General features: G+C 43.6%; 2 protein-coding genes across 2 annotated transcripts; both read right to left on the reverse strand.

Annotated features, from left to right (window-relative positions):
- Positions 1–14,671: 14,671 nt before the first annotated feature.
- On the reverse strand, positions 14,672–33,651 carry LOC309552628 (uncharacterized protein; the record flags this gene model as incomplete). The annotated part of the gene is made up of 4 exons (XM_082253568.1): positions 14,672–14,878; positions 15,912–15,994; positions 23,944–24,558; positions 33,648–33,651. The coding sequence occupies 4 exons, from the start codon at positions 33,649–33,651 to the stop codon at positions 14,672–14,674; spliced, it is 909 nt and encodes a 302-aa protein (XP_082109694.1).
- A 129-nt stretch (positions 33,652–33,780) lies between these two features.
- TMED9 (transmembrane p24 trafficking protein 9) lies at positions 33,781–57,087 on the reverse strand. Its single transcript, XM_082255668.1, has 5 exons — positions 56,921–57,087; positions 40,207–40,307; positions 39,996–40,121; positions 37,052–37,198; positions 33,781–34,780 (listed from the first exon to the last, which is right to left on the reverse strand). Exons 1-5 carry the CDS (start codon positions 57,048–57,050, stop codon positions 34,631–34,633), a joined length of 654 nt encoding a protein of 217 aa, XP_082111794.1. The 5' UTR covers positions 57,051–57,087; the 3' UTR covers positions 33,781–34,630.
- Between the last annotated feature and the right edge of the window lie 3,861 nt (positions 57,088–60,948).

Below are 60,948 nucleotides of genomic sequence, written 5' to 3' on the forward strand. Positions count from 1 at the left end.
CGGGGCATACACGGTAAGTAGTTAGAGGACTACTTCGCCTGTATCCAGCAAGTCAGCTCCGGTACGTATCCAATCATCCGGTGTTCACCAATGTAAAGGATAAGCTGGCACTTTAAGGACCCGCTCTCAGAGTGTAATGTGGAAAAAGACAAAAGCGGCCCATAGCGTGATACTGTCTAGATATTTATTTGGTAGAAAAAGGTATTGCACTCACCCAAATACAATAGCATCAAGCCTCTAGCCACATCATGGGCAGTGGAACGGTGTAGGGTACTTCCGAGTTCCGGGTATGACGGAGTGACGCTCGTTCCGCTCCTCCCCGAAGCTTTTCGTCGGATGGACGTTCTCAAGGGGGCGTGAGCGAACGTCGGTGTCATACTACATATAAAGACACCTAATGAGGCCAATAGCATACAGCTGTCAAAACGGGTGGGACAGGAAGCACCGGAAGTGACCTCAGCGCTTCAAACCTGGAGCGCAAACAACTAAAGATACCCGGAAGTGATAAGTGCAGGGGCGCAAATGAACACACCAACTGCAAAATATAAAGTTCATATGGCTGCAAAACGTAGCCAGGGAAGCAAAATTGAATAGAATCACCCCTTTAACCCGAAACACCGGAAAGACCCCCCCTATCCAAGCAACATAATGGGCTGAGGCAAAAATGGTTAAAAAATTTTTGTTGTATTAACTGTTGTTTATGTTTGCACATTATTGAGAATATAGCACGGCACTTACTGTATATTGATTTGAAGTAAGCACATATAATGGGAGTGTGATCAGTGTCAGCAGCTGGTCCCGTAGTTTATTACTACATCTACTATCAGTGAACTTACATGGTAGCTCGCAAGTCTCTCTTTGCATAATTTGGAGGGAATTTGTACTCTATTCTCCCAAGGCCTCCCTCCATCTTCCATGACCTCCAGGCTGGGTCCCTAGGACATCTTGTACCGCTTTTTGGACCCAGACTGGGGTACTGATTGGTAGGGAAGGTACCCAAGCCCACAAGTTCCTTTACTACTGGGGCCTTCAGTCACCTATGCCAAGTCACCTCAGCTTTCCAACCGCCTTGCTGTTATATGCACATAGACACTATAGTCCTTAACAACAGCAATATAGCCTGTTCGTAACCTAACCATTAATTAGAAACTAAAACTGCATCTCTTCTTGTACTATCTTGTCCCTTGGTGTGGCCATATGAGTGTTACACCTTGCCTTAAACCTCTTTAAATATGTCCTCATGTAACTTCAGACCAGGCCAAGATCAGTTAACAATAAAGTTATCTTTACTGAAAGTTGTTCAGATATAATAGTATTAGTGTCTTTACATACATTCTATTTCTTTCACAAAGTGCTAGCTAGTGCTTCCTGGCGCCCCCTGCCTATTGAGGTAGTCATATCTTTTATTTGTAGAGAGTGTTCTTAAAGCCCATAGAGATCTTGTACAAGTCCATGAGTCCATGTCCTAGGACCCCGACTGGGTAAACCAACCTCAAAGTATAAGTTACATATTACATGTTCCATATTACATACTGTTTCATTTCCCACACATGGGGCAACCAAATCTCAAGATGGCTTCCTCCTTTTATATACTTGCCCCAGCAGAGGACGGTACTGCCAAAAAGCCCAGGAAATCTGACCAGCATTGTTAACTCCTAACGGATTGCCCCATAGGGGCTGATAAGGGGACCAGGTGTTAGGTTGGAGAAACCGTGCCCTGGCCACCCGCCAGACCCGCAGCGTAGTCATAGTGGGGAGGGGAAGAGGGGGGTACGCACCCGCGCCCCTGTAGGGCAGGTTGCCGAGGTCAGCTAAGGAGCCCAGGCAAGCCGCCTCCAGGCACGTCGCAGCGTTAGAACGAGAGCCGGCAAACCACCAGTGGACGGTAACTAACACAGCTGCCCAAAAATAAAATTTAAAGTGCGGCAAGGCCAGTCCTCCCGAGTCCACCGGGAGCTGCAGGGTAGAACGCGCCAACCGGGGGTGAGCTCCGGCCCATAAAAACGCGCCGATACAGCTGTCTAGATCACGAAAAAAAGCGGCGGGGAGCCAGGCCGGGGAGTTGCGTAAAGGAATTTAGGCAAAAAAATCATTTTGATGATATTGATACGACCCAGAAGGTTAAGGGGCAGGGAGGCCCACCCAGCGCATCGCAGCCCACCCAGGGGTCACATTACGTGGGACGTATGCCCCCGGGTCCCCAGAAACCCAGATACCCAAATATTTAAATTCGTTCACCCACTGCAAGGGGGAGGGGGCAGCCAGGGCTCGGGCGTCCGGGTCCAGGGGAAACAAAACATATTTACTCCAATTTATCCGTATCCCCGAGAACCTCCCAAAAGACTCAAAAATATCCAGGGCCGCCCGCAGAGAGGAGGACGCATCTGCCAAATACAGTAGGGTGTCGTCGGCGTACAGCGACACCTTCTCCTCCAGGGGACCAATCCGCCATCCGCACACCTCCCTTGAGGAACGGAGCAGGGTAGCCAAGGGCTCCAGCGCCAGGGCAAACAGCCCCGGCGAGAGAGGGCACCCCTGCCTCGTCCCCCTGCTCAGCGGGAAGGCCCCCGAGACATCACCATTGGTACGAACACGGGCCATGGGTCGAAGGTAGAGCAAGCGCAGCCAACTCAGGAACTTGGGGCCAAACCCAAAGCGACGCAGAACGCGCCATAGGTAAGGCCACTCGACCGAATCGAAAGCCTTCTCCGCGTCGAGAGAGGCCACCACCCTTTGTCCCGGATTAAGATGTGAAGCAGAGAGATTAAGGAAAAGGCGCCGAAGGTTAATGTCCGTCCCCTTCCCCGGCATAAAACCGGTCTGGTCCACATGGACAATATCCTCAATGACCGATGCCAAACGAAGAGCCAAGATTTTGGCCAGGAGCTTGGCATCTGCATTCAGCAGGGAGATGGGGCGATAGGAGGCACAGTCTTCAGGGTCCTTACCAGGCTTAAGTATAAGCACAATGAGGGCCTCAGAGAAAGAGTCCGGCAAGGCATCCAGGTCCGCAAACCTGGCCAGCAGTTTCACCACACGGGGGGGCCAGCTGCTCCTGAAAACAGGAGAAAAACTCAATCGGAATGCCATCAGGGCCCGGAGCCTTACCGGACTGCATCTTAGTCAGAGCAACCTGAACTTCCTCCAGCGTAATGGGGCCATCCAACCTAGTCCTAGCAGCAGCGTCCAGCTCAGGGAGCACAATACCGTCAAGAAAGCTATCCAACTCCTCAGCGCCATAAGCCACCCTAGAGGCGTACAGAGCACGGTAGTAGTCACTAAAACAATCATTGATGTCGCCCAGGTCAGTCAGTAAAACCCCCGATGACAGGCGAATCCGACCAATGTGCGTGACCGGAGCCTGTTCCCTCGACAGCCAAGCAAGAAGGCGCCCGTTCTTATCACCATATTCAAAAATGCGTTGAGCTGTCGAGAGAAGCGACTTCTCAGTGGCAGCAGTCCTGCACACCGCCAGATCACGAAGTGCGCACTGGAAGGATGCATAGTGAGCAGCATCCGGAGAGGCCACGTAGGCACCCTCCGCGGAACGGAGGGCCGCCTCCAGCTGCTCCAGAGACTGCACAGAACTCCTACGGGCCATAGCAATTTGAGTCATATACACCCCCCGCAACCACGCTTTAAAGGCATCCCACAGTATCAGAGGATTAGGGTGGCCCTCATTACTCGACCAGAATTGAGACAGTGCAGCCGGCAACGCCGCCAAGATCGAGGGCTCCATGATCCAGTACCTGGACAGCCTCCAACGCCCACCCAACCTCCCATCCGCCACCCGAAGTGAGAGCAATAGGGGGGCATGGTCGGATATGCCCCTAGGCAAGATAGAGGCAGATGTAACCATTCTCAACACCTCGGTGGAGGCCAGGGCCAGGTCAATACGAGACATGGTCCGGTGGGAGGCCGAGTGACAGGTATATTCCCTATCCGACGGGTGAAAGCACCGCCAGACGTCCACCAAGGAAAACATGGACATCCAGCGGGCCAGGGCGTCAGACCAGGTAGAGGGAGGGTGGAGGCGGTCCAGATCAGGAGTGGGGGACAGATTAAAGTCCCCCAACAAGAGCACATTAGACACATCATAAGAAATGACAAGCTGCATAAGCGTGTACAGAAATGCGGGGTCAACGGGGGGAGGCAGATATAATCCCACAATAACAAATGGTACAGAGTATATAGTGGCGTGCAGTAGCACATAGCGGCCAGCCGGATCGGTCCGGACCTCCAGCAAGTGGAACGGCAATGACCTGTGAACCAAGATACTGACCCCCCTGGCGTAGTTAGAGTACGTAGCATGGTAGTGGGCGCCCACCCAGGCCCGCTTCAGGCTCAAAACACGAGAGCTCAGCAGGTGCGTCTCCTGTAACACACAAATGTGAGGGGCGAATCGGCGTAGGAAATTAAACACCAGCGAACGCTTAACAGCCGAATTCAACCCCCGCACATTCCATGATATCACGTCAACCTTAGCCATAGAGATACAAGAGATATAGCACCATGCGGGCGGGCGCCCACCACCCCGCCACCCGCGCCAGAAGGGGCACACAAATCAAATTCCCCCCCACCCCACCAGGCAGCCACACAACAATGTAAATAAAGAGCAACAACATTAGAAAAAACAAAAAAAACAGTAAAAACCAGCAACGGCTGGGATCTCCCCCCCCCCACCCCGCCCGACCCCATCCCAGAGGCAGGCATGGAACCCCAAACCCCAACAATCAACCAGTCAAAGAAGTGGCGTGTAACCAAGGGCCAACGGGCACCAGGGTAGCACAGCTGTGTAAGGCACAACAGGTACCGAGTCAGTGCAGCTGCATGTCGCATCCGAGAGCAAACAAACAAAAAAAAAAAAGGGGTGTCTAGTGACATCCTGCACCCCAACAAACAGGGGGGAAGAGCAGATAAAAAAATAAGTACATGCAAAACAGGAGGATAGTAACGCAGCATCGCTGAACAGGGAACAGTCCCAATAATCCTCGGAGCTAGTCCATGCCCCAGGTCCAGGAAAGACCAGCAGGATAGGCCGCCAGGCACAAGGGGTGAGAACTCAGGACCTCAGCAGAACAAGGACAGCACAAGACAGGCAGGGCAGTCACTTCCAGGGAGGCATCCACACGCCCGAAGCAGTACTCACCCCCGGGGGGGCAGCTGATCCAGCCAGTCCGAGGCGTCCTTCGGATCCACAAAGAAGCGGGTGGTCTCGCCATCGACCACCCTCAGCTTGGCGGGAAACAGCATGGCATACTTGATTCCTCGGGCACGGAGAGCCGCCTTCACAGCATCAAAGGAGCGGCGCTGCTTCTGCGTCTCGACCGTATAGTCAGGGAAAATCATCAGCCTGGCATTTTGGAACGACAAGGAGCCCGCGACCCGGGCCGCCCGCAGGGTCTCATCCCGGTCCCGGAAATTGAGAAGCCGAAGGATCAGCGTGCGAGGGGGGGCACCCTCCGGACCCGGGCGCGGGGGGACCCGATGAGCCCGCTCCACAGTATAGTGCGGGGAATAGCGGGCTGCAGGTAAGAGGGACTTCAGCAGGTCTTCCACGAACAACGTCGGGTCCTTACCCTCCGCACCCTCCGGGAGGCCAACGATCCGGAGGTTGTTGCGCCTATTGCGGTTTTCGGCATCCTCAGCACGATATTCCAGGGCCCGAACCCGGGAATGGAGGACCCGGAGGGAGGCAGAGTGTGCAGCAAGGGTGTCCTCGACAGGGCCTACACGCTGTTCCACCACGGTAAGACGGGAGCGGATCTTGTCAAAGTCCTGTCTCAGCAAGCCCACATCCAGCTGAACCTCCTCGATTTTGGTGGTGAGGGCCGTTTGACAGGACACGATGGCCGCCATCACCTCCGGGATGCCAGGGGGATTAGCAGCAGCCCCCTCACTCGGGTCCGTCTGCGTGGCCATGTTGGTAGAGCACAGAGCGGGCTGCGGCCTAGTCCGCGTGGGATCAACGATCTCGGGTGAGGCTGTAGAAGGAGGAAAGTGGAGCTTCTTCCCCCTCTGGGACCTTCCGGAGGACCTGTAGGGCATGCAGAACGCCGGAACGGGGTACAGGTGAGTAGAATCAAGCTACGGATCACCGCCAGGATAGAATGCTCTCAGAGCTCACAGCAGGCACGTCTGTTCAAGTCGCCATCTTGGACACGCCTTGAGTTGAGTCTTTACTCAGGAGGGGGGGGAGCATGAGTGAGGTGACGGATCATTTTTTTATAGAAGCACATTATTGATTGGAGCACCTAAATGACTAATCCAGTGTTAACCTTAATGACTAATGATGATAAATAGAATCCACCTGTGTGTAATCAAGTCTCCGTATAAATGCACCTGCACTGTGATAGTCTCAGAGGTCCATTAAAAGAGCATCATGAAGAACAAGGAACACACCAGGCAGGTCCGAGATACTGATTTGGAGAAGTTTAAAGACGGATTTGGAAACAAAAAGATTTCCCAAGCTTTAAACATCCCAAGGAGCACTGTGCAAGCGATAATATTGAAATGGAAGGAGTATCAGACCACTGCAAATCTACGAAGACCTGGCCGTCCCTCTAAACTTTCAGCTCATACAAGGAGAAGACTGATCAGAGATGCAGCCAAGAGGCCCATGATCACTCTAGATGAACTGCAGAGATCTACAGCTGAGGTGGGAGACTCTGTTCATAGGACAACAATCAGTCGTATACTGCACAAATCTGGCCTTCATGGAAGAGTGGCAAGAAGAAAGTCATTTCTTAAAGATATCCATAAAAAGTGTTGTTTAAAGTTTGCCACAAGCCACCTGGGAGACACACCAAACATGTGGAAGAAGGTGCTCTGGTCAGATGAAACCAAAATCGAACTTTTTGGCAACAATGCAAAACGTTATGTTTGGCATAAAAGCAACACAGCTCATGACCCTGAACACACCATCCCCACTGTCAAACATGGTGGTGGCAGCATCATGGTTTGGGCCTGCTTTTCTTCAGCCGGGACAGGAAAGATGGTTAAAATTGATGGGAAGATGGATGGAGCCAAATACAGGACCATTCTGGAAGAAAACCTGATGGAGTCTGCAAAAGACCTGATACTGGGATGGAGATTTGTCTTCCAACAAGACAATGATCCAAAACATAAAGCAAAATCTACAATGGAAAGGTTCACAAATAAATATATCTAGGTGTTAGAATGGCCAAGTCAAAGTCCAGACCTGAATCCAATCGAGAATCTGTGGAAAGAACTGAAAACTGCAGCTCACAAACGCTCTCCATCCAACCTCACTGAGCTCGAGCTGTTTTGCAAGGAGGAATGGGCAAAAATTTCAGTCTCTTGATGTGCAAAACTGATAGAGACATATCCCAAGTGACTTACAGCTGTAATCGCAGCAAAAGGTGGCGCTACAAAGTATTAACTTAAGGGGGCGGAATCATTTTGCAAGCCCAATTTTTCAGTTTTTTATTTGTTAAAAAAGTTTGAAATATCCAATAAATTTTCGTTCCACTTCATGATTGTGTCCCACTTGTTGTTGATTCTTCACAAAAAAATTACAGTTTTATATCTTTATGTTTGAAGCCTGAAATGTGACAAAAGGTCAAAAAGTTAAAGGGGGCCGAATACTTTCGCAAGGCACTGTATGAAATGGAGATTATATCACATTTATACTGCATGTTTATTATACACAATTTTAAGCTACATTGTTACTTTATGCACAATTTTATGTTGTATTAACTGTTGTTTATGTTTGCACATTATTGAGAATATAGCACGGCACTTACTGTATATTGATTTGAAGTAAGCACATATAATGGGAGTGTGATCAGTGTCAGCAGCTGGTCCCGTAGTTTATTACTACATCTACTATCAGTGAACTTACATGGTAGCTCGCAAGTCTCTCTTTGCATAATTTGGAGGGAATTTGTACTCTATTCTCCCAAGGCCTCCCTCCATCTTCCATGACCTCCAGGCTGGGTCCCTAGGACATCTTGTACCGCTTTTTGGACCCAGACTGGGGTACTGATTGGTAGGGAAGGTACCCAAGCCCACAAGTTCCTTTACTACTGGGGCCTTCAGTCACCTATGCCAAGTCACCTCAGCTTTCCAACCGCCTTGCTGTTATATGCACATAGACACTATAGTCCTTAACAACAGCAATATAGCCTGTTCGTAACCTAACCATTAATTAGAAACTAAAACTGCATCTCTTCTTGTACTATCTTGTCCCTTGGTGTGGCCATATGAGTGTTACACCTTGCCTTAAACCTCTTTAAATATGTCCTCATGTAACTTCAGACCAGGCCAAGATCAGTTAACAATAAAGTTATCTTTACTGAAAGTTGTTCAGATATAATAGTATTAGTGTCTTTACATACATTCTATTTCTTTCACAAAGTGCTAGCTAGTGCTTCCTGGCGCCCCCTGCCTATTGAGGTAGTCATATCTTTTATTTGTAGAGAGTGTTCTTAAAGCCCATAGAGATCTTGTACAAGTCCATGAGTCCATGTCCTAGGACCCCGACTGGGTAAACCAACCTCAAAGTATAAGTTACATATTACATGTTCCATATTACATACTGTTTCATTTCCCACACATGGGGCAACCAAATCTCAAGATGGCTTCCTCCTTTTATATACTTGCCCCAGCAGAGGACGGTACTGCCAAAAAGCCCAGGAAACCTGACCAGCATTATTAACTCCTAACTTTCTGGAGGCACAAGCTTAAAAGGGCAGCATAATTAAACAGTGCAACAACTAGTACAGACAAGGCTTAACAAAAAGAAACATGACATAGCAACTTACACATAGTAGGCACCTGCCTAAAGACAGGATCGCTTCCTGAATGCCTAACAGCAGCTACTTAACCACACTCGGTGGATCGCTTTTCAGAGCATGAGTTAGTGTGAATCTAGCTAAAGGGTTTGTGGTGGGTCTTTCAGTCTGTTTATTTCAGAAAAAGCTGAAGCTTTTAAAAGAGGGGATTTGTCCCTACCACAAAACAGTAAAAGAATTGACTATTGATACTCCTAATCATATACTGTATAATTTCCAGTTTGTTTTCATCTACTTTGCTCTAAGCTTTATTATCTTTATAAAACTGAAAAATGCCACTTCTGATTTTCTGCTTCATGTGCCTCAACAGAACATAAATACAATACAGCTAAGCACTTTCAATTGAATTCAGTCATAACTGACGGTGGTACTCACATCTGGGTCTGTAAGGGTCCATGCAACTGCTACCTTTCAGATTTGGAAGGTCTCCAGATCATTGGAAAGTGCTGTCCGACAAAGGAAAGCTCTCTGTCATACTGTACACTCTGTTATCTAAAAGATCATTCAGCTAACCCTACCCTAGAGCTGCATAGAATGACAGCAAACAGGAAATACCTGTAATACTTATAACGTACACAGATTACAAATCCTGTCCAGCTAACAGATTCTGCTCATTGTTGGTTTCAACAGTTCTTTTTAATGCAGTAGGATCCAAAGAATGCTTTATAGAGCCAAAGAACTCTCCAGAATCAGTGTATTGCTGCCATATTGTCCAGTCATAAAATAACTTTTAAATTGTACCTCTGGATAAAACCTTTTTTTAGTTTTGGATAGAGTGGGGGAGGGTTAGACCATCTGTCAAGTTTTTTTTATTTAAGTCTGTGTCCCCATTGTCCTAGTGACCATTGTTATCATAAATGAAAGTAAGGGAAATCCAAAATTTTAGAATTATTCACAACAGGAGGTAAATAGAAATTGTATTATACTGTTATTTCTCTGGAACAGGAATTGAGGAAAATCTCCCAAACGGTACAGTAAAAAATATAAAAATCAGTTATAACCCTTACCTACTCCATGCAATTTTGGATAGAGCGCGGAGGGATTAGAACACCTGCCAAGTTTTTTTTTTTTAATTGCTGTCTTTATTCCTGTTAGGGAAATTAACCCTCCCCTTGTACTGCAGTTATAACCATAAGTGAAAGAAAATTCCAAATTTTGAGAGTGGTCACCAGAACAAGAATAGAGGGGTAATCTTTTAATCACTAGGTGACCCTGGTGATTTCCAGGGATTTCCCTCACTTTGGAGAGATTTCCTTTCATTTCCTGTGGCCCACCACAAGAGGAAGTGAAGGGAAAACTCAGATTCAAAAAAAAAAAAAAAGGCCAGGACAAATGCAGTCCAGAAGGAAGTTTTATGCACCTGTCAAATGAACTCTTAGGCTCCTTTCACACCACCGGCCTGATTGGGTCTGCCTCTCCATTTTTCAGGCAGACCCGACCGGACCACCACTTGTTCTTTATGGGGCAGCGAATGTCAGAGGACATGTGTCTGCTGTTACCCGCCAGCTTCTGATCCGATTAGGTCCGCTAAAAACAGACAATCCACACAAACACAAAATGGGCTAATACAATGTACATAGGCTAGGTTGGCTCTGAGGAAGAGGCTAGTCTATGAAATGTGTTAGCCTATTGGATCTTCACCTTCTCCTACCACATGATATGATGCAATGTGGACCTAATGACGCTGTACTATGTGATGCGCTTGTTACATTTGTCATCTTGTGAGTATAATACTTACCATGTATTACATTAATAAAGCAATGGTTTTAGGATAATGCACTAGGTCTGAGCGCCCTCTCTGTCTTTTTGTGGTTTCCGCTAAAAACAGATGGATGGGGATCAGCAGTCCCCTTCCATCTAACTGCCCCATAGAGAACAGTGGACTGTGTCCATGTCTGCTCTGCAAAGTGGAGTGGAGTCGGAACTGTCATCCACCTGTTCAGCAGGGCTCCTCGGAGAGATCCCCCACTGAGCAGGTGCATCCGCTTGGACGAATTCCACTTCGTCTGAAAGGGGCCTAAATTATCTCAAAACCGTCTCACAGAAGTATCAAACTGATGCCAAACTCAAAACCCATTGACACAGGTCCTTAATCTGTCAATATCAAATTAAACCCTATTTTAATAGTTAGTGGATCGGGGGACATGGCCTGGATGTAGAGCGCGGCAGACATCTGGCCGCGATCTCCCTGCATCCTAAATAATCCTAAACTGCTTACCTGCTTCTAGACTTACCTTCATCCCACCATCTCTTCAGGCAATCTGCATGGGACCTGCGGGCTGCCTCTAATGCCATCCAAGAGTTGCTGTGTCGTTTAGCAGTTCAGCAGTCGAGCAAGAAATGTCACATGGATGTCAAACTGATGCCAAGCTCAAAACCCATTGACACAGGTCCTTAATCTGTCAATATCAAATTAAACCCTATTTAATAATTAGTGGAACGGGGGACATGGCCTGGATTAGGAGCACGGTGGACGTCTGACCGGGGAGCTCCCTGCATCCTGAAAAATCCTCAGATGCTTACCAGCTTCTAGGCTAACCTTCATCCCACCATCTCTTCAGGCAATCTGCTGGGGACCTGCGGGCTGCCTCCGATGCAATCCAAGAGTTGCTCCACTATTTAACAGTTCAGCAGTCCAGCAAGAAGCTGCCGGCTCCCGCTGCCTCGTGTATGGATGCCATCTTGGCAGGGAAGCTGCAGGCCCTGCACATAGAGATGGAGGCTGTGGGACATGCTGAACACCCTTTGCGCCCTCCAGACTGGACCTCGGGCACAGATATAGAGCTAATCTATTCTGGTCCGAATAGATCACCTGGCGGAGGAATGTAACTTAAATCGCAATGAACTAGACAAGATCAGAGACTCGCATATCAGCTACTGAGAACACCATGGTGCAACATGCAGACCTCCTGCAGTCCCTCCAACACACCATTCAGACGCTGGTGGCCAAATTGGACAATGCAGAGAATCGTCTGTGTTGGAACAATGTCCATGTATTGGGCCTCCCTGAAGGAGCGGAAGATGAGCATCCTGCAGAATTTGCAGAAGCTTTCTTTAACAAATCTCCTGCACCTCACAGAGGTATTGACCACATATGTAGTTGAGCTGGCACATATAGCCCCCACCAGCAAATACATGCCTGGTACCCCTGCACAACTGTTAGAAAGCGCAATTGGCATTCGCGCATGCGCGAACCATTCTATAACATTAACCATGGCTTATGTGCATGCACGACGTGTGTGACCCCACGCACGCTATGCATTCGCGCGAATGCATAGCACATTGACCTGGGCGTTGTGGCGCCAAGAAGGGCCTATTTAAAGGCAGCTGGGGCACTTCCACTTTGCTGTCTTGTCTACAGCTCCTCCGGTGTTCCTGAAACCTGCATCTTGTTACCTGCGTGATACCCGTTTGACCTTTGGCTTGTTCCTGACCTCGTTGACCTGTTGCCCGTCCTGACCCTGGCTTGTTTGACCATTCTCTCGGATCTCCCTTGTCTGCTTATCTGCCTTCGGACCTTGACCGGTTTCCCCTTGGTGGGGCCACCCTGAGGACCGTGACCTGGTATTTACAGGTAGCGAAGCCCATCCTCACCACTAGAGGCTCTGGCGAAAACCGGTGGATACTTAGATTCCGCACCTCAGGTTAGCCTGTGTCACTTAGCTTGGGGGTTCCCGTCTAGGCTCCGTCCTCTGGCAAACGTTGGGCCTTCCTCTGCTGTCAGGCTACCATCTGCATCCCTATGAACAACCATTCCTGGTCAGGTTCCTCAATTACAGGGACAGGGACTGGATTCTCCATGAAGCTTGGCAACACCCTACCCTGCCATATGACAACACCACAGCCCATCTGTTTTCGTACTTTTCGGCTGAATGCAGAAGAAGAGCAAGTCCTTTTCAGACGTACAGCAGAGGCTCCAAGAACATGAGATACAGTATGGCATGCTGTACCCAAGCTAGCTCTGGATCTCTCATAAGGGCTCGGTGCGCTTCTTTACATCTCCTGAGGAAGCTGATGCCTGACTACTAACCCTGAGATGAGCTGCTTTGGATTTAAAAGGCTGCCTGCCTCTTTATGCAAAGGTACTGTTGCTGTTTCGCCCTGTTTTTTTTGTTCCTTTTTTATACCTTGCTCTCATATGCCACAAGATTGCTCTTAGTTATGTCTACCACTCCCCAATGTCTGCTGCTCATGGATGCTTCCTTACCCGAGAGATAAACTTCATGGCCTGATCATCCTCTATTGATCTTTGATACATTACTTTCCCCAGTGGTGATTCAGCCTGGGAGTATTATAACCCTGTTAGTGTGCTGGTTACATGGCACACCTATCCTTTTTATAGTGAAGTTCTACCCACAGTTCAGACGTTTTACGGTTTACTGAGGACTATATCCCCACCCCTTGTTATCAATCTGCTGTTGTTGGACTGTCAAGGCCCCATTGGAAGAAGAGGACACTTTTCACTTTGGTAAAAACTAGGTTACCCATAGACAATACAGCAGAACTTTGGTTATGTTTTGGGAATTAAATTGCCTCAGCCAGGTTGTGTTGGGGTTTTGGATAGATGACAGGGTGTTAATCTGTTGAGTTAGTTTTACCTCTGCTCAGCAGCTCTATACATATAATTAGATAGGAAAGCTGCGCTAATATGAACCAGTAGGTAATGTGCAAAAACCATACTAAATAAGTTATAGTGATAGACAAAGTATTGTGCCTGTAGGACAAATGGCATCAAATACTCAGTGAAACACCAGACTAACTGATGTATAACATAAATAATCTGAGTGACCACTAGAAATCACAAAGAAATATAGAAACAGTAATTATGAAATAATCCATAAAAAATCATGGCATAAATAATACTCTCATATAAAAGTCCCAAAGTTGAATCCAAAAAAGAAAGTTATGTGATAAAGATGTGAAGCTAAATCTGCAGTCACCCCAGTGATCCACTTATCTCCTTACCAGAACACTGGTAAAAAACAGCCTGTATGAACCTCCTCACAGCGCCACTATGATTAGGAATCCTTCCTCCAACAGGTAACCACGGATATGGCCAGGAGATAGTGAACTAATCCTGATGTGGATCGAAGTGAACTCCTTTTTAGTTGGCCTAGGTTAGTGATTAATTTTTATTTTTTAGCTCTATACATATGATGCAGAGTCTTTTGTGTGTTTCCATTTTCCACCTTTTTAACGGCACGATGGCACCTTCTCTGACATTCTTTGGACCCGGCGGGGCCTCCTGTGTTAATGTCCTATTCCGTCCAGCCTAAAATAACAGACCTATTATGTGGATATTAAACCTGATTTGTGGAATATCCGTGGTCCCAATAATAATTTCCAAAAAATCTATACTCTTTAAATACCTCAACTCCCACAAATCACATATTTTATTTCTCCAAGAGACCCATTTAATGGATAAGAAGACCTTGACTCTCAGGCGGTCCTGGGTGCGACAGACGTTTCACGCCACATACTCAACTTTTGCCAGAGGAGTTGCTATCCTCCTACATAAGGCGATACCTGGTACAGTGGAGAAAATGATCACAGATCCAGGGGGCAGATTCAATATCCTACTGTTAGATATTCGTGCTACATTATGGGCTTTTGAAAATGTATACATTCCACCTCCTTTTGACCATACCATTCTGTATACAATATGTGAAAAACTTGCCGCATTGTAGGCCGCCAAGCTAGTGATTGGACGTGATTTCAATACTACTTTGGATGGGACACTGGATACTTCCAATTCTGCTCTCCTCATCCTCAGCTTGGGCTGCGGGCATGGGCCCTACTGAGACCTGGCGATGGAAGCATCCAGAAGTTAAGGCATTTTCTTATCTCTCAACCACTCAAGGTTCAGGATCCCCCCATAGACTTTTTGTTTTGTGATGCTCCGGCCTTAAAGGCTGTAAAAACGGTGACATATCTCCCAGCTGCCTTATCTGACCACGTTTCTCTGGAGCTGAATCTGTGCATCTCCACTGGGAGGCAGCCTGGCTGTTAAAGACTGGCACCACGCTGGATCCTTGACGCCACAGTGGTGGAGAAGGTCTCCCCTAAAATGACCCAATATTGGGAATATAATGAGTCTTCTGCCTCTCATTCCATGGTTTGGGAAGTGTTTAAGGCTACCATAATAGGGAAGTATATTTTTGCTATTAAGGCAGCTAAGAGGGATCTTACCTTTCATACTAGGTCCTTGGAGCATAGGTGGCAGACGCATTTACAGTGGACTCCTCTTCTACCTCGTTTTCTCTACTTGCTCAAGCTACGCGTGACCTATCCCTTCATTACACTTCTTTAAGTCTGATGCAAAAATTATGGCTAGTACACTGAATCCGGGGACAAATACGGGAAGTTATTTGCCAACCTAGTGGTGGAACCCCATTTGCAAACTCTTGTCCCGGCCATCATGTCCGCTACTGGAAATCGGCTTACTAACCCAGCAGATATTATGGCGGAATTTCATTCCTACTACAAGGCACTATATGGTAGGGCTGTTTCCCCATCAGAAACTTCCTTAACAGAAGAATTTACGGCCCGATCTCTACCATCCCTAGCCTCAGATGTCGTAGAAAGCCTCGAAGTAATAATCTCAGTGCTTGGGATGGAAGCAGCTATTGGATCCCATAATAATAAGACTCCGGGGTCTGATGGTCACAAGCAGTAGCTGACCCTGCATTGCCACGTACATGGACAACATCCCTTAGATACCTAAGGGTTAAAATTACATTATAATTAAAAATAAATTACATTATAGACTTTGTCCATCTGAACTTATACCCTTGCTACATACTACCAAACAGAGACCGAAAGCATGAGACAAACTCCTTACTCGCTTATTGGAAGAATCAACCTAATCAAAATGAAAATTCACCCGGTTTTCCTGTATATTTTGAGAAACTCCCCAGTGTGGATCCCTAAAAAATTCTTCAAACAATTTGATTCTCTGCTCTCCTTCTTCTGGTGGAAATCCACTTCTCCCCGTTTTAGCAAGAAAAAGTTATGTAGGCACTTGACCCAAGGGGGACTGGCTTGTCCTGATCTGTATTCCTATTTTCTGGCAGCGCTTCTTACACATGCCCATACCTGGGCCAATTCGGATGACACCAACTCATCTGTAGTATTGGAAGGAGCGTATTTGGGCTCTTCTGAGTCTCTAATCTCCTTCCCTACAAGGGACAGCAAACATCATTCCCAATAACACTCTCAGTGTGGGTGGTAGGCCTGGCCTTTGAGGATGCCTAAGTGCGTTGCCAACACCCACCTTTGGTCACCCTACACACCTCTGTGGTTTAATACATTCTTCCCTGAGTTTTAGTCAATTCCAGATCTGATTAAATATTAAAGGAATCAGCGTCTTATGGAACACGTGTAATCAAGGCTCTTTACTGACAAGAGTATATTAACAGAGATGCAGCCAATGAACCATAGCAATGCTATGTGAAATGTAAGTGAAAATTAAATTAAGCGCAATATCTGTGAATATATGAATTAATTGAATAAATTAAAATTCTTGATGATATAAAGAAATATAGTTCAAATGGTGAATATTAAATAGTTACTCAAAAATAAATCTCATGTGAAATATATAAGAAAAGTGCTACTGCAAATATGTGCTAAATTAAAGTGCTGGTGTTCCAGTGCAATAATGTATACTTTTTGCTAGTGGTCAATTAATATTATGCAATGAAATTATTATGCCCCAAAATATCTTACTTTTTGCTGATAAACAATTGATATGGTGCAATAAAATTAATTAAAGTTAATATGCCCCAAAATGTATTTTTAACCACAAAAGTGCTAGTGCAATGAACTATTGAAAAGAAAGTGCTGGTAAGGTGCAATAAATATACACAAATATAATAAAAAAATCTCCACAATCAATGATCCAATATCTAGTGATTATGTGATAAAAAGTAATATAAAGTTCATTAAATAAAGTCCGTATTGCAATCCTCAAGTGAAAAAGGTGCAAGCAGTGCTAATCAACAAATTCCAAGGTGTTCGCAGTGTGTAAGTGAAGATCCTTCCACCACGGTGCTCAGTAAATATGCCTGGGTAAACTCACCAGAAATTCTGCTGGTAAAGGCCCGTACACACGTACCGATCGTCGGCAGACAAGCGTCGGCCGACGAACGATCTGCCGATTGTACGCTTGTTAGTATGATGCCTCCGACAGCCGTCAGCGCACATTCTGCCAAACAGAATCTGTCATGCAAGCATTAAAATTTTTGTATGCCGACACCAGAACGGCCGATTGTTCGCCAGTCAGTACAGAATTCGGCCGACACACAGCTACAAATCCCAACACGTATGATCAAACCAAATGAGGTCCCGGAAGAATTTTCTCTAGTAAACTCAACATTTTATCCAGAAAGAACTTTCGGCTCGCGGCAGTGCAAAAAATATGTGAAATGCGGAGCACATGCTCATCTTGATAAATGTGAGAAGAAGGAAGATGCTGCTCATAATGCCATACTTTTCTAATAAAAAGGCATGTGTTCTGTTATGATGAAGATAATGTTTGTCTATTCTATCTGTTCTATCAAATTTTAGAATTAAATAATTTTAACTCTTCACCATTATTTTTGTATTTTCACACCAAAGATCTAACTATTGATATGACCCTTTATTCTTTTATGAATTAATGTATAAAACATATTTTTCAGGTTATGCACAATATTAAACATGTTAACAAATTCAGATAGGCCATTTTTTATTTTCAATTTTCTTTATTTTTTGGATCTCAGAAAAAACCAAAAGAAAATATTAATACTCTCCGTATTTAAAAAATAAACATAAAAAAGGTCCATTTGGACTAAATTAAATTAGAAAATGACAAACAGGGGTAAAATAAATAATAGGGGGTTACAAAAATTATAACTGCTGATAACTGTAATCAGGCTGCCATGAGGGCAGGTTTGGATCCTGCTGGCCATATTGCCACTGGCCATGTGGCATTTGGCAAGGTGGTGGGTGTTGTTGAGGTGGAGGGCATGGGTGCTCCTCGCACGCGTGGCTGTGCTCAGTAAGGACGCCGTTTTCCGCCTTTTGCAGCACATCGAGAATAATTTTTCGGGCATAGTGACACTGCCTGAGGTCCACCTGCCCTAAAATTTTGCCCGCCATATTCCCGAAGGACTAATTTGCCTCCGGTTTCCTACGTAGGGCTATGGTGGCCTCATGTATGAATTCGTCGGTGATATCATCGACGTGCTTCCTCTTTTGCCTCCGTGTGGCAGGAGGAGGTGGTGCTGGAAAGAGTTCCAAGGGCTCCGCAGGCTCCTGGCTGCAACCTGGCTCCTCCTCAGTGACACTTCCCTGTTGATGAAATGAACAATTGATTAGAATGTTATAGTGTATATAAAAATGCATGTTTGTTATATTATTGTGAACAAATAGCAGACTTTACATACAGTGGCGTATCTAGGGTCTCCAGTGCCCTTGTTGAGGAGCTGTATTTGGCAACAACCCCCCCCCCCCCCAAAAAAAATCTAAAAGGGCATTAAATGTTTCTCATTTGTCCCTTGTTTGCCCAGTGTAGAGCTCTCTAGTGGGCAATCATTGTCTCAGGTGTGAAAAACAAGAAAGAGAGGGGTGAGAGATAGAGAGAGGGAGAGAAAGAGGGGTGTGAGAGAGAGAGAGGAGGGGGGTTGCAGAGAGAGAGGGGCCTGAACTTGCAGAGGGCTTGATGTAGGGCATTGAGGGTGAAGCGTTGCAGGAAAACAGGAATAAGGAAGCCACCTGCCTTGCTGACCCAGAGTGAGAGACCAGAGACATGGAAGCAAGGATGGATGTATCATTTGCAGGAGCTGTTAGTTTGTTAGTTTTGTTTTAAAAAAAGTTGAGCCAGAGGAATGCTGAGGCTCCAGCAGTGTTTGTTAGGACTGGAGGTGTGCTGGGGATGCAGCAGTGTTTGTAAGACTGGAGGTGTGCTGGGGATGCAGTGAGAGGCACTCTCAGTCTCCTGGTCTTTTGGCTCAGCTGCTCTCAATGTTTTACACCTGCATGAAGCAGCTCTCAATGTTTTACACCTGCATGAATCCGCCTGCAAACTGGGGGTTCTGGGGTGTGGAGGCTGAGTGGATTGTTAAAAAAATCACTAAAACAATGCCAATGTTTTTGCGACCCACCCCCCTTGGCCTGCGCCCCTGGTGGTTGCCTGTCATGCCAACCCCTTGCTATGCCAGTTTACATAAAGGGTCAATTATGGTTTAGCTTATAATTTTGTTACATGATTACATTTTTAGCAGACAATATATTGTGAAATGCCATACCTGAGTAAAACTCTCCTCCAGGAAATCCTCATCCTGGCCTGGATCTACAGACACTGAGCCCTCTGCCGAAGTCGAAGGCAGCGTGGAAATTGATGGCCTCGATTCCAATGTGTCTGCCAGGAACCTGAGGTTATCAAAATACCACAGCCGTGGTACATGTATATTTTCGGCAGCTGCTCCTGACCTTGTGGCATTCTCAATTTTTTTAACCTCCCGCCTGTAGGCACTGCGAATGCTGTCAATTTTTTTGCGGATATACTCGGCATTTGCCGCAGGACAGGGGGGCTTGTAGAAGGCCACTAAATGTTCAATGGCCTGTTTTTTTAGGTGCTTGTTTTGTATTCAGCCGACTTTACTTTCCACAAACAGGGCAGTTGCCTGAATTCATCAATGAAGTTGATGAGGAACTCATGGCTGGTGAAATTGTCCACCATTTTGCAGGACAGTATATGCCTGCAAGACACAACACAACACAAAACATATTAAAATAGCATGTATTTTGGGACATAATAAAGATATTCCTAATAAAAGCTGTATAGGGCCCAAAACACACACTTTCTAATCAAATAGTCGTACCTTTGTTTGTGGGGAAAAGTCGTGATTCGCCGTTCGATCGTGCTCCAACCATCGATATGTCCGCTAGCGAATCGTCGGCCGAAAGATCTGGCATCCTTTAAATACAGCGCATGCGTCAACTCCTCCTCCAGTCGCGGGCTTGTGCAGGGGTGTGTACGTGCCGAATATCAGGCCTACATGCGACACTCACACACCTGAGGCAGTGGAATAATCGTTTTTTAATTAAGAACCATGTCTCAACGATCTGAGAGCTCAATTAGTGTGGGCAGAAGTGATTGGGATACCAGAAAGTCAAGGGCTACACCCATGACCAAGGCAGAAATGGTGGAGATGGTCTCCATTTTAGTAAAAATGGATTACGATGGAAAGTTGGCAAATTACGACCGGCCCAATGCCAGGAAAGATGGCATCATGGATAAGGTGGTGGCCTGTTTGCAAAAAAATTTGGTGTGGAGCGATCGAAAGATCAGATTAGGAAACGATGGTCCGACCTGAAACACCGTGAGCAGGATCAGCTTGCCCAAATCCATCGGATTCTGAAAAAAAGTAAGTTTTTTTTGTTTTTTTTTTAAACATGCAATATGTTTTTTATAATTTTGTGTATGTTGTATTAACATGTCTAGATTATAATGTCTATGTAAAAAGTTAGATTACTCATTTTAGTTGTCATGTCGTGATTAGATCGATCTAGTGTTGATTTATTAGTATATGACATTAAAAGTCAGGAAGCCATAGTTAAAAATATATGTATTGTGTTGCAACGAACGTTCTTTCCTGCACAAATCTTCTCTGCAAACATTCCTATTAATCACAGATTATTATTCAAACCTTTAAATAGGAGAAAAAAGAAAACTCCGTGCAAAACAATGGGAAAGGAGGAGGAGAGGTTTGGCAGCTCCATCTGCAGTTGTAAGAGAAGATGAGGACATGGGCCCAGATGGTGGCACAGATTCTACTAAAGGTAATTGGTTCCTATGCACTGTCAAACATTAATGTACTATATTTTTCGTAGATAACCATGTACATGTCTTCATATTTGTTACTAAAAGAGCTATCAAGCAGGGCACCATGTCCTAACAAATGTACCTCTTGTGACTTTTATGATATGGCAACTTTTTTGTATTATGTAGATGAAGACATTATTCCTGAGGTTATTCTGGTGGAGCCAACAAGTGACCAGACACCAGAGCAACAAGAAGGTTGGTAGGCACAGATTTTTGTGTAGTGGGATCATAGAAATATGTGTATTTGCAATGATTGTTTAACCTTGTATTCCCTTACAAATTTACATTGCAGATGTTGCGTCATGCGAGGATGTGGCATCCCCAGCCAGGTCAGAACCAACATCTCCTGGCAACTTGCCAAGCAGCGTGGAAGCCACACTTGAAAATGTGGAGGATCCAGGACCAAGTGTCAGAGAGCCAATTGTGTGCCCACGTAGGTTTTTTCATAATGATTTTTATCAGTGTTATTTTTAGCCTCCAATTGTCAACACTAGTTCCCTATGGGAGCCTCTTTATTTGAATGGAAGTCGCACCGTAAGTCGGATCAGGATGCTCTGACTTGCGGGGCCACTTGCGCTGTGAAGATTTTTGAGGGGGAACTACACAGAAAAATTGAATAACCCACCGTGGGTGTCCCCCCCAAGTTCACAACCAGGCCTTTTGTGTGTGGTATTGAGTTTGAGGGTAGGCCCTCAACAAAAAGACAGCGTGGGTTACCCCCAAAACCCATACCAGACCCTTATCCAAGCATGCAGCTTGTCAGGCCAGGAAAGAGAACGAGCAAGCAGACCAAACACCCCCTGGACCACAGCAGGACACATGCCCTCAACATGGGGGGGTTTTGTTGCTTTGGGCCAGGGGGGCTCTGCACCGCACACCCAAAAGCACCTTGCTCCCATGTAGAGGAGGACAAGGGCCTCATCCCCACAACCCTGTCTGGTGGTTTTGGTCATGCAGCCAGGGGGTTCCTAGGACTTTGGAAGCAACCTTTAACAAAGGGTGGCCCCCAGATCCCAGACCCTAATCACTATGTGAATGGGTATGGGGTACATAGTACCCCTACACATTAACCACATAAATGGAAGTGTATGTGAATAACGACAGGAGACGTTTATGAAATGTTCTTAAATATTTTCATCCGGTCTTCTCCACTCTGCTCTTTGGATCTTCTCCTCTCCACTCTTCTGCTGTCCAATCTTCTGCTCTTATGTTGTCTGCTCTTTTGTCCTAGGCTCTTCTTCCTCCTGTCCTCCTCCGATGCTGTTGCCGTGCATTCTGCCCGTCTCTGGAGCTTAATATATATACATTACGACCATGCCCTCACAATGACGTCATCATGCGTTCACACCCCTAATGAATATATAGTAAGCTCAGGAGACCGGCAGAATCATCAGCAACAGGATCAGAGGACGACAGGAGGAAGAAGAAGAGCCTAGGGCAAAAGAGCATAAGAACAGGGTAGGTATTAACTCAAGAGTAATTGAACCTGGACACCAAATGTTTCTCTATTATGACCTCATGTAGGTGATTCACATTGACTCAGTTGTATATTTTTTTTACAGATCATGATTTACCTACTTGCACTTTAGCAAAATTAACACGTGAGGCTCTCCAATGTTGCTCAGACCTCGAGCAAATCAAGGAAACAGCAACGGCATTGCAATCCAAAATGCGCGATTTTGTGGACATGATTGCCAAATTTTAAAAAATTTTTACGACGTTTTTATGGGTTCCTTTTATTACAAATGTTTTGTAATATTTTATGATATCTTGATGACACTCAGTTGTTAAGAGTGTACCCACGTTTGGGAAAAACACTTGAAAACACCCTAACCCTGTGAATGTTTCTTACCAAAAAATGTTTACATTCAACAATGTGTGTTCCATTCTTTATTTGACTTTCGTTGGGGGGACCAGGTCTAAAGCTGTGTAAAGAAGCATTAAATGTATGATGGCTGTCCTATTCCTATATTTACATGTTAATGAAAGCATTTTGGACACTGCCATATGCGAGTTGCTGGAGGTGTCAATGAAATGTTAAAGATCCCAACAGTTTAAACGCATATCACAGTGCGATCTGACATTTCATACAGGATCGGATCATACAAGTGGGAACGACTGTGCGATCCTATCCTGATGCAGCTGAATAAATGCATCATGTGCGACTTTTGTGCGAGTGCAGTGCGAATTGAGACATACACTTTGTATGGCTACATTCGCACTGAACACGCACACAAGTCGCACATGACCCTTTATTTCTGATGTATCAGGATTGGATGGCACAGTGCTTCACACTTGTCTAATACAATCCTGTGGAAAAAGTTAGTGGCGGGTCACCCTTATGCGATGCAGGAAGGATGCAAAGTCGCAGACTTCCCGCATCGCATAAGTGTGACTCAACACTCAAGGTACTAGCAGTCCTAGGATTCAATATGGCATTGATATTGCCAGTAGCAATCAGTGTAGGGAGATCAGTGTAATCTATAGTGTATTGCTTGTTCGTTGCTCTGGTTCACTTTCCATTACCTATATATATATATATATATAAATAAAACACTTTGAGATGAACAATGATCAAGTTTCACATAACACTGACATATCCTAACATTGGTGGGCAGTGAGAAGGATGTCATAAATGAACACAACATAACAGGTGTAGGTACATTGTTAATACCCTAATGTATTATATGAAATATATAGTATGGGCAACTTCTGGACAATGACCACCAATGTAAGGTGACATTAGATGAACCTTGGGTGTGGCCTAGTTCTCAATGCGACAGGGTTTGTGGAAATTTTGTGGGGTGCAGAAGGCCCTTGTATTTACACCACTGGCTCAAAAATAACACATGGCCATCATCACTTTGGATCAGCTGGTGAGAGACTACAGTAAAGAAACACACTGATGAATGTATTAACCCTTCCAAAGTCACACATATATAACACATGATTTACCCAAAAAATTATGTTTGCCATATGTGCCCAAATGATTAGAATCCACAATACAGAATCATAGCAATTTTTTTTTAATGTGTTCAAAAATCATAGATCTATGACATTTATCTTGTTAGGAAATTATTTATGAAGTTTATTGGTTGTGTGACAGTGATTGCTGCCAGGAAACAGCTCCTCTCCCCAAGAAATAGTCCAGATATTCCTGGCGGATCTGACGGGCCCTGTGTGATGCCAATCCTGACCGTCCAACTTGCATTGACGTCATGGACTCCACTTGGTCAGGAGGTTGGGCCTCTCCACTTGTACCTGGCATAGCAGTGTCAGTATCCAGTTGCTGCAATACATAATTGTGTACATTCCTGCGTAGGAAGTTGTGCAAAATGCAGCAACACAAGACCACATTATCCACTTTGTACAGTGCCAGGTGTATGGACGTCAGGAATATCCGGAACCGGTTGGCCATTATCCCAAAGGCATTCTCCACAACTCTGCGAGCTCTGGACAACCGGTAGTTGTAAATCTTTTGGTCGGGGGTGAGGTTCCTCTGAGGGTAGGGCTTCATGAGATGCTCCCCAAGCGCAAATGCATCATCTGCGATAAAAACAAAGCTCATACCCTCAACAGTTTGCTCCCTGGATGGCAGGTTCAGAGTGCCGTTATGAAGACGACGAGCGAACTCCGTCTGCTCAATAACTCCCCCATCCGAATTGCGGCCATTTTTGCCAATATCCAAATAAATAAACTCATAGTTTGCATTAACTATGGCTAGCATGACTATACTAAAAAAACCTTTATAATTATAATAAAATGTGCCGGAATTCGGAGGGGGGACAATGCGGACGTGCTTCCCATCAATAGCACCCCCACAATTGGGAAAATTCCACTTCTCCAGAAATTGAGCAGCAATCTCCAGCCATTGCTCTGCGTTTTGTAGGGAAAAAAAATAAAAATAAAAAAAAATATTAGTGCTTGAGCACATCACATTATTAATTACACACACAGTTGTCTGTTAAATGCTTATGCAACTTGTTAAAAATATAAACAACAGGAAGGCAAACGTTTTGATTTGGGGATGTAACATCTACATACATTTATTTTCAACCTCCTATTGTTCTTATATTGTAAAGGGCCATACACACTATAAGATTCTCTGAAGAATTTTTCGTGCAGATTTACCTTTTCTATGTAGTGCAAGTGCCTGCCAGATTGCATAGGATTTGAAAGTGTTTGTTTGACCTCATATTATTTGGTTTTGGTAAATCGGAAGGATAAATTATTCTGACAATCTTATAGTGTGTATGGCCCATTATACTCACCAGCTAGAGCTGAAATTTACAAACTAAGGCCCTCCAGCTGTTGCAGAACTACACATCCCATGAGGCCTTGTAATTCTATGACATTCACAGACATGACTAGGCATGATGGAAATTGTAGTTACTGAACAACTGGAGGGCCATAGTTTGAAGACCTCTGAGCTTTGGTATATGCTGACTTTGAGATTTAGCATGTGGGTGGGGGGATGGGTAAGTAAAACTGGGCATTTATACATCAATAAGGGCTTGTGGTCAGTGAAGGTTTTAACATCATTACATAAACATACACAATCATAGGTGGGAATGGATGGACTGATGTATTTTAGATAAATCATAAACTAGGTAATAAAACATTGGCCAAGGAATAATTGTTTGAGGGAAAGTAATAAAATGACACAGATTCAAAATACTGTTAACACGCAATGCGTTTAGGGACACATAGGAGAGAATGGTGGGGTGGTTAGTGGGTAATTTTACAAATGGTTAAGATAATCTACATCTTTACTACTATGTGCATGCGGACAGAGGGTAGTTTACAAATAATGGCCTGTGTCAATTGCTGTACATCCAAAAACCTAATAATTCGGGTGAAGCGACTAATAAATGTAATGTAATGTAAAAAATAAAACATACCTTGATATAGTCCTTCTGCAAGACCTTGATGATGGCAGAGCAGGTCTCAGGGATGATGACTCCAAGTGCTTGGGGGGAAATGCCTGTGGTGAACTTCAGATCCTGCAGGCTTCTCCCTGTTGCAAGATACCTCAAAGTCGCAATTAACCTTTGCTCAGGAGTAATTGCAAGCCGCATACAAGTATCCTGCTTCAGAATATAGGGGGACACCAGGGCAAGACGAAGGTAAAAGATGGGATCCGTCATCCTCAAATAATTCCTGAAGTTATCAGGATTATTTTCCTGGAGCTCCCTCAGCAAGGACATATGAGAAAATTGATCACGGTTAAGCAACCAATTTTTCGTCCAGGAGGTCCGCTTCTTCTTCCTATTGCTCGTACGTTGTCTCAGAGCCAAAACTCCAACACTAACAACAGCAACGGTCGAATTCACGGTCGCCATAATAAATTCTCGAACGATGTCTCGGAAAATAGCGAAATGTCGTCAACCAAACAAATGCTACCGAAATCAGCGCGAGATGCCCAGAAGGGTCACGGCCAAACACTCACTTCCTCTTTTGTAGCGTGGAACGTAGTGACGTCATTTTCTGTCGGCAGACAAATGTCCTGGCCAAGTTTTGAGCACTTTTCAACAGACAAACAACAAACACGCCAGCCACAAACATTTGTCGGCCGTTCTGTCGGCCGACGATCGGTACGTGTGTACGGGGCTTAAGATAAATAAACCAGCAGCCAAGCCTTAATCACAATCTGTTTCAGTCCCGAGAAGACGTCAGGTGACGAAACCGGTAGGGCGTGGCAATAGGACACTTGGTTTTTCAAACACACTGCTACGTTGTATCCCTGCTCGCAAACGATCCGAACAGTGGATAAGGCTTTACAAGCGCAGAACCCTATTGTCTGGCAGACACCATCTAATGTGAGTGTTTGGAGATTATGTTTTTTCAATAAAATTCTTTGCTATACAGTATTACGCTGTGTGGCATCCCTTTCTATATGGCTCTCCATAAACTGATATTTAAGCTGTGGTGATCAAGCATCATATAAAAGGAGAGAGGAGTCCAGGGTGAATGATTGTGATTAAGGCTTGGCTGCTGGTTTATAATCTTACCAGCAGAATTTCTGGTGAGTTACCCAGGCATATTTACTGAGCACCGTGGTGGAAGGATCTTCACTTACACACTGTGAACACCTTGGAATTTGCTGATGCAAATGCTTGCACTGCTTGCACCTTTTTCACTGGAGGATTGCAATATGGACTTTATTTAATGAACTTTATATTATTCACATAATCACTAGATATTGGATCATTGATTGCGGTGATTTTTCTGATTATATTTGTGAATATTTATTGCACCTGTAAGAATATTTAATAATAAATATCTTGCGCTCGTACTTATGTCAGAATATTTATACTGCTCTGAATATAGCAGTGTATTTATTTATGGTTAATAAGCAAAGATCTGTGAAAAAGGAGAGTCTTCACCTATTGCCATAAATCAATGTCGTGAATTCTTTTTAATTGATTAATTTCTTTTTAAAAGCATATACCAACCTTAGTGAGTACAGTCTACAGTATGGAATATATATAAAAATATTTATTCGCCAGACATGTAAACACAATATATGATCAAACAAGAAATGACACAAAAAGATAACTTCTACAGAGAAATACTAACTTCAAACAATCAATGCAATGTGATGTTTAGCTCAATAATGAAAGTGAAACTGAAACAAAATGAAAGCGAAAGTAAAACGAAAGCAAGATTACCATTTCTTCCCAGGTATAGTATAAGCCATAAATTAATGTTCTATATAAACAGACTACAATGGTCTGCGTAATGCATAGCTGAAAGTCACGTCACTGCAGATGAGTGAGAATAAGCCATGCAAAACGGAAGACTTAAAATTGCAAATAATGCACTAAATCTGATATTAATAAAAATGTTATAAAACAAAAATCAGCTATTTAGAGTATAAAATCAAATAACATAGCAAGGCATAATTACCACAATTAAGATGGCCGCTAGCTTCAAATGGGCACCAGAGTCCTAAGATGGACGCCTTTCTTAAGATGGTGGCTTCCCTTCAAGTTTCAGATGAATGATGGACAAATAGAGTATGTCTGGATGAGTCTATTGAGGAATGTAATAGCGTGTGTGGTGTAAGTGTATTGTCTGATGGGCAGTGTAATGTGTGTCTCTCTCTCATCTGGGTTGGTCTTTTATATGGTAAGAACAAAGAGCTATAAAAATTACCATAAGTAAAACCCAGAGGGATGAAACATTATCCCAATTGGTCGGGATATTCTATACCTAAACTGGTGAGGTCATAGACACACCTCTTTTGATAATTAACCCATACTTGGTATAATAAAATTAAATGATGATTTCTCTATATGTGAGAGTAATCATAAAACACAACATAAAACTTTGTCCAGACTCCCAGTACATACATAAATGTCCACCTGTATCTATCATTCACCTTGGCAAGTAATGCCATTTCAATAATTATATTATTTAACACAATATAATATTTTTATATGGGAATTTCTCAAATTATCTCAAAACTGCACCTGGTATTTTGTCTCCAGAGGGCAGTATCGTACCATTCATTAGATTCTGTATGTTAAATAATAATTAGAGCAATTACCACTCTTCTTATCTAATGACCTCTGACCTGTCGACTAGTGAGAAGCCATTACTTATTTTGACCATGCCAAAGACTGTCAGGCATAGCGTCTAGAATTGGAAGATCTATTACTTAGTCTATTCTAAAACAACGCTTATATAAACACTCCTACCACATACCTTAAAATGAATTAGTATTCACTTTAGTTTTAAGTCCAAGTAAGATACTACTATGAGAATATAAACCCAAAATGTGATATAACATTCCTAAATATATATGTATATGCCTTACATAAGATAATGACATAATTATGGCTAATATCTTCTCACATATAATAATGTATCTTTAAATGTCTGCTGAAAAACACTGAGCCATTGTCTATTGTTAAATACTTATAGACAGACTGACACTACCATCCCCTTAACATCTGTTATCTGATAGAGATGTCAATGTATAAGCTTATTTATGACAAAAGAAAATAGAAATGTCTGCTGAAATTATAAGACCCTATTGTTGAAATTCTATGCTCTCTTGTAAGCTTGTAAGAGACATTTTGTTTAACAAGTATATAATGAACTCTATTTCACCTTAAAAACAAGATGGACGCCATGCAGCACCATTCAGAATCTCTTATGCATAATATGAAATACATGGCTTTTAAAATCATTTTTCTTTTTACCCATTATTATTTTAATCAACCCCCAATAACCCAGACACACCTTAACAGTACTTTCTTTTCAATATTCATTGCACTAGCACTTTTGTGGTTAAAAAAGACATTTTGGGGCTTATTAACTTTAATTTTATTGCACCAGATCAATGGTTTATCAGCAAAAAGGAAGATATTTTGGGGCATAATTTCATTGCATAATATTAATTGACCACTAGCAAAAAGTATATATTATTGCACTGGAACACCAGCACTTTAATTTAGCACATATTTGCAGTAGCACTTTTCTTATATACTTCACATAAGATTCATTTTTGGGTAACTATTTAATATTCACCATTTGAACTATATTTCTTTATATCAAGAATTTTAATTTATTCAATTAATTCATATGTTCACCGATATTGCGCTTAATTTAATTTTCACTTCCAGATCTGATTGTCTGGGCATCGTGAGGTATCACAACGCTTGGCCACATATGTCCTGACAGTAATTTGATGATTTCAAAAGCAGTTTAATCTGCCTAATCCTTTCTTTTTTTTAGGTACCTGCAGCTCTGCCATGCCTATTCTTCCCAATTTGGTACATCCCCAATTGACTTATACACTTCCATTCATACACCATCCATTCATACTGGTATGGAGACTCTTCAGACTAAGTTGCATGTGGATGCTCCAGGTATCAATGATGAGGATTAGGAGGAATTTTGGGACTAGCACTTTGCTCGATTGGTGGCCAGTAAAGATAAATCGATCCAATTTCAATTGGTACATAGAATATATCTGACACCTACCAGGTTAAATGAAATGTGTCTGGGTCATTTCTCTCAATGCTTGAGATGTTCAGAAGAACATGGAGACTTTAAACATGTATTCTGGACTTGTGGGGAAATACAAATCTTTTGGGCTGAAGTGCCATATTTCATTGCCACATTGACTACGGTCGGGGTTCCTCTAAGAGGTTTGCTTACTTGGCCTGGTGACCCCTCTAGCCCCTTCGTAGGGCGCTTAGAAACATTCCTAGCTTACTCCTTTTTTACGCCTGCAAAGCCACTATACTAAAAAGGAAATCCAGGGAGGTCCCCACTATAGCCCTTCTGGCAGTCTTTGGTGAATATATATAAAGCCACTTACCTTTCTCATGGATGTTCTCTTGAATTCACTAAAGTGTGAGATATCTGGCTCGACTGCTTCTGCCTGAAACATTAAGCTCCCTTGGATATTTGTGTATGTAGACTTTATGCTCTCTAGGGATATTGTGATTTAATAAGGAGTCCAGCAATATCAAGGTGCGTATAATCCTAACCAGTGGAACATTAAGGATGTGGATACCAGAAGTTGTTCTCCTTCATACTCCTGTATTTAGTACTGAGCAGATGCTACGTTAGATTTTTATGTAAACTCAATGGTTTTCTTTTAATGTGTTTGTTTTTTTGTCTCGAGCTGGGTATGCCCAGAGGCCCTGTTTTATAATTTATCTTGCTAAACTAATAAAAAAAAAAAAAAAAAAGTTTGGAATAAAAAAATAAATACATTTGTGGAACTTCTTTATTGGCTATAATCTAAACCAAACTCCCTCCTATTACTTACTGCTAATTCAACCTACATAGCGGTTAGGTGTATTGTGGTCTATTCCTATATACAAAACTTTTTCAGTTCATGTATACTTTTGGGTGTCTAGCGTGAATGTCCAGTTTTAGATTATGCCACAGGATTTTAAGAAAACTGAAGTCAAAACTTTAGCTTTTTTAACATGTGGGATTTTCAGTTGATCCGCTTTGTTATTTTCTCTGGGGTTTAAATTATTGCTATGTTGCGTTATTGAAATTGATTACCCCGGGTTAACACTATGCTTCTTTTACATCCTGACGATTTAGATAATGAGAGAATGCTAAAGTCTTAAAGTTGTACAGTTCCAACTAAAATACTGGTCCACTGGTCACATGTTTTCCCCAATTAGGGTCATAAACCCCTAATGACAAGAATTCTCACACCAGCACCTGGACACTGGAGATGCAGAAGAATCTAATGCCCCCTCAGCACTGGTCTGGGGTATTTTGGAGGGATGGGGCCATACACTTTTTCTTGCTATCTTCCTTCTTAATTACCAGGCTGGTGCTATTGGAAATCTTGGGTGGCATCAATAGAACAACAATTGAGAAAACATCCTATGAGCAGGACTAGTAGTCCTTGCAGGGGGGGAAGGGTGTTAAGGCATTTTTTTAAATTAAAAAATGCCTTACAAAATAAAAATTTTAAATCAACCCTAGCATCTACATTTTGCATTTTTCGCAACATTAGAAGAGATTCTTGAATTAGGCGTTAAAGCAAGAGAAACATTTTAGAAATTGTTACAACACATTAAGATCTGAAACCTTTTTCTTGGTAGCAGGTGATACTGCTTCATTTCACCACTTCACAGCTGAAATCTGCAATATGTATTTCTATGTTTTTGTGAATTAGGACCATAATGCATGACAGCAAAAGTAACATGAAGCCAATAACCTAATGTGCTATGAACGTCGATGTAGGTAGACATCTTGTGGTGAGTAGTAATCACTGCAAGTGTATTTCCAGAAAAATAATTTGCTCTACCAGCTCATTAAAGCCAAACTTTACTCTCAATCACAATTGACCATTTTTTATCCTTATGCTGCTAGCCTTCGTAGATATGCTTTCCTAGCTATCATATTTACTTGTTTTAAAAGTTTTTTTTTTTTCACTTACTTTCTGGTTTCCGGGCCTAAGTAAATGATGTCATACATCCCAGGAGTCAGCCAAGTACACCCTCCTAAGGGCAGATGGCTTTCAGGTAGTAAATGCATGACTCAGCTGCCCTTACTCAAGGTAGTCATGGCTAGAAATGCTAGGGGGGTGTTTTTCAAAATGATTATTCAATAAAATAAAGCATGGAGACATGGATGAATGGGTGAGTTTGCTTTGAATGTTAAATATAATTTGATTATGCACATTTAGATGGCCTAGGTTTAAATGAAATACTGTGGCAAATTATGCAATTGTGTATCAAAATGAACAGAAAATTCTAGAATATCTAGTTTAAATTAGTTTATTGCTAAATAAATAAATTACTTTTGGAGTGCTTGTTTTTGATTACTGGAATTAAGAAGATAACAGATGAAGCAACAAGTGACGAAGAAGAGCACAGATGCATAGCACACAGAGGTAAGTGTCATAATTCCCAGCAGCTCTGGAGAACTAAACTCAGCAAAGTTCTGCAGTAAAAGTAAACTGCAGAGCCCAGTAGAGATATCAATTCTAATCATTCCTCACACACTTCAAAGCCAAAGTGGCACAATAGCTAAAAGGTATGTAATTTCAAGGCTAACTGATGACCACATGATCAGAAGTCAGACTATTAGGACACCTATACCTAAAGCTATCTGGAAAACTTTTGGCATTAGATTGTGAAAGAAATTGTAAATTCTGCATAAAAACTGTGTTCCATTTTGTAATGCTTTGCTTGGGTATAATACACGGCACTAATAAAGTTTTAATTACATATTCACATTCTTTCAAGTCCTGATAAGAAATTAGCCAGCCTATGTTATGCACCCTTGTTACCATAAAAGCAAAAAATTGTAATAATAATGTGATATCTACATCATAAGCATGCGTATAAAAAAAAAAAAAAAAAAATCAATTGCGCCGAACAGAACAGTGGAAAGATGCTGATTGTATATTTTTGTGTATGTTGCCTACTGCAATAGTTATTCAATTGGAACCACTAATCAATATGAGGATAGGAGTGGCCTATCTAAAAAATTTACCAAATAGTTGGTGAACTTTCAGACAGGAGGGGATTTACAGGTGGCCCTGGCAATCTGAAATGAGGAGCTTGAGACAATCTGGGAATTTCTGATACTCAGGCAACTAAGCCCTTTACTTTCTTTGAGTTACCAGACTTCCTTGATTAGTAAGGCATTTTCAGGACAAAGGGTACCTATTTTACTCCCCTTAATCAAACTGTATTGATTAGTGGTTATATGTTGTGTTGTCACTGTCTACTGTCCATCAGATTGTTCTAGATGAGAAAAGAAAAAGAGCAGTGCGGTTAACAGGTTATATGAAGCACACATCTGATGTAACAATTGTTTAGAGGCAAGAGGGTATAGGGACATGTAGAGAAGAGAGAAAACCAGTCATTTGGGGCATTAAGATAAGGGAATGATGGTAAGAGCCCCTAGAAAATGCCCAGCACAAGAGGAGTGCTAGAGAATTATATGAACCAAAAAGTACAGTTCCGTCTATGCTGAGCCCCTAGATAAATGGATAAGGTGGACAGGGATCCACAATGGGTATCAGGGTTACCAAGTTCACAGGGACATGCAAATTAAACAGCTATTTGATCAAGATGGATATAGGGCAAACGACAATATAGCACGAGTTCAACCCACTTTTTAAAGTTTGCACCCCCACATTCATGGTCATATGTAAATTAAAAAAGGCATGTTGGAAAAGGAAGAAGCTTATCCCTAAACTGTTACCATAAATGTTGGGAACATGAAATTGTCCAAAATGTTTTTGTATGCCGACACCTTAAAGGTTCCCTTCACTGGAACTAAGGGGCCAAGCTCAACCCCTGAAAAACAACCCCACACCAGAATCCCCCCTCCACCAAATGATTTGGACCAGTGCACAAAGCTTTGTTTTTAATACAGGAGAAAATGTATGCACATTTTTTTTCAATTACTTGGGTTGTGCAAGCAGTTAGCAAAATCAGTAGATTGCGCCTTTATTTACTTACCCATAAACTCGTAACCTTTTTAACAGGTGTTTCAGGTAAACCAATCATGCTTTTTCAGAATATATAATGTTCAGTCTACTGTATCACAAAATATTTTATTACAAAATATTATATGTAACACAATGAGCCAAAGTGGAGGAATATTTGTTTTTCTTTTATTTAAAGCAAAACATGAAAAATATCAGACATTTAAAATCAGTAACTGCAGGATCCACATACACCAGAATCCCAGTGGCTTAAATCCCTGAACACGATAGGGAGCCGATATTGAGAGTCTCTGAGAATAACTATAGGTGGTATATTATATTTTGGCAAGTGCACTTGATCCAAAAAGTTCATTCTGGTTTAGAAACAGCAGCCAGGTTGCTTTCTGGGAACTGTAGTTCTTTGCTCCCACTAAATGTTTTATCTTCCAGTGAACTGATTCAATCTATCCTTTAGACGCCGTGGCCATTTCCTCCAAAGCAGTGCAAACCTAAATCAGGTAGCGATCCCAAATAATCAATAACCCCCAGTCAAGTTTAAAAGCAGATAAAATTAACCCAAAGACCAATTCACCATAAAATCAATCATACAGGCAATAATAAAATGGACTTTACTGCACAGGCTGTGCTTTCCCTGATCAAACGAAGCAGAAAAAAAAAAGGGGAAGATCAAGCTTATTTCAGTAACTTTCCTAATCTGTTCATGGCCTGTAAAAAAAGGGGTAACAAAAATGTAATCTCTGTACTATCAATGAATGGTAAACAAGAAAAAAAAAAAAAAAAAAAAAAATCTCATTTTATATTTTAAAAAAGGTTCCAAAATTCTGTCAATGCTTGGGACAAAAATGTGACAATTTCCAAGCAGAATGTCCTGGTCCCACGTGCTAAAGTCACCTTGTAACAGTTCCATCCAGCAGATTTTAGAGGTGCGCGAAGCAAAGCTGGATGTGGTGGGGTCCATCATTTCTGGCACAACAATACCTGCTTTCTTTGAGTAGATTACACCAGTTTCTTTGCTTCAAAGAAACTTTTAAGATGCCTCATCTGCCAAATTCCAATGGCCACAAGTATCATAGTCTGGGCAATAGACCACCACAGAACACGCTGGTTGGTGCTTTCACTGGTCTGACGGAACCTTTCTTCCCGCCACTAAATGGGAAAAGAAATAAAAGATTAAAAACTTAATTTATACAGAGTGTGGCAGAAAAACAGACCAACTGGTCCACTGAGTCCATCCCATTTTTTTTTTTTTTTTAAACTTTTTTGTCTGAGTACAGATCTTGGATAGGTCTGTTCCATGCATGTTTGAATCCACTTATTGTTGACTGACTCCCTACAGCAGGGGTGTCAAACTTGATTTCATCGTGGGCAACATCAGCATTATGGTTACCCTAAAAGGGCCGGTTGCATCTGTAAGACTAGATGTCAAGAGCCCCCCCCCCCCACCATCCAAAATCATGAGTCCCCCACACTCCCTTAAATAAAGTGCATCCCCCTTAACATCTGCTTTAAGGAAGAAGCTAGGGGCAGAGCTGAGAAGCAGAGAATGCAGGGTCTGGAGGAGGACCAGAGTCTGGTGAATGCTGAGACCAGGGGAGGCAGAAAGCCATAGAGAGGTGCAGGATCTCTAGGAGCAGTTCTGTCCTCTCTGCTACTAACTGCTGAGACGGTATGGGGTATTGGACATGAGCCTCTGTGTTGCTGCACAAAGAAGCGCAAGATCTGGCGGAGGAGTTCTGTCCTCCTCTCTGCTGCCGACTGCTAAAACATGGTGGGGGGGGGATGGGGGGGGGGTGCTGTAGCTGCAGGAGAGGTTTGAGGGCCACATGAAATGGCCTGGCGGGCCGGATTCGGCCCCCGGGCTTGTGTTTGACACCCGTGCCCTACAGCAACTGCTCTTTGGAATAGCCATCTAGTAGAACTAGTGAGTCACTCAACAGTAAGTGGATTCAAACATGGATCTATATTCAAGACAAAAAAGTTAGTGTTACTGAACTCACAACAGTAAAATCAGTCTGTATATGCAGGAAAGCATGCTTGTTATTCTCACTGTGTAACCTAAGCAGCTAACCCTCTGCATGGTGTAAAAAGGCTGTTTGATTCTGTATGCACAGATCCTTGTTGCATTGTCTCCAAAACATGTCCAGGTAAGATAGTTACTGAAGTCAGGCTGCACATGCTGAGTTTGGTGTGTATTGCTAGAGTGTTTTTTTCTCTTGGGAGAGTGCATGAGATCAGCCCAGGGCCAATCAGCACTGCCCAGACAGAGGGTCAGGGGTCCTCCATCCTGATAGGACAGCCAGCACAGTATGTAAACCCCTCTCCAGGCTGCAACGCTGTCCATGAAGCCCTTCTCTGTGGTCCAGCACCAGCCACTGGGATTGTACAAGGCTGTACGCCTTAGGGAAGTAGTATTGTGTGTCTGTGACACACATTACAGGCTTGCCCACAATCCATGCAGGGTACTGAAGAGAACTGACAATTGAGTGGATGGTGCCACAATCATAAGAAAATGGGAATCCTTGGCACACCTTAGTAGAATGTGGTCTTATCCTTAAATTTACATAAAAAGCAACAGGTATCACAAGCCAACCTTTCAGAATCTTGCAAGATCTTTTTCAGGGCAGAGACTTCACAATGGGATCCTGTGAGGTCTCAAAATGTTAGTTTGTAATGCCTGTTGCTCTATGACAGGGGTCTTCAAACTATGGCCCTCCAGCTGTTCAGGAACTACTATTCCCATCATGCCTAGCTATATCTGTGAATGTCAGAGTTTTACAATGCCTCATGGGATGTGTAGTTCCGCAACAGCTGGAGGGCCGTAGTTTGAGGATCCCTGCTCTATGAGAATAAAAGACAAGGCTATCGCTATACTAAAAAGTATGCTGGTGAAGATTGTGTGTGTTTAGTTGACTTTTTCCCCAGGGATAATGCAACTTTGTCAGAGCCCCATTAAGACAGAATTACAGTATCTCCTGCCTAAAACCAGGGCTTATAACGGACACCATTTAACCTGCTGGCGGAGGGTACACAGTACATGATCCTCTCACCCCTCAACCTCCTTCCCCCCACCCACCGCCCGCTCAGCCGAGCCATTTATTCACAGGGATTTGTGAATGAAGAAACTACAAGTACCATCTTCCACCGCGGAAGATAGCTTTTAGTTCTCAATGGACTGCGAGCATGCTAATCAGCACACTTGTACTCATCCATGTGCAAAAAAATTTTTTTTCCCCTCCATCATTTTGGATAAATAGCAGCAATATGCAGATTCTATCTGCACAGGGATTAAGAGATGTATTTGCCAAACGTGTTACCACATAGAATCATCTGGCAAGGTCAAATTGTAATTTTTTTTTTAACGAAAAAAGTTTTTCGTTTTTTTTTTAAACACACACACACACACACTTATTTCCTTACTCTTTGGTAATTTTGCTCCTTTTGAATCTGTTCCACTTGCTCTATCAGTTGTCGCACACGTAGTTGTAGCTCGCTTAGTTTGTCCTTGGCAGCAATCTGGGCATAATCATTGGTATGTTCCCCAACCTGGATGTCAAGGTGAACCCTCTGTAGGGAAAAACACACATTTCAGAAGGTGGTAAAAATATGCAACATAGGCAAAAGGTGGTTTCAAGGACACAAACCAAGTAAACAAATAAAGTCAAGAACCACTGGCCAACTGTCAAAAGCAATGAACAATTCATATGTTGTTCAGTCACATGCCGGTGGTAAAATTTTCAAGTAAATGAGCCCCATGGACCATGAAGGGCAAATGCTTCAGAAAATAAAAAATGAAGAGGCGGCTAGATGTTAGTATGGTACTGCTTTGCTTATACTACCAAAGGGGCCAGAAAGTTAACATGGGTTTTCATGTCTAATAAAAAGGATCAAATGCACAGAGAGTCACATGAAGACCACCAAAACCCTAAGATCTATTTAAATAATGAGCAGACAGAATGCAAAATCTGGTCAAACAACCCTCTTTGCTCCATATAGCTAAATTTTACAAAGACGCGTATCTAAATATGTTAAAAGATCTGCCTATCATGACCATGATGGAATAGCACAAAGTGGCCCCAAACCTCCTCTTCTCAGGTTCCCCGCAAGCGCTCCTGGCTTCTACTCTCTGGCGAAAGTCCCTCGCAGAAAACCACTTTCCATTCTGGGGGCACTTGTGCAGGCTTGCTGCCAAGTTTTGCTGTCTGCATCTATTGACACAAACAGTGGGACTTGGCCCTGTCCTCCACTCCCCTTGTCACTGGCTTTCATGGACTCCCATTTATTTGAAGATGATTCGGGGGTGCTCTGTGCAAAACCATTTCACAGAGCAGGTAAGCATGTCATGTTTGTTATTTAACCATTTCAAGACCGCAGTACACAATATTATATATACACACACATACATACACACACACACACACACGAATAAGCTTTGAAATGGTTTACCGGGATTATGGCTGAAGATATCTGCCATAACCCCAGTATTTTTTTTTACAGCTGGCTCTCTCATGAAAGTGTTCCGAGTGGCTCATAAGCCACTAGGACGCTTTCAGGTGTGTTTCTCGGGCTGATTCCGCGGGTTCGCCCAAGAAACGATCTGACAGTACAGCTGGCTAGTCCCAGAGGTGATTGAAGAGTAGATCCTCTTTGATTACCCCTATGGCATTGGAGGACCGGAGCGATATTATGACATCACTTCTGGTACCAGCTGGAAGTAAACAAATTTTTCTTGAACCACTTCCCGCCCGCGCTATCGCCAAAAGACGGCAACAGCTTGGGCTTACTTTGGCCGGGAGGACGTACATGGACAGGCGATGCGCTCTGATCACGGAGTTCTTCAGACTCAGCTGATCAGGATGTGAATACAAGCAGGTTATCGGCTTTCCTTTCCTCATGCTGGCAACGTGAGGCGAGAAGAGAAGAGAGTCGATAACCGGCTTGCGTTAAAGGGACAACTACACTGATAATCCGGGCATGGATTACCAGTGTCGCCTCATCAGTGCACATCAGCGAAGGAGAAAAAATTACCTGTTTGTAAAATTTTTTTATTTTTTAAAATTTTCAGTATTTTTCAGTTTGTTTAGCAAAAAATAAAAAACCCAGTGGTGATTAACCACCACCAAAAGAAAGCTCTATTTAGGTGAAAAAAAATGATATGGGTACAATGTTGCATGACTGCGCATATGTCAAAGTGCGACAGCGCTGAAAGCAGAAAATTGGCCTAGGCAGGAAGGGGGTACAAGTGCCCAGTAGGCAAGTGATCAAAGCAACAGATCTAATTTTTTTTTTTTCTTATCTTTAGCTTTTAAAAAGGCAAGAAAGATTTGGGGTCTTTTTGAACCCAGATCTAAAAAAAAATGACCTGTCATCTTTATTTCTATTACAAGGGATGTTTGCATTCTTTGTAATGGGAATAAAAGTGTAAAAAAAATAAATTAAAAAAAAAATAAATTAAAAAAATTGAAAGCGCCCCCACACCTCCGTGCTGGCGAGCGAACACATACATAAGTCGCATGTGCATATGTAAACTGTGTTCGCACCACACGTGAGGTATGACTGCGAATGTTCGAGCGGGAGAAATAATTCTAGCACTAAACAGGTAACCTGTAAAGGCGTTTAAAGCGTTGCCTGTGGAGATTTTTAAGTACCATACTTTGTCGCCATTCCACAAGCATGCGCCATTTTAAAGCGTGACACGTTCGGTATCCATTTACTCAGCGTAACATCTTTCACATTTTACAAAAAAAAAAAAAAAAATACTGTATTTAAACTTGTAAACAAAAAGTGCCAAATAAAAACGTGGTCCTTGACAGTGCTGACCAATGAGACTCATTGGTCAGATTATGCTTCTACACAGCTTCCAGGGCTGTGTACAGCGATGCACACCGATGATAGATGGGGGTTACACAAGAGAGATAAGTGCACAGGGGAAAGCAGCAGTGAGGCTATTAGGAGGGTCTTACTGGAGCAAACAGTGAGTGGGCTGACAAAGGCCCAGGCGCCAGGATGCAATTTCTAGTCGCCATGGCGACCCAGCGCCTGTGATTTGTCGTGCCCTGAGCTAACTCCACCTTTTGCACCATGTTACACCCATATTTAGTATGCAACATTGTGCAAATGGACCCTCCCCACCTCTAAACCGACACCAACGTGCATCTACTGTTATAAATACTAACAATCCCAAGCTTTAAAAATGTATAGAAGAAAAGTTACAGACACAACATAACTTTGGAACCTTTTTCTATCATTAAACTAAATTAAGGTTCCTTGACTTTCTTCTTGGACCAACTGGTTCCTAAAATCTACAATATTTTGTTCAATTCATTTAATTTATTGGGTCTATTACAGAGGTCCCAATACTCACCAACATGCCTCCAGCAAAAAGGGAAAATTTTGTAGAGTTAGAATGCAGGCATATCTGATGCTCTCCTGGAGTATGCGAAGTAAAGATGAAACGCCCCTCTGAGCCATACTGACGAGACAGAATGACCTAGGATGGAAGAATTGGCCATGAATTAGAAAAGGACATTTTTATAGCAACCACTCAAAAAACTAGTTTGGAATGATGTACTCACCTTATCATCAGGATCCTTCACCTCTACCAACATGCCAAGCCCAGGTGTTGCGGGCATATACTCTTCCCTCTGCTTGTCATACAGCTGGGTGCGGTAATTACCTGCAGTGACATAAAGAGACCTCTTGCTGTATGTATGCTTTTCAAGTCACAATCATGCACCTGTTATTTACAGACAGATAAGAACAAATACTAAAGTTGGGTTCCTGTCAAAAGGAAAATCCAATCATCTTCTCAAGAAGCTGTCTTGAAAAAATGGTTTGGGAAAGTGGAGATTATTGCTAATTAAAATGTACCTGTATGTATAAATCAGCCCTAGAAGTATTCTAAATTGTCTTCTGAAATACAGAATGCAGGCATGCAAACACTATACTAAATGTCTATGGAACATTTTTCTTTTGTCTGCTGCTGAAAAGCAAACTACTTCAATGTCATCAAACTTCTTACAATTACCTTTGTTTACATAAACGTATTTATACAATACTGACAAATACACAGCAGTGTTCATTTCGTAGACGAAAATATTTTTATCATCGTTTTCGCCAGCTGCATATTTTCAGTGAGGAAAACTAAAGCAAAAATAAAATTTGAGTCAATTAGTCAATTGACAAAAACTATGACGAAAATCAATTCCAATTTTGGTCAATGAGCAAAAACCAAAATGAAAATGTGAGGGAGAGACGTGTACCCATCAACTTCCGCTTTCCTTGGCACTCCACCTGTTAACCGCTTCCGGACCGCTCACTGCATATATAGCGTGGCAGGGCAGCCCGGCTTTGCAAAATCACGTATATGTACGTTATTTTGTGCACGCGATCTGGGGCATATGTGGCGCCAGAACACCGCTCCCACTGTGATAAGACACAGCAGAAGCCAATCAGTGGGTCCGGCCGCGATGCCCACTGATCGCTCTGAGGAAAGGCAGAACGGCAGTCTGCCTATGTTAAAAAGACAGACTACTGTTCTATCAGGGAGTAACAGAGAGATCTTATGTTTCAGCTAAGCTAAAAACAGATTCCTCTTTTTGTCCACCCCCTACCAGTTAGAAAGCACTCCCTAGGAGCACTTAACCCCTTGATCGCCCCTGGTGTTAAACCCCCTTCCCTGCCAGTGTCATTTATACAGTGACGGTGCATTTTTATTTGCACTGATCACTGTATTGGTGTCACTGGTCCCCAAAAAGTGTCACTTAGTGTCAGATTTGTTCGCCGCAAGGTCGCAGTCTCGCAAATGAAAAAAAAAAAAAATTAAATAAAATAAAAAAATCGCTGACCGCCGCCATTACTAGTAAAACCAATAAAAAAAAAATAGATCCCCTAGTTTGTAGATGCCATAACTTTTGCACAAACCAAACAATATACACTTATTGGAATTTTTGTAACAAAAACATGTAGCAGAAAACATATTGGTCTAAATTTGTGAAGAAATTAGATTTATATTTTGTTATTGGGCATGTTTTATAGCAGAAAAAAATGGATTTTTGTAAAATCTCACAGTAAAATCCTTTTCTCTTAGCTCATTGACAGACGTAGTCCTCGGTGATACAGCACCTTCGGGTTATGTTGCCTCCACAGGAGCAGGACTAGACAGGAAATTAAAATGCTCTGGCCACACCCTAGGGGCAGTCCCAGAGGGTATATCCTCTCTCTCTCTCTCTGCCTCAGCAAATCAGTTATGTCAAAAAGCAGTCTTTAGAAATTTTAACCCAACCCAACTCCAAAACAGAGGGGCGGGGACTACGTCTGTCAATGAGCTAAGAGAAAAGGATTTTACGGTAAGATTTTACAAAAATCAATTTTTCTCTATCGCTCATTGACAGACGTAGTCCTCGGTGATACAGCACCTTCGGGACGTCCCAGAGCAGTATCACAAATGAGGGGTGGGAAAATGGAAATCAAATCCCAATCTAGAAGGCCCAACCGGTGCCAACTAGAAGTTTACAATGCTCATCCTTAATGGTGAGACTCAACAAAAAAGAAATTTTTCAAACAGAAAAAAAACTCTCGAGGTGGACCACCGGTCTCCTCAAATTGCGGCCTGCAAAACCTTGCGGCCAAATGAGGCATCCGCCGATGCCGTCACATCAATTTTATAGAATTTTGTAAAGGTATGTACCGACGACCAGGTGGCCGCCTTTCATACCTGGACCACTGACGCCTGATGGCGAAAGGCCCAGGAAGTACTGAGCGCTCGAGTGGAGTGCGCCCTAACAGGGAACGGAGGACTCTGACCCTTAATAGAATAAGCCTGTACCACCGTCTGTCTAATCCATTTGGAGATAGTCGCGGCAGATGCAGGCAACCCCTTTCTGGGGCCATCCGTGATCACAAAAAGTGAATCCGTCTTACAGAATGATTCCGTAGCTTTCAGGTATACTCTGATTGCCCGAACCACATCCAAGGAATGCAACGCATGTTCCCGATGATGCTTGGGCTGAGGACACAAGGAAGGTAGTACAATATCTTCATTCAGATGAAAATCTGAAACCACCTTAGGAAGAAAGGATGGCTTAGGATGAAGTACTACCTTATCCCTATGAATCACTAGGTATGGGGACTGGCATGATAATGCAGCCAGTTCTGACACCCTGCGAGCAGAAGTGATAGCCACCAAGAAGGCCACCTTCTGGGATAAAGTAAACAAGGGAATCTCCCTGATGTTTTCAAAGGGAGGTTTCTGTAGAACCGACAAAACTAAATTAAGATCCCAGGGCGGTAAGGGCGCGCGGACTGGTGGAGCCAGGTGCCGCACCCCCTGGATGAAATTCCGCACCAAGGACTTGGTAGCTAAAGGTTTCTGAAAGAAGATTGCTAATGCTGAAACTTGACCCTTGATGGTGCTCAAGGCTAGCTTCTGCTCAACCCCTTGTTGCAAAAAAGCCAATATTCGAGTCACCGAATAGGTACGTGGAGGAAATCCTAAAGATTCGCACCACGCAATATAAGTCTTCCATGTGTGATAATAGACCTTGCTGGAAGTCGCTTTCCTTGCTTTAATAAGGGTAGGAATGACTGAAGCTGACAAACCTCTGTCCTTCAGTACTTGGGTCTCAATGGCCAGGCCATTAAAACCAGCGACTGTAAAGCACGATGGTAAATTGGTCCTTGAGACCACAGACACTCCCTGAGACGAAGTTCCCACGGAACGTCTGCGACTAGCCTGTCCAAGTCGGCCAGGCCGGCTTGACGAGGCCAGCCTAGAATTTCTAGGACCACTGGTGCTGACTGGATCTGAACCAGGCGTCCCTAGAGCTATCTGGCCCCGACCATCCGAGAAAGTCTGGTCGTTTTCTGTTCCCACACATTTATCAGATACCTGATTGCTATCAGGAAGGGTGATCTTTTCTGGTTGAACCTCAGGGACCGAAGTCACCCGGCTAGAGGCTTCTTGGCCTGTCTGGTCAACCAGATCCGATTCCTGTGGGGAATTGAGACTAATCTTAGGAAAAGGTAAAGGAAAAGATCTATTCAGGGAACGGTGACTACCGCTCCCTGTAGTACTTAAATGTTGGAAGGGAAGAATCGCACCGGTAGTAGTAGTTGATGCTCGATCTAATGTCCTGAATACCGGTGAAAACGTCCCCCCACCCTCAAACCGGGTGGGGGCGCACCTTCAGGCTGTGTACTCCTTAGCTTCGGGTTTGGCTGAGTTGGTCCTCTGTTTGTCCGACCAGCCTTTCTTGAACCCTCCTGGAGGAGTTTTGCCTTTCCCGCTTGTTCCAGCCGGGCGTGCGAACCCTTTATGGGCGGTAAAGAAAGGTCCTCGCTTGTTGCGAAGTCCCTTAGCTTTAGCAGCCTGTGGCAAAAAAGTGCTCTTGCCCCCAGTGGCATCCTTAATGATTTCATCTAGGGTGGCCCCAAATAGACGATTCCCCTGAAAGGGGAGATTCGTCAAGGTCTTTTTGGAACCTAGGTCAGCTGACCAGCATTTTAACCACAGCACACGTCTGAGGATTACCGCTGACATAGATGCATGCCCTAATAGGGGAGTAGTGTCCAAGGCTGCGTCACAGATAAACTGTAGCCCTTGTATAATCTGTTCCATCAAATCAGATGTTTCCTGGGGAATATCTTTTCCCCTAAGGTCTTGGCGTACCAATCTCGCCCATTCCGTAAGTGTCTGGGAAACTAGACCAATAACAATTACTGGTCTAAATGCTGACCCCATCAGAGAGAAGATGGTGCGGGACTCTGCTTCCATCTTTCGATCCACCGGATCCTTAAAGGACGAAGTGTCCTCCACTGGGATAACCGTGGCTTTATTCAGCCTGGAAATAGGTGGATCCACCACTGGTGGTACCGTCCATTTCTTAATGATGGATTCCTCAAACGGATAGCGTCTAGCAATACGCTTGGAAATAGTAAAGGTACGTTTAGAATGCTCCCATTCTCCTTTAATCTTATTACCAAAACACTTGGGTACAGGAAAAACCTTCACCGTTTTGATGGGCTTGTTAGTACCAAAAGGAATCTCTGTATCAGTTGCTTCTGCCGGTAAAACCTCAAGTTTTAAGGTTTCCTGCACTGCCACAACTAGTGCGTCCACCAATGCTTCTTCCTGAATTATAGCGGGAGAAGAAACGTCCTCCTCACTGTCTGAGGGAGCTTTACCTGAGGTAACAGCCCTTGCAGAGGGACCTGCAACTGCAGTGACCATCTCTGAATCTGAGTCAGAGGTGTCAGATAATATAGGGGTAGGCGGGGGTCGCTTCCTTGACCCTCGTCCCTGACAGGCCGCCTCCACCCGAGCCACCATAGACTCCAAAATTGCTGTAAATGCCTCTACACTCTGTGCACCGGCGGGTCCCGTGGCCCCCTCGAGGGAAACAGGTGGGGGAATTTGTGTGGCAGGGTCCATGATTATTCCAGTAACTTCTCGGATAATCTAATTCAAAAATAAAAAACTTTTTTTTTTTTTTTTCACAGACCCCCAGCGCCACAAAAGCCCCTTAGTGTTACCTGCTAGGGATCTCGATCGAGAGAGAGAGAGAGAGAGAGAGAGAGAGAGAGAGAGAGAGAGAGAGAGAGAGAGAGAGATAGACCCCCAGGCTCACCACTTGATGCTCAGAGTTTAACTGCAACAGGTTACAGCGCTGTCTTGACAAACAGGAAGTCTTTTGGCTGGCTGCCCAGGAAGAAAGGAGGCGGCTCCGCCCCTCTGCACGCCTTCCGGCGCCTCCCCTAGCTCCACGAGGTGTTTGGATCACCTCAAACATGGCCGCCCCCATGCTGGAGACACGAGGCTACGCCAAAATGGCGGCTCGTGCAATCCAGCAAAAAAAAATGGCGGCGGCCTGTACCGAATAGCGGTGTGCTGCAGGGCACACAACACTATCTCTGCATGGGGATTTTTGGCGTGGTTGGCGGTACCGGCCCTGGCGGACCTCATGGCTGTTCGGAAGGCCTGCTATAGCTGGAGATTTGACTAGGAAGGCAGTCTACATGTCCGTGGCTTCTGACTGGTGGGTACCTTATTCTTATTACAGTAAGATTCCCAGACTGCCACTGATTACAATCTTTTAAACATGTATACAATTAGATTGTTAGCTCCCAAACCAAGCCTCCTGGCTTTTTGCACATAAAATCACACTCAAAGTAGGGGGATCTGTGCCATATTATAGGATAGAGGGGGACTCTATCTTACCATACAGAGAGGGGCCCGCGTTCACCACAAGACCCGTCAGGGGGAAAAGGGGGGAACATACTACTCACCATACCGGAACCAGGCGGGCACCAACTCCTGACAGTACCCCTCTCCACCGGGGCGGGAGGGCTGTCGACCAATACGGACGCCGTGACTCATGGTCTTTGGCGTTTCAGCGAGACGTTTAACTCGCGGGGTCAGTCCCTTAATGGGACTTTGTCGCGGCCGACCCAGCGCGGAGCTATGGCCTGCACGCGCTCGTAGGCTGAACTGGGGTGACCACCGGATCTCAACATCCAGCCCGTCGCCCAGTTCAGCTTTCTTGCTTGAAGATCTCACAGGAACACTGGAGAAAAAAGCTGTCTAAAAAATCTTTTTAAGAAAAAAATCTTGCCAGGACCGAAGATCCCAGCAAGGTATCTAGGTCCTTACTCCTAACTAGACAGAAAATAATTGATTTGCTGAGGCAGAGAGAGAGAGGATATACCCTCTGGGACTGCCCCTAGGGTGTGGCCAGAGCATTTTAATTTCCTGTCTAGTCCTGCTCCTGTGGAGGCAACATAACCCGAAGGTGCTGTATCACTGAGGACTACGTCTGTCAATGAGCGATAGAGAAAAAATAATTTTTTTTGTTGTTTCTAGCGCAAAAAATAAAATAAAAACCACAGGTGATCAAATACCAAGAGAAAGCTCTATTTTTTTTTCCTTGGGGGGGGGGGGGGGGGGGGGTGTTATTTTGGTACAGCATCGCCCGACGGCACAATTGTCAGTTAAAGCAACGCAGTGCCATATCGCAAAAAAATGGCCTGGTCAGCAAGGGGGTAAAACCTTCCGGGGCTGAAGTGGTTAAAGACCCAGTCCCCTGACTATCGGCAAGCTGTACTGGCTGAGAGACGCAGGTTCTCATCTATCCTTTCCTATGCAGTTCCACACATTCAGACTATCTCCTTGAAGCCCCCTGCTGGCCTCTTCTAAAATCGGCAACACAATTCCATCCCCAGCATATAATAATAAACACATTAAATTTTAAACATGTATTTCACTATTGCACTACCACATTAGAATAAGTAGGGGGCATCTTCCAAGCTGCTGAAATAAAAAATTAGGAAAAAGGTTTTTCTAAATTTTTTTTCTCCCTAATATTTTTTGTTGGCATTATATTCAGATAATATGTGCAAAGACATTACAGCCAATAGAGTTTACAGTTTTCTCAGGTTTTTTTTATAATTATTTTATATTTTAAAGTTGCACTTCTGTTTGAAAAAAAGCAATATTTTTTGTTTATAAAACTTGGTTTTATTTATAAATAATTTATATATCACAACAGCTAAGTGCCCATTCACACTAGCGCGACTTGTCAGGCAACTTGGTCACCTGACAAGTCGCGGTGGGTCGTCTGCCATAGATTAGCACAGGACCCGTTCTAATAGGAGCGACACAAGTCGCTCCGACTTAGAAAAAGGGTCCTGTACTACTTTGGGGCGACCTGGAGGCGACCTGCATTGACTTCAATTATATGAAGTCCGTGCATGTCGCGCCGAGGTCACGGTGCACAGCGTGCACCACGACTTCACAGGTCGCCCCAGCAAGTCGGGTCGCCCCTATGTGAACGGGGTCTAAATCTGTCTGTTGTGCATGTTCAAACCTTAATGTCATAAGTAACACTTAATTCGATTTTTACTTTTACTACTTTTACAATTTAACTAAACCCATCAGATTTTAGTTGACTAAAATGTATTGGGAGATTTTTTTTTTTTACATAGTGAGGTTGAAAAAAAATATATCAGTCCATCCAGTTCAACCCATGGTTGTGTGTGTGTGCGTTTTGCTGTTAACTGTATGTTGTGGTCTTTAAGGTGCCCATCTAATAGTTTTTTGAAACTATCGATGCTCCCTGCAGATACCACTGCTTGTGGAAGAGAATTCCACATTCGTTCTGCTCTGACAGTAAAGAACCCCTTACGTATTTTAAGGTTAAACCGTTTTTCCTCTAGTTTTAGTGAGTGGCCACGTGTCTTTTTGTATTCCTTTTCTCTGAAGAGTTTGTTCCTTATGCTAGGGTCGCCAGTACAGTATTTGTACATTGATATCATATCCCCCCTCAAGTGTCTCTTCTCCAGAGAGAATAAGTTCAGTGCTTGTAGTCTTTCCTCATAGCTGATGTCCTCCATTCCCCTAATTATTTTTTGTTGCCCTTCTCTGGACTCTTTCCAGTTCCAGCACATCCTTCCTGAGGACCGGTGCCCAGAACTGGACAGCATACTCCAGATGTGGCCGGACCAGAGTCTTGTAGAGTGGGAGAATCTATTTCTGGAGTGAATCCCCTTTTTTATACATCCCATTATTCTGTTGGCTTTGCTTGCAGCGGCTTGGCATTGCATGCCACTGCCAAGCCTGTTGTCCACTATTACCCCCAGGTCCTTTTCCATCTTAGATTCACCCAGAAGTTCCCCCCCTAGTGAGTAGCTTGCCTTCATGTTTCAGACGCCCAAGTGCATTACTTTACATTTTTCAACATTAAACCTCATCTGCCATGTAGTTGCCCACCCCGTTATTTTGTTCAGGTCCGCTTGTAAGGTTTCCACATCCTGCATAGAAGATATTGGCATGCTTAGTTTAGTATCATCCGCAAATACTGAGATTGTACTAGATATCCCCTCTAGATCATTTATGAATAAATTAAACAGGATTGGTCACAGGACAGATCCTTGGGGGACCCCACTTTCCACACCCGCCCAATCCGAGTATTCCCCATTAATCATCACCCTCTGTACTCTCCCCTGGAGCCAGTTCTCTATCCAGGTACTCACCTTATGGTCCATACCTACCTTCCTTAGTTTGAACAGTAAGCTTTTGTGGGGAACGGTGTCAAATGCCTTTGCAAAGCCCAGATACACCACATCCACAGGCTTACCTTTATCTAGATGGCAGCTCACTTCATCGTAGAAGGTTAATAGATTGGTTTGGCAAGAACGATTTTTCATGAATCCATGCTGATTACTACTTATAATACCGTTTTCATTACTAAAGTCTTGTATGTGGTCCCTTAACATCCCCTCCAAAATCTTGCAGACTGATGTTAGGCTGACCGGCCTATAGTTTCCCGGGATATATCTCGGCCCCGTTTTAAATATTGGTACCACGTTGGCTTTTTTCCAATCAGCTGGCAAAATACCCGTCTGTAAACTATCCTTAAAGATCAAAAATAATGGTCTGGCTATCACCTGGCTGAACTCTTTAAGAACCCTCGGGTGCAAGCCACCCAGGCCCGGTGATTTAGTTATGTTAAGTTTCCCTAGTTTAGTTCTGTCTATCCTCTGTTAGCCATGGCCGTACTTCCAGAGGTGTATTATTCAGTTTAGCATTACAAGCTAGGTTAGTGTAGTCCCCCTATTCTTTTGTGAAGACTGAAGACAAGAAATTATTTAACACTTCCGCCTTTTCTCTGTTGCCAGATTTCCTTTGTCGTCCTTTATGGGGCCAATGTGTTCTGGTCTCACTTGGCTCTTTTGAAATTCAGTTTCCTTATATTACCCTTGTGTTTCCTAATTCCTATTACTATGATTAATACTGAAACGAATTGACCTATGGTCACTGTTTCCTAAGTTGCCCCGTATTTCTATATCCGTGAGCGGGTCTGTATTGTTGGTAATCAGTAGGTCAAGTACTGCATTGTTTGTCGGTGCATTCACCATCTGACCCATAAAATTGTCTTGCAAAACATTTAGGAACTGCCGAGCCTTGTCGACTAAAATAATTCAGATGACTAAAATAGTATTAAAATGGCAATTTGGACAAAAGACTAAAAAGGCAAAAAAGGAAAATTAAAAATTTGATGTCAAAATTAACAGGAATACACAGACTATACTGAATCCAATTAACCTGCCAGCATTAGACAGGCCACACACATTGCAAATTTCCTGTAACCACGATTCCCCCATCAACACAGACAGTGCTGACATGGGAATCCCTCCTGCCAAGCAATTGTCTGCTCTGGGGGAAGCCATCCCCATCGGGACAAGAGTGATTATCGCCAGCAGCTAAAACAGCCACCAATGATAATCGCAAAAGAATCCGGTAGGCTGGTTGTACCCAAGATTGATTAACTTGGTACATTCAGCCTGCCCATTAAGGGTTCGATTGTATGGCCGACTTTAGATTAATTGGCTCCAGGAGAAAACTCAGGCAAGCACAGAGAGGAGAACATGAAAAAGCCATGCAAATAACGTACTGGCCAGGATTCAAACCAAAGACCCAAGTGCCACTAGGCCATTGTGCTGCCCAATTTTAGAGCAGGCAGGCCCCTCTCCCTACATGGTTATTGGTGAGTCGAAGAGACACTCTACAATCTTATGGGCCATACACACTATAAGATTTTCTGAAGACTTTTTCCTTTAGATTTACCAAAACCATATAATGAGGTCAAACCTAAACACTTTCAATTTGTATGCAATCTGGCAGGCCCTTGCCCTACATAGAAAAGGTAAATCTGAAGCAAAAAGTCTTCAGAAAACCTTCTAGTGTGTATGGCCCTTTATTGTGTGTTGCCAGCTTAACAAGCCAAAACAATGCATGCAATTAGATTATGTTCCTTGCTAACTAGCTCCAAGTGCAGATGTGTTTTAATATTTTACAGATGTCATGAAATCGTTATATTTCTCCTTTAAATCCTAACATGCACAACCAATGCTTTAATGACATCTCGCTTCGTTGGAAGTGCTGTTCCCTGTTACCTCTGGCAGCACCAACCTCACCCTGCAGCGCCGCTAAGCGGCGATCTACCCAGGAGGATTTCTACCACAAGACATAAATAGCCTGGATCAGGAACTTATCCCTGCACAAGTGCCCCTATAGTACATGGCTTGCAAGGAGTGGAGAGCGTCAGCAGGTGACCACAGAAGAATAGTTTCAGGGCCACTCTGTGCAAAAACACTGCAAAGAGCAGGCAAGTAAGGTATGCTTGCTCTTTAGGCACTTGCCGACCGCGCTATAGCGAATGACAGCTACAGCGTGGTCGTCCAGTTCAGGGAGGGCGTCTATTGACATCCTCCCAGAACCGTGACCACCCCCCCCCCCCCCGCTGCAGCACGCACCCAGCAAATTCTGTAATCACAGATAATCACAGACTGGGGTGAAGAGCCAACAACAGCAGCATCTTTAGTAAATGATCAGCTGTGTCCAATCACAGTGGATCGCGATGTAAACACACTTGGCGGTTATCGGCATTACTTTCCTCACGCTGTCACAGGTCACAGCATGAGGAGAAGAGATAACCGGTAACCGGCAAGTGTGAAAGGGGACATCTTTGCTGATAATCAGGGCACTGATCATAAGCGCAGCCACAACAGTGCCCTTCAGTGCCCACCAGGGACTCCTCAGTGCCCACCAGTGCTGCGTGTATTAGTGTCCATCAGTGCTGCCTCATCAGTGAAAGAGAAAAAATTACCTGTTTGCAAAATTTTAGAACAGAAGCTAAGAAAACTTTTTTTTTCCCCTCCTGCAAAATTTTTGGTCTTTTTTTGTTTGATTAGCAAAAAATAAAAAACCAAGTAGTAATAAATACCACTGAATAAAAGCTCTATTTGTGTGAAAAAAAAAAAAAAAAAAATTATAAAAAATGTCATATGGATACAGTGTTGCATGACTGCGCAATAGTCATTTAAAGTGACAGCATGGAAAGCTGAAATTTGCCTGGACAAGGGGGTGAACGTGCCCAGTAGGCAAGCGGTTAAATAAAAATATATAACTTTACAATCAATTTAAAGAGAAACTTCACCCTCTCCTCAAAATTATATACAAGATTACATTTCTGGTGCCCTTTACCTTTGCTGCTACAGAAATATACTTACAAGGCCAGCGGATCCAGCGTTGTGCTTTTCTCTAAAACCACTTTCCTACTCCATGTCCTGTCCTAGGTCACCATCTTCCTCTTGTAGGTCACCAGGAGCCAACTTTCTTTTCCTGGTACTTGCAGCCATCCCCCCGATGATGCAGGACCTGATGCATTTTTCCTGCACTGTGGGGAAGCCTGCAGCCTCCTGGGATATAGGAAGTTGGTATCCCTAGAGGATGCGGGTGAGAAAAAAAAAACACCAATTTTGCCTAGGTGAGAACAGGGACAGGGGTTGGCTCAACCATGAGTAACAGGATTGGGATGGTGGAAAGTGTAGTTTTTGCGTGACCGTCCACTTTAACATGAAAATATACTAAGGAAGTGCATGAAGTTTAATGCGTTTTTTTTTTTTTGGGGGCTGCAGATTATACAGGACCCTTAGCCACACCTGGTGGTCAGGCCCCAAACATTTATCATCAAGCTCTATCCGTGATCTCTGTGGACACATCCTACTTTTGTTTTTCTAGGACTCGTCACAATCAAAAATGTAAACTCCCCTAAGCTGCATTTTTTTTTTTCCAAACCAGTTTAGATGAGTTTAGCAGCATTTGGTGTTTGGGAGATTATTTCATTGGCCAGAATTTTAATTTATTTAATTTATTTGCCCAAAAGCTCCTCTCCTGAACGGGATTCTTCTGCGTTTAGGAGAAGAGCATTTCACTGCCTCTAAACTCTGCTGCTCCCAAACTCTGGTAAAAGCCTATGGTGCATGGACACAAAGGCTTTAGTTGAGTGGAGTTCAGGGGCTTCGGCAAAAAAACAAAACCCCGGCAAAAAAACAAAACCCGCCAAAAGCACGGAATAGTGAGTTAAGGAGTAGCAGTGTGTATGAGGTCTTGCTTTCTTTGTGTCGTGCTGCAATCATGAATTCAATAAAAACCTTTTATCGCCAAAAGAGAAAAAATACAAAACACTTATCCCGGTCAACAAATATATGTTAGGATGAGGTGTTTAACCAGTTAAACGCCAGAAGATTTACCCCATGACCAGGCCATTTTTTGCTATACGGCACTGCGTTAATTTAACTGAAAATTGTGCGGTCATGCAACGCTGTACATAAATGAAATTTATGTCATTTTTTCCCCCACAAATGGAGCTTACTTTTGGTGATATTTGATCACCAACCACTGGGTTTATTTTCTGCGCTATAAATTAAAAAAAAGACAATATTGAAAAATGTTTTTTTACTTTCGGCTGTAAAACATATCCAATAGGAAAGATAATAAATTTAGGCCAATATGTATTCTGCTACATATTTTTGGTAAAAAAAAGTTCCCAATAAGTGTACCGTATTTTCCGGCGTATAAGACGACTGGGCGTATAAGACGACCCCCCTAATTTTCATCTACCGGTAATACTTATACTTAGGTTACCTTGGAGATATTATACTCGGTGTATAAGATGACCCCCCATTTTTGGGGGGATTTTTTTGAGGTTCAAAAGTAGTCTTATACGCCAGAAAATACAGTATATTGAGTGGTTTGTGCAAAAGTTATCACGTCTACAAACTATGAGATATATATACTGGAATTAATATTTTATTTTGTATACTAGCAATTGCGGCGATCAGCGATAGCAGAACTGCAATAATGCGGCGGACAATCGGACGCTACCTGACACTTTGTGGGGACCAGTGACACTAACACAGTGATAAAAATATTCACTGTCATTGTACCAATGAGATTGGCTGGGAAGGGGTTAAACCTCAAAGGCAATCAAAAGGTTAAATGTGTGCCTAACCAGTGTTTGTGTACACAGTGGGCTGCTTTTACTAAGGGATGTGCTGGATTTTATTCCCTACAAATCCAGCACACCCCCACTGACAGTACAGAGCTCTGCATTGTTTACATATGCAGAGCTCTGTCCTGTCTCTCTCCTTGCAGATCAGCAGGTGCTGGCGGATATCCATTGGCTGGCACCTGCTGATTGGCTTCTGCTGTGGCTAACCTACCCGGAGGTGCAGAAGCACTATATATATATATAAAAATCACACACACATATGAGTCTGCACAGAACGGCTGCAGGCAGAAAACTGCTTCTGGAAATGTGCCAATGTGCTGTCAGCTAAACCAAGCTTTGGTAGCATTACAGGCAGCAAAGCTAAAGCACCAACTCCATCTTTATTTACAAAATTTAAATTCCATTTACCAGCAAGTGAGACATGAAAAAAAATCTGCAACACTACCCTCCTCTGCTGACCCCAAAAGACTCTCTGCTGCATACTCCCCCGGGTAGAATGATGCGGAGCATCATTTAAACCACTTCTGGTCTATCCAGGCCTTCATTATAGACATGTCTCCTGAGGTCACATCATCCTGTTGGTTCACAGTACTTCTCGACAACCTAGAACACATTATGTGAGAGCACCAGGGTGTCCAGGAGTACTGCAGCTAATGAAGAAGAGGGGGGACCCATGGTGTCACTGAACTGGCCTGAAGACTACAGGACAAAGGTATGTATATAAAAAAAAAAAAAAAATAAAAAGAGGGGGGTATGTATGAAAGGGGGGGGGGGGGGAGTTCACAAAAGGTGGAGCTGGGCTTTAAAGTGAACCCACACTGAGCTTTACATGAAGATTGTAACTGATGGCCACAACTCTAGCTGTAATCCTGGACCTCTTGTTTTAGTAGTTTCACCAATAAGTTGGCAGAGGTTTTATCTCTTCCTTACTCTATCCAGAACTAGGGAAAAAATGGTGGCTTTACATACACTTCAAAGTGATAATAAACTCTACAATTTATCATCAGCAATTCAGCTGCTGTTATAATCTAGTATGCTTCTTCTTGTGTTAAACTTGACTTTTCTAACATACTATTTGGGCCCCTTTGTTTACTTGCCTTGCTTTCTGGTTTCAGAGTGGCTCCTTGCAGGATCCTATGAAGCCACCCTCTGCTGGCCCTCCTCTCTTGTCCATCTTAGACACATGCATGTTACATCATATGGGATGTACAGGAGAGGAAGGCTGTCAGAGAATAGCACGCCACACCACTGCCCTGTTATCTGCCTTGCTGAGCTACCAGACATCTGTGCAGCCAGCTTCCATCCTGCTGACCCCTGTACACTCCCCTACTTGCCCATGCCCTGCTAACCCCTGTACACTGCCCTACTGTCCTCTGCCTTCTGTATACTGCTCTACATACTCATGACCTCTATTCTGCCCTACATACAATAGATTCCTGTATACTGCATTACACACAAATGAACCCTGTAATCTGCCTTGCTGACCCCTGTACACTCCCCTACTTGCCCATGCCCTGCTAACCCCTGTACACTGCCCTACTGTCCTCTGCCTTCTGTATACTGCTCTACATACTCATGACCTCTATTCTGCCCTACATACAATAGATTCCTGTATACTGCATTACACACAAATGAACCCTGTAATCTGCCTTGCTGACCCCTGTACACTGCCCTGCATATTCATGACCTCTGTATTCTTCCCCACATCTTACAGAGCTCTGTACGAGCCCTCCCTGCTACTTACACTGGCCAGAACAGCCAAGCTAGAATTGAGACCAGCCGGACCTAAAACTAGTTGAGCAAGTCAGCCTGAAGTACCAGTTGTTCTACCTTCACAATGGACTCCTGCATCAGCCTTAAGGTGACCAATTATTCTCCAGGCAAAAAAACAACTTGTGCATAAAAGTGAATGCTGAGTTTTTCAATGAACGTTTAACCACTTGACCCCCGGAAGGTTTACCCCCCCTTCATGACCAGACCATTTTTTGCGATACGGCACTGCGCTATTTTATCTGACAAATGCGTGGTCGTGCGACACTGTACCCAAAGAAAATGTTTGTCCATTTTTTCCCAAAAATAGAGGCTTCTTTTGGCGGTATTTGATCACCTCTATGGCTATGCCATTCTTACCGTTTATTAGTGAATTGCTAGTTAAAGGATCATTTCACTTTTTTTTAAATAAATAAATGCTCATTTGTTTGCAGGTAAACAAAATGTGCATTATTTTCTGTTTTGAGACCCAGAAAAACATTGCACCAGTGATCAGCAGATTGCTGGTGCAATGCAAGTCTCCTGCAGATCTGTCAGTGTATCGGGAATACAAACACAGCTGGTATATTCTGACAGGAAGACTCAATGAACAACCACAGTGCCATGGTAGTTCATTGAAAACTACAAGCTGACAGCCGCATACGCTGCTGGACCGTGACGTTTTTCATTCAGGAGGACTTTAAATGAGTGATGCGACCTCATCCTTTTTGAATTGTGTCAGAAGACACGGAGAGAAGTTTCCAGGTCTGCTGTCACAGCGGGGGATCAGGGGTAGGGGGGGGGGGGAATGGGGGCACTGCATTCATAACATGTTACACCCTGAATATGGGTGTAACATTATGAAATGTGGACTTATCCTTTCATTTCTTTTTAAAATAAAAAAAGGGTGCTGTACCCTGGTGAACTTTGAGCTCTTCCATGTTGTACAGGTATATCTCCAACTCTGCCCCTGATCTATAGTAATGTGTTCTGGTTAAAAATGACAAGGCTTTGGTACTACTTTAAAGTCAAACTCTGGGAATTACTCAATCTACCCTTGCAGCGTTCCCCCCTGCAATCTGGGGGTGCAGAATTGAGGTGTAATACTTGCCAGCCTCCAGCGGTGTGATCCATCCGGTGCAGCAGTCACATGCTTGTCTCCTGATGTACAAAGCAAGGGTGACAGCCATGCCTTGCATGTGATTGACAATAAGGGCCCGCTCACAGGTTTAGGCAGAGGAGAACTGTGCTGGAGTGAGGATAGGGAAAGTAGTACACCTAATAATAATAATCCCTTTGGTGGGGGGTGGGGGGCACTGCTAGGACTGATTGGGTCCTATTCCTTAAGTTCAGTTTTAGGGTCCCTAAACTGGATTAAATATTAGTATACCTTATCAATGTCCACATCCTGTGACTGGAAATCTGCTAGGACTGATTGGGTCCTATTCCTGAAGTTGAGTTTTAGGGTCCCTAAACTGGAACAAATATTAGTATACCTTATCAATGTCCACATCCTGTGACTGGAAATCACTTCCAGGATGAGAGGTGAGCAGTGGCTGCCTCCATATTATTCTTTATACAGGTTACCAGCTCCCTGATGGAGGAGTGCCTGCTGCTACCCTAGCATAGACATACAATGGACAAGGACTATACCAGCCTATACTCCATGACTAGCCTCCCTGTGCCTCACCTATCACCATGGTCTCGTCAGGAATCTCTTCGATGAAACATTTCTTCTCGGTCTCCCCGATGTGGAAATACAGGGAGGACACCGGGCCCAGACAAGCAGCCAGAGACAGCAGCAACCAGGCGGCAGCCATCTTCAAGCACGGCAGGAAAAGCTCACCGGAAGCTGAGGTAGCTTCACACCGGCTGCCACGTCCTCCAGACTGGCCAATCAGAGCTGCGCCCGGGCACACTGCAGCGCGTGACGTCACTCAGCCTAGGAAGAGGCTGTATAAGGACTGAGGAGAGACTGACACGTTCCTCTAAGACTTCTCCTTGTCACCAACGTTCTTTACAGATAAAAAAAAAAAAAACAGGAATTTGAAAATGTAGCTGCTAGAATGTTAGAGTGAATGTAGAGCCAGCAGTGTTTTTAGTTTTCGGCAGAACAGGACAAAGTTAAACCCCTGGCAGTTTATATATTGATGTCAGCGACCTGTTGGGGAAACTTTCCTACGTTTCCTGTTCCAGAGATGCAACAGGAACTGAGAGGAAATGTATGTCTTAGGTACCAAACACAAGGTGGATTCCGTTCTGATCATCAGCTCACAGATGCCCTGTCTGATTGGACGGATGACACACACGTGTCCACTCAGTTTTTGATCCGATCTGTCTAAAGCCTAGTACACACACAACGATTATCGGCCGACCGATCGTCTGACTTTTGTCCAGAGGGGTGTTTTGTTGGTTGGAATGTGCCTAGACTGCACATGAATTTTCTCAACCAACAAAATTCTACTTCAGAAGTAATGTCATGTGTTTGCTTTCTTTGTGTTCTTTCTTCTCTGAGCATGCCCAGTCTTGCTCATTAGATTTTTCCCTGTCGAAATCTGTACTGACTGCATGAAAATCGACCGTGTTTTGACGGAGGACAAAAATTTTATAGCTTGCACACCAAAATTTTTTCGGCCGAAAAGTCAGAGTCGATTGTCGGAAGCATCATACTAACAAGCCGAAAATCGGCAGATCGGTCGTCGGACGAAAATTCCCTGCCAATTTTCGACGCATGTGTACGGGGCTCAAGGCCCCTTTCACGCGGGCACCTCCATCCTCGCTCTGCTGATCCCCACTGAGCAGGCGGATGACAGGTCCTGTCTGCTCCGCTGTGCAGAGCTGATACGGATGCAGCCCTGCTCTCCTCTATGTTGAAATCGGATATAAATGCACTGCCAGTCTGTTTCCATGCGATGGAAAATAGGACCACCATCCGTCTGGTTTGCGGGCAGGATCGGATCAGATAGTGGCAGGTGTCAGCGGATCCGCCACTCCATAGAGGAAACTGGAGGGTCTGATCAGGTCTGCCTGAAAAACTGACAGGTGGAAATGCTCGGACAGCGCATGTGAAAGGGCGCTTAACCTCCCTGGCTGTCTGAATATGTACTCATTTTTTATCTAAAAGCCGTACATTGTTTTGCATGGAAATCTGGGTTTTATATTTTAGGCCTGTAATTCTTAAGAATAACTCACTTAAATATGTCCAAACAAGAGTCTAGTAGACATCCCAGGTATGATAAAGTTTGAAACACTAAATCATAAATTATAATATAATAATAAATCTCATCAAATTCTTCATTGTTTTCAAAGTGGAGATATTTCATTATGAGGGAGAATCTGCACACTGACATTACCGTGCCAAAGAATGGAGTGGCAAGTAATATATTATTTATTACCTGAAATATTATTTATTTCAGGTACTTATATAGCGCTGTCAATTTACGCAGCGCTTTACATAAACATTACATTTTCACATCAGTCCCTGCCCTCAAGGAGCTTACAATCTAAGGTCCCTAACTCACATTCATACATAGATATAGTAAGTAATTTTTATACAGGATCCAATTAACCTACCAGCATGTCTTTGGAGTGTGGGAGGAAACCGAAGTACCCGGAGGAAACCCACGCAGGCACAGGGAGAACATGCAAACTCCAGGCAGGTAGTGTCGTGGTTGGGATTCGAACCAGCGACCCTCTTGCTGCTATGCGAATGTGCTAACCAGTTGTCCAATACCACTTCTGCAGAGGTTTCCCCACCACTCCCTGAAGAATTATTAGGCCCAGGATTTTCCAAATGTCTTCTTTGGTCACTGGTTCCCACTTTCTGCATCTTGCAATCTTCTGATGCGTAGCCAATTGCACTTTTTACCAGTTTGTCTCGAAAAACTATTTTTTCAATAACCTTATCGGTCAGAAATAATTGTAGGTATGCCAAGGGGTTGTCATTATCAACATCAACTTTCATACCAGGTGCTCCAGTAAATGGGAATCTTGGGGGTGCTGCCTGATCCATACCGCAGCAAGTTCGCACATCACTGAGCCCATTCGCAGAATCTATGTCGTCACTTTTAGCACCTGATGACGAATTTTCCCACGAATCGCTATCGCTCAGTTTCTCAAATAATTCTAATTCACTGTCGCTGTTTTCCAGTTAGTCTAAAAGTGCTTTTGAGCTAAAAGAACGCTTTTTGGACGCCATGGACATTCTCAATTTTCCAGGCACAAAGAACCGCAAAAAGTACAGGCAGGGCCCTGGAAAAGTCACTAGGTGAAAAGCTGTGGTGAAATGGCATGATACAAAGTTGTAATCCTAACAGATTACACTGTATCGTGTAATTTATTTTATTTCTTTTTTTAATCTCCCACCGGTGAAAAAATCACCTTTGAAAACGTCATCTGTGACGAAACGTCGTCGGGTCACGGCGTACTGACGTCATCGGATTGCGACCGGAGAGTGCGGGCGAGCGAAGCCGTCCGGCCGGCGGCTGACAAACATTGCTCCTCATTCCTGGTCTTGCTGTAAGTTTTTTTGATTTTATTTGTGAATAAATTTTTAATGGTTTTACGCTATGGGAGCCTCTCTTTTCTTTACGTGGGTGAACACTGACAATACCTCCGCCATTTGAGGAAATCAGCACCCCAGTTTGAGAGTCGGGTCCTTGGATGCTTGATCACCATACAGGCTCAACATTATTTGTATTTGGTAAGAGGCGACCCCTATTGGTATATCTTATTATTGGCTCCGGGTTCACACTGAATTGTGATCTGCACGTTTTGCTTTAATCCTTATTTCATATGGTAAGAGGCGAATCTAGCCATAAAAGGTGGTGGTTCAACACGCAAACCTCACACTTTTTGCCTTCCTTTTAAAGTTGTCCGGTAAGAGGCGACTTCAGCTATAACACGTTTATCAATTTTGGTGTATACCTCTATCACCTCTGGTAAGGGGTACCCATCATTATTCTAATTTTTGCATGTTTTTTTATTCACTGTCATCAGTGATCAATTTTATTGGTGGAGGTTTATTCTTTTACACAATTGAATTCATTTTTCACGAACACTGGGGTGTTTAATCAAATTAGTTTGTAAGGTTTTACGCTATTGCGCTTTTACCTTTACTTCCATGATCCTGTGACCATTGAGCTAACTGTTCACGTGGACCTGGATCTACTATCAAGGTGACAAGTTTATCCAAAGAAACCGCCTTTACCTTACCTCAATCTGGTAAGCTTATACCCTTTGGGGTTCCCGGTTCCGGATTACATCTTTACTTTATGTTTGGACTGTATGGACTTTACATCTCCATTGATCATATCATAGCGCGACTTATTTTTACAATATTCTACAGGGTGTGGTCACACTAGAAGTTGCTGCTGTTTCACTGTACTTTTCCTTTAGCGCGGTTAACATCTTTACAATACCATTAGCATACTTCTTTTGCAGAAATGAAAAAGCTTTCCATGTATCATACATAGCCCTTACCTCAGTGTCGAGATTGTTGTATAAAAAAAAAAACTTCTTCATTACTTCCTGGACGGACCTTAGGACGTGAAAATTGTTAAGACACAGGAAGGAGTTGATCAGCTGGCCTTATTAACACACACCTTGCATCTACCCTCCTACTCTGTGAGATCACTCCCATTCACCTCTGCAGGTGCAAGCTTTTCAAATGCAATCAGTGACCACCGTTCTCACTAAATACACAGGCATCATATTTTT

The sequence above is a fragment of the Pelophylax lessonae genome, assembly GCF_965119305.1.
Source record: "Pelophylax lessonae genome assembly, chromosome: 4".
Classification (NCBI taxonomy): Eukaryota; Metazoa; Chordata; class Amphibia; order Anura; family Ranidae; genus Pelophylax; species Pelophylax lessonae.

Bases quoted from the DNA above. Each gene is read 5' to 3' on its own strand.
- TMED9 (XM_082255668.1), bottom strand. From the start codon at position 57,050: ATGGCTGCCGCCTGGTTGCTGCTGTCTCTGGCTGCTTGTCTGGGCCCG. The intron at 40,122-40,206 runs GTGAGTACATCA...CTTCCATCCTAG, and splicing joins TGAAGGATCCTGATGATAAG to GTCATTCTGTCTCGTCAGTA. The intron at 34,781-37,051 runs GTAAGGAAATAA...TTTCCCATTTAG, and splicing joins AGGAGCAAAATTACCAAAGA to TGGCGGGAAGAAAGGTTCCG.